General features: G+C 39.8%; 1 protein-coding gene and 1 long non-coding RNA gene across 2 annotated transcripts in view; one reads left to right on the top strand and one right to left on the bottom strand.

Moving 5' to 3' along the window:
• Positions 1–14,893: 14,893 nt before the first annotated feature.
• LOC112199239 (TMV resistance protein N-like) lies at positions 14,894–27,279 on the bottom strand. The gene is made up of 6 exons (XM_040518739.1): positions 26,658–27,279; positions 25,027–26,119; positions 24,619–24,897; positions 23,124–24,521; positions 22,078–22,940; positions 14,894–15,139 (listed from the first exon to the last, which is right to left on the bottom strand). Exons 1-5 carry the CDS (start codon positions 27,152–27,154, stop codon positions 22,176–22,178), a joined length of 4,032 nt encoding a protein of 1,343 aa, XP_040374673.1. The 5' UTR covers positions 27,155–27,279; the 3' UTR covers positions 14,894–15,139; positions 22,078–22,175.
• Positions 27,280–72,046: 44,767 nt separating this feature from the next.
• The window catches only part of LOC112200804, a 1,000-nt gene continuing 957 nt past the window's right edge, over positions 72,047–72,089 (top strand). Inside the window, exon 1 of the long non-coding RNA XR_002936459.2 lies at positions 72,047–72,089. This exon is cut by the window's right edge and continues 213 nt beyond it. This is a non-coding gene — a long non-coding RNA (uncharacterized LOC112200804).

The following is a 72,089-nucleotide window of genomic DNA, read 5'->3' as shown; positions in this document are numbered from 1 at the left end:
TTTTGTATTCATGAATCAAACAACACATGAGTGAAGTTCTGTCGTCTAATTCTACACACATTAAATTTGAGCTGAGGCAGCAAGGCGGGGAAGCTCCCGCTGTATGCAATCAAAATTTCAATTTGGGTGGGAAATGAGCAGCATTTGGAGGCAGATCCAAACCTCCCAATATATCTTCCTAGATCATACAACACATAAACAAAAACTGTTGTATGGCATTTTACAAGCTACACTCATACAACAGATATAACTATTCTGTTGTCCTTTGGAGCACCAATTTAGAGCCAAATTTGAGTTAGGCTAAGGGGGAAATCTGCCGCTATTTTTTTCTTCATTCACACAACGAACTATTCTTATAACTGTTGTGCAATGATCTACTAGCTAAAAAGTTCAGAATTTTAACCACCTTATACAACGCAAGTTTTGTAAACGTGTTGTGTGATTCACTTTTTTTTTTTCGTTGTGCAAAAAGTGTTGTGTGTTTAAGTTATTGGTGTAGTGAACCCTAACGGAATGGACTAATTGGATGGAAATTGTGAGGTCAGGGACTTTATAGATTAAATTGAAATGTCAGGGATTGAAATGATTTTGGAGGCAGAGTACATGGACTAAACAAAATTTAATCCTATTCCTTATTATTGATTATTGATAAGTCCACATTAATCTTTCAGTCTCCCACTTAAACTATCAATTCTCAAAGCAACAAGAATGATACTGCGTCAAATTTAGTAAGTATGAAGTGCGCGCACAGACAAGTCAGAAATTCATAATTCATCCTAAAGCTCAGTCAATTTATGATTCATCATATCAAACTATGAGAAAACAGATGTTTAACAAAACACCAGCACCTCACAATCATGGTACAACAACTCATAAATCACGGAAGCAATTAAGTGTACATGAAAGTAAATATGCTTATAATGTAAATTTTAACTTAAGTACATATATGGTCCATCTTAAGAATTCTATAAAAGTAGAATCTACATTAGAAGGCTTCAAAATTAGAAGCTGACACAAGTTGATCAACATGTATGTCAATCTGTATCTGCAAATAATGCTAGGGCATTGAAAATAACTTTATTACTCAAGTAAATTAACAATATGCAGAACACAAAACACAACAACCTAAGTCAAACTTGCTGAAATAAAGCACTGAATAGGAACTTCAAAAGGCTAACATTATGAATATATAAACGCGAAAGCATATATATATTATAAACTGAATATAAGGTTGTAGCAAAATAATTTAAAGCACAACTAAAAATTAAAGCTGTAAGAAAAATAGTGCTCCCACTTATCAAAAGAATCAAATTTATCTGGACTCTAGTCATATCAATTCATCCAAATGAACATGAAAGATGATTGTTGGCCGCTGTAGTCCTCGGTATCAAACTTAAACAAGAGACATTGCATGATGCATATACTAAATTGCAAATGGAGATTTTTTGTTCTTATCTCAGTTTGGAATTTAGGCAAATTATATATCAAAGCCAAAGAAAGTAATTAATAGTCCCATCAATTAGGACTAAGCATGATACACAGACTAATAACCACTTAACAGGCTAACAGCTACATACCTTAGCACAGTCAACAGCAAGTAAAAATTTGACTGATTGATACACTATGTTAGGCATAAGGTGATAAACATAAATATCTGCTTTATATAGTATGTAGAGAATTTAATATAGTCCCAACACACACTAGCTACTTGCATTTAATTTCATCAGCCAAAAGCAAAACAGATGTAAAATAAAAATTTACTATAAACAAACAGCTAAATTATCAACACTTTCTCCCCCTTTAAGAAATTTTTTGTAACTTTAGAATTCCCACCAATCCTTATAGGCATTCATGTCAAAGAGAATGATTAGTTGATGATCAATCAGTATTTAACTGTAACTTGCACGAACCAACCAACAATTCTTCATACATATAGCTTGGAGGTATCAAGATCAGTCATCATCTACTAAAGACATTTAGATTTATATGCGAATGAAATCATGCATATTGTCTTTTATAATAAGCAATGATTGCTTGCACGTACTTCTGATAGCTACTAATAACTTGACATGTAGATGATAGAAACACAACAGGCATAAACTATATAGATGATCATGCAAACATTTTGGCTCATTAGTTATATTTGCATTTACAAATTATTTACACTTCTTACATGTATATAACTCAAAACAAAGCAGAAAATGCAAATCAGCTTCCATCAAATGAAGTGATAGAACCCAGAAAGCTAAAAATAAGCAACCCAAGACCAAATTACAAGAGAGTCATAAGGTCAGGCCTAAATTTATTAGTTGCAAAGAACCAAGCATTACAATGCACAGATTGATCAACCTGAGAAGAATGAGCAAGAAACCATATGCAATTGCGCACATCCATGAAATAGTTATATATGCAGGTAACAATGAGCAAACTGATCAAACGTCTTTCACCTTATTCACGCTTCTAAACAGGCAATGCACGAAACCTACTTAAGAGTATATGGTAGTTAATAACCATTTCATTGAAGACATTGAAACAGCTCAAACAAAACTAGAAAATCAAATATCACAGTTCACAAAATAAGGTATATGCCCCTTTTGTTAATGAATTTAGTCTCGCAAAAACTTCAATTAATAGTTGATACTCAAATGAGCAAACATGCTTCCTTTATTCTTTAGCTTCGCTGAGAAAAATAGTCTTTAGTTAACTACAACTTATCTATAGTGTTAATGCAAACAATTGTAGGTCTTTATGTGCAAAGGTGAAAACTCCGTTAACTGGCTGTTCTACATAAACTCATCCCAATTTTAAATAAATCAATATAACCACATAATTAGCATTTCAAGGAATATTATTACTTCAAGGGTATAAAAAAATAATATATGCAAATACACTCATGAATTTTATAAGATATATGAAGTCTTATCCTTAAGAATCAATAGATCTAGTATGAGCTCTGATCTATGGTATGATTTCAACTTTTAAAATTATTTAGAGGTTCGAGTTTACTTATACTCATGAAATATAAGCTCATGCATTGATTTTGACATTAACAGTTCCTTAAAGATAGAAAATGTAGAGAGTTCTTGATTTTTTTTATTAAAACCTCTCGTCTCTCTCTCTAGGGTTTCGATAAAAGTCCCCCTTCTCCGTCCGGCGGCGTGCCCTAGGGGCTCTGTCGTCGGACGGGATGTGTTGTTCCGCCTACGACGGTGGAGGTAGTGGTGTCCTCATTTGTAGGGGGTTCGACCTGGGCCGCCGCGAATTAAGGAAGGTGGAGGAGGAGCTCATGGTCACTGTTGGGCAAAGATCTAGTTCTGGTGGGAGTGGTTGGTTGCTGAGGACGTCGTCGCTGGGTTTTGGCACTAGTTGGGTCGGGTTCTGGGCTGCTGCGAGGGTGGTGTCGAAGGGTGCTTGGCGGATCTGGGTTGGCATTATCATTGTTTCCAGATCCGATCTCGAGATGGAGGATGGCTGGGCTGGTGGCGACAGGGTTGACAGGAGGCTGCTGGTGGCGTCTTTGCAGGTGGTGTTGCGACAGGTGCTGCGGCTTCTCTGCGGGGATGTACCAGAGCTGGGTTGGGCCTGGCATGTTGGCTGGGCTATCCTTGCTTCTAGGGCTTGGGCTTGGGCCCTCTACTTGGGCTCAAACCAGGCTACTATTTTCTTTATAGTTTTTATTCTTTTATGTTGTTTAGTTTTATTGCGCGTTTTGCGAGTAATAAGTCTCTGCATATGTTGTGTAGAGCTAGTCGGGCCTTTTGCCTGTGGGTGCACTCAAAGTACCTTGTCTGCTCTAGGTAGGCGGCGAGTTCCTTGCTTCGTCAAATGGTCGCTACCTCCTAGTGGCAGGGTGAGACTAAGTGTCACTGGATATATTTTTCAATGGCAACATGGTGGGAAAGCTGTGATTATGGAAATTATGTTATGCTGTATTCGAGTTGCAGATTGAGTTATCTTTCCATTGTGTCACCGCTGCGAAGCAAATAGAGCCGTCTGGAGTGCGTTCTTTGCTAGTATGTGCCTGTTTGAATATAAGTGTTTAGTAGAGTTTCATGATATTATTTCAGGATGTACTCTAAGTGCATATTGTAATCAGGGGTTTAGGCTCAATGTCCCTCCCTTGTATTCGACTGTTTCATTAATCAAGGCTTGAGGGCAGCCGCACCAGCCTTTTTTTTCAAAAAAAAAAAAAAAGATAGAAAATGTAGAATATACTAGGCAATAATGAAGAGCCCCAATATATATTAATTGTACCAACCTTACCAGGACGGAGTGGCAAAAGGACATCAGACACTCACTGAATCTTATTACCATAAACTAAACTCAACTTTAGGTTGATAGAAAAATAGGCAGAAAAATGAAGTGCCTTAGCGACATGTTTATGAAAGTGTATTGCTTTACTGAGAGCGGCGAAAAGACTAAAGAAACTTAATCAAATATAAGTTTGGAGCAGTCATTAATAAATTAGCAAAACAAAGGTTATAGTAAGGAAAGATGACAGATCCTAGTAAATTAAAATCAACCCCCTAACAGTAAATATTTAAACAGAAGATTCTTACCTGCGGTGCAACAATGGAATTATGACAAAATCAGGGTCTAAAGCAATCATAATAATCTATGAGTGAAGTCTGGTCAGTCATTCCATTAAGTCTTCATCGCCATCACTTTCATTAGAGTGGCTTCTTCATAATCTTCGTTATTAATGGTGCAGCAGCCCTCATCTTTCAAGTCTTCAGTGGGTCCGTGATCATCATCTTCATCACTATCCTCTTGCATATTGCCCAAGCGTATCCCACAGCTTTTGAAGAGCAACCCTTTGCCGCGGTAACATGAAAAATTAATTCGAAGATATAAGGCATGAATTGATCACTCTTTCTATCCACCTCTGGCTTCATCTGATCTGATAAAGGAATATGATCCGGCCACACATGAGCTGATGATTTTGTCACAAAAATGGTAGAGAGAGAGAGGACCTCATTCACTAATACATTTACCATCTTTGACACGATTTCGTCATAGCCCAAATTCTCAAAGAATGCTGCAGCAATTAGACGTCCATCCATCTAAAGCCTAGAGTGTCTTTTAGTTCCACTATCTTTGACAATGTTGAAAATCTTTCCAATGATACACAACTACCCACAATTATCCACTCAATATTTGGTGGAAGTTCTAAAATTTCCTGTAGATTCTTGCAACCAGCAAGTTAAGAAACCAAAGCTTCACAAATTTGCTAATACATACGGGAAGACTAACAAGAATGCTTCCTGAGATTCAGTTGCTTTATGATGGATGAGCAGTCAAGACTCGCAAGAAAACCAGAGACTGATGCTAAATTGCATTCTTCAAATTGTAGATCTTCTAGCTCCGGAAACAGTAATAAACCACGATCATCATCTAAAATGTTTGAGTTAGTTGGAAGCACCAAAGGAAGTGATTCTGCACTAGATGAAACTTCAGACCTCACCCTATTTGGAAATGTAACCAGTTTTGGGCACCAAGAGAGATCAAGAGATTGATGATGTTTCAACTCCATAAATACTGTGTGGCAGATTTGTAAGGCTTCCACATCTATCTAGACTTAGCCTTTCAAGCCCGGAGAGATTTCCAACTGAAGGCGGCAATTCTTTAATGCGAGTTCCAGATGCATCCAATGATTCTAAACATGTAAGATACCCAATCCATGAAGGCACATCTTTTATGGCACTTCCACATAGACTGAAATATTTACTTACAGACTCCATCTTGTCCACAATTTCTACAAAATTCTCAAGCCATTTGCAACTACGAAAAGAAATCCAACTCAGGGATTTCCAGCTAACTCTTGTTGGGAAATATGTAAGGCTAGAGCATCTATCAAGTTCCAAGGTAACAAGTTTATCAAGGAATCCAACAGAAGGATGAACCTCTATTAAACTTGTACAGCCAGTTAGATCCAACCTCTTCAAGGTTGGGATTCCAGATAAGTCCCAGACTTTCGTTAGGTATTTACAGCCACTTAAATTTATGGATGTCAGATTCGTGAGAACCTGTGTGCCAAAACAATTTGAAAAAATTGGAGAGGATCAGATCATAAAGTTCAAGGGAAAAATAAAAGGCCTAGAGAATAATAATGAATGCAAAAGATTAAAATAACCTTAAATCCCTCCCCCAATCCTGTGATGTGACTCCTAGGAATATTGAGCAAAGCAAGTTTCCTTGGATTAAAATTGGATGGCAGGGATTGTAAAGAACAATTTGGCCAATCAATGACTCTCAAGCTGTTCGGGAGATAATCAACAACTCCAGAAAAGTGCCCATATGTCGGTTTATAAAAAGTCTAAGATTTTGCATGTTAAAGAATGTTGTACCACTTAAGCATATCACATCAGATTCAAGCAGCTGCACCTTGATGCCTGTAATATTAGCTGTTCCCTGATATAAAAATGCAATAGGATTAACAAAAGAAGCAGTCAAAGTTAAATTCATGTGTTACTGTTTGACCAAAATTAGGTCAAAAAAGTTACTTGTTGAATTCAATATCATACTACAAGGTCCTTAGTTAGGACATAACTAATCTGGGTCTTCAATCCAATATAGAGTTGGCTCCAATCCAAATCCCAAAAGGATCAGTTAGCTTCTGTTGAATTTAATATCACTGATGAAGAATCATCCTCTTAGCTCTCAATGGTTTTTCGTCCTGCTATGATACTATCAAAACAGTCATCAGAGCTAGGAATAAACCAATGTCTATGCAAGAATTGTGTTCCCAATTCCTTGCTGGAGAATCAATAACTGATCAGATTTTCAGAAGTTGCAACTTCCTCCAATGTCTTTAATGATTGCCTATGTCCTCTCACTGACATAATATCTGCAATGATGATCACAGAAATCACAATCCTCAAATTGGAATAATGGTAATCATTTTTACAATGTAGGCAGAACTGTTGACCCTTCCAACAATGGCAGGAGATTCCACAATAATTGTAACTTCAAGAATAAACATAGTTTTAGCATTTAAGATTCACCTACCACTGTTTCATTTCAAATTTTAAGCATGGTCCATAGCCCAGCACTGTTTTCAGAAGACTTGCCTAACACTTACGCTTCTTCAAGTACACTTGAAAGACAAATATGCTGCAAGAAAGGATATACTGCCTCCTTAATCTTTTCACATGACTAATTTTGCATTTCGATGTAAGAGTTGCAATGGATTTACTGATGCGCTTGCTTCAAGCGCATAATTTAACCCTGGAAATATCGTTAGTAGTATAAGCAAATAGGGATCGTTCTATTCCGGGGATTGAGGGTACACCTGTCATTGTCAAACAATTAAACAATTAAAATTAAAACAAAGTATAATATTCACAAAGATATTCACAAGTATAAACATTATTTACGAAAACGGGGGGATTTTGTTTTTGGATTTTGAAAATAAATTAAGTAAACAAAAGAATTAAAATGCAAAAACATAAATACAAAGATGGAATGAGAGAACAAAGATCAAAACCGAAACTTATGATTAAAATTGATTCAAACCCTAATATTGTTTATCTAAGTCATGAGAAAGGAGTTGATCATGTGAAACATTCGAAAGCAAATGAATTCCCATTTTTTTACTTTTCAATGCTAATTAACCTAAGCGAAAGCACCTAGATTAATCCTATCAAACATGCAATCAAACACTAGAAAGCTAGTCAATCATGTCATGTTTAACGCATTACACATAGAGAAAGGCTATCAACTCAAGTGTACAACTTAGTATGGAAAAGTCCACCTAATTGCAATTCTCTTTAATTAAATTCGGTTTTTGCACAAAACCTTTACTACTTTGATTCAAGTTTACACAAAACGAAAAGTCGATTTCATGTTCTTAAACCTAGCACCATTCATATCAAAACCCTAAGTGTTTGCAACCACATAAGATTAAAATACAAAAGTTATCTATAACGCAAATTTAATTAAACAAACTCACATAAGCAACTCTCGAGTCACAATATATGAATCTGAAAATTCTCAATTAATCATAAAATTCCAGAAATTAATATTCGTTCAAACATATATGTCAACTAGAACAAAACCAACGAAATCAAAGCAAAGGTTACAAAGGAGAATCGGATTACACCGTGGATGAGGATGGGGATGGATGATTAACGTTGTGGTCTCTTGAATCTCGAAAGCAAGCTTCAAGAATGGTGGTGGATGATGATGCTCACGGCAATTCTTCTTCTCCCTTGGCCTTGCTTGAACTCGTAGCTTGCTCTAGAGGATGGAGGAACTCACGGCTATGCTAAGAACTTTTCTGATTTTTTTCTAAAGTGTCAATTGTAAAAGAAGAGGAACCCTTGACGTTGAGAAAAGGGGAGAATATATAGGGGACGTCCTCCTTGCTCTCCAAGCCGTGTAAACCTCATGGAATTAATCTGAAAATTCCTCATAATTTCCTCCAATAATATCTTGCCAAATAAGCCCTATGAGGTGGTTCAACCAATCACAAAATTCCATTTAATTCCCTAATAATCTTGGCCGAAATATATAGAGATAATTTCTGATTTCTTCACCAATTTCGGCAACAATATATTTAGAGAATATAGGGGGATGAATCTAGACTCCTTTGAGAGCTTTTTGTGTTCAACACATATTCTCTTTCCTTTAAAAGCTCCCTAAGAAATCTCCATCGAAATTTCTGATTTTTCTCATGGCAAAACCCTAGTTTCTCTCTTCATTATCTCTTGGCCGAATTCTCTAGGGTTTGCACGGCAATCCCCCCTTTTTCTCTTGGCTTGGACGGCTAGGAGTCTTCTAGGGTTTATCTCTTGATGTATTTCCATAAAAATAGCCCTAGAAAATCTCCCTAGAAAATCTCCTTTATATTTCTGATTTTTGACGCCAACTTCCTTGTTTATCTTTAGGATTTCACGGCAACAATGATGTCTAGGGTTTACTTTTGCGTCACAACCCTAGTTCCATGGGCTCTTGTGGGCTTTTATCCAATTAGCCGAAAATCCAACAAGTCTTGAGAGTTCTTGGGCCTCCATGCGTCACCTCTATGCCATGTCATCATCTAGAGTCTTCAAGAAGCTTCCCTCATGCCATATACTTCATTAATTCGATCTCCACTCTTGGTTGGTTCAAGAGTCTTGTTCTGGCAAACTTTCCTCTCTGGACAGGGTTTCCTGGTTAAAGCAGGAAAACTTCTTTTCTTCATTTCTGCTCATTTCTGTGGCTCATTGTTCTTCATCTTTGCTCCCCTTGGTGTTCGCAAGCTCCTCTTTCCATTTATGAGTTCATTTCCACTTTTTAGCTCGGAGGTCCTGAAAATAGAAACTAATAAGAAAAATAGAAACTTTCCTAAAATGAAAAATGGCAACTTTCCTAGACTGAAAAATGGCAACTTTCCTAGACTGAAAAATAGAAACTACAAAAATAGAAACTTTGTACAAATAGGAACTTTCCCAATCGAAGAATGGAAACTTTCCTAAACAGAGTTTTATTAAGGAAATAACGCAGAAAATGTAGGGAAATGCAGTTAAAATGTCGCATTAAAATGCTCCTATCATTTACCCTCTTTCAGTTTCCTTGCCCCTCAAATCCTTTTTCTCTTTCAACAGTTTCTCATTCTGCTTCTTTGGCCGCTCAATCAGTCCACGACTTTAAAGACCTTGCTCAACCTCAGCCATACAGCTTCCACTTCACCGGTAATTTTTCCTCCAAATTAGTTTCAGGTGTTCTTCCTTTCCAATGTTACTATAGTTCTTTACGTAATTATCCTCTCAACTCTTAATTAAACTGAGTCTGCCTTGTCAGGTCCCCTCTGTTACTTGTTGCATAAATCCTTGCCGTATCTTGCAAATTGAGAATGTACTCTCAGTTACAGGTTATTCTTGTTAGATCTACATCTCAGTCACAAAAGGCTCCATATTCAGAAGTACTTCCTGCACGACCTGCTGTGGTTTTGCAACAATCTTAACTGATCACTAAAGCTAAGATAGGAATATCCAACTGAAGGGCACTGCTTTCTTTGTATCTAAGTTACAATGACAGCAGGCTATGCTTAAGGAAACTGCAGCATGTCACTGGCTCGCTGCAGTTACAAGGTTCTTGGAAGCTAGTTCCTCAGGTTAGAAATATCACGAACTTTTTCTTTGGTCGAGAAGAAATATCATAAACTGAGCAGGTGTATCAGTTTCAGTGAACTCCAAGAAACAAATTAGTTTCCTCATCTTCCCACTTAAGAACTAGCATATTAAATGAGCTATGGCAATTTACTGCATGTTTCCAGTGCTTGCAGATATCTTTACTAAAGGCTCTCCCTGCTCTCAGTTCAATTCTCTTCTTACCAAGGTTGTCCACCTAAAGGTTAGTGGGGAAGTTACAGTATACAATACTTAACTATGATTAAGCTTATTGTGGTCAACTATTGTTACATACTTGCATTGGAAGTTGCAGTAAGTTATTTCCGAGTGTTCGAAAGTCAGTCAGTGAGTTATTCTCTGCTCTTAATCTTCATCTACATATCCTATACTGAGTTTTTCCAATTTTTATCATAGCAATTATCCAGTTTAAGCTCTTTATAAATCAACTAATAAAAAATAAAAGTAAAAGAACAGATTAAAAAGGGAAGAATCGTAGGCTAGAGCACTGAAATATAGAATAATGAAAGCGGTTGAAAGAAGAAATATACTGGATCAAGAGAGGCCACCCTGACAAATTTGCTGCCTCTGTAAAAGCCGCCTTCCATTCCTCAAGAGCCTCCCCAAAGCTACCTCTCTGATTTCGTATACTCGACGGATCCACTCGGTAGAAAACAGGTCGGACCATCCCTTGCACTGGAGGATCTTAACAAGTTGATCCAAGCACCACTTGGAAGATGCATAACCTTTTTTTTTTTTTTTTTGGTAAGTTGGAAGATGCATATATACTTCTTTGAGAATACGATGATACAAATTCTGGGCTCTGAGAAGATGTGTTGAGATATCTTCCCCTCTTCTGAGCTCATCATCATCGATGAAGGTGTTGATTCCTTTAATTCTTGCTCAAGGCAGAGTGCAGATGGTCTCTCAAGTTATAGCGTGTCGTCGTCGCCCCTGAAACTCAGAAAGACGTCGTATTTCCACGGTTGGGTGAAGGAACAAGAGAAACTGGATCCTTCTTAATTCGGCATATATAGATATATCTCTAATTTTTAAACATTTGGATGCGAAGATATAACTACGATCAATAGTGATTAGAGTAGTCTTTCTCTATTAGCACATTAATTAATAATAGAGAAATTATAATTATAATAAAAAATATTCATTTATCTAAATTTGAGCTACATAAATCTTTAAATTTAATTTTAAGAATTGAAAATTAAAATATTTACACATTCATTTTAATTTGTTTTGAAAAATTCTCAGATTTCAAGACTTTTGAATCAGCTTGCCATTACTCTATATTAAGTATATTTCTAGTGCAGAGAGGGTCCGAATCTTTTGACGGCATTCCAACCAAGGTTTTAAATTTCTCTAAAACTGTCGAAATTTCCTTAATTTTGAAGTACCGAAACGAAATTCATATGCTATATCATTTCTGTCAGGATTTTTCTGTAATTTTCTGAAATTTTTCATACATTTCACGAAATTCTTAATTTTTAAAATATCTACACACACAAAATATATTTAAAAATTCCCACCAAAATTTTCTCCAAAATTTGTATGTCACCGACAATGAAGTTTTTTACTCATATTTTCAAAGAGAGAATATGAAATTTTGATTTTTTTTCCCAATCAAGTTGAATACAACAAAAAAAAACCTTTTTGCTTTTTTATCTGCTACCAAAATTATTTTCAGAATTCATGTAATTGGGAGCAGTATTGTATGATATATACTAAATAGAAGCAGTTCAACCATATGGATCGAATGTACCACATAGTAGCATCTCAACACAATTATAATTACATATAGATAAAAACACTAGTTTAGCAACCTACTACAGTACTAGTTAATTAATTACTCGTCCATATTAAATATCACAAGTCTACTATAACTGTATAATTTTAGAGAGGCTACATTGTAAATAAGTTTATTGTAGGTCAGTTTAGTCTATGTAAAAGTTTCATTCAAAAATATCATTTTATAAATGCAATTAATTTGATTTCTTTATTTTTAATCAAAATTTCCACCGAAATGGAATCTTTCTCCGAAATTTCTATAAATTTGAAGTACCGAAATCGAAACTGAAACTGAAATTTCAAACCTTGATTCCAACTAAAAAGCTATCGAAAGGTCTTGAGGAGCATAGCCTAGCTAGTGCATGTTTCGTGAGTTCCACAACATAGAGAGTCCATCTCTTTTTTTTTATTTTTTTAAGGAGAATGGAATCAAGTTCCATTAATAAAACGACAAGCTAGATGAATTCGAAAATTCACCATATTACAATTCAATGCATAAGTTGGACAACATAAAGCAAAGCGATCAAAAGAAAACAAAATCAAACTAAAAAGAGAAAAGGTAAAAAAAAAAGAAGTATAAAACGCATACACCTATCCAACCCTAAATCGGAGCCACTGAATAGAATGTCTTATGTAAAACTCGGAAGCTTCATGATGATAGAATGTCTTATATATGCAAAAATCCAATCATCCCAATCACACCAAATTTTATATAACATGATAAGGGTTGCAATTGATCTTTTGTCTCCATGTAGCTAATCTGATCTGGTCAATACCTAAATATGAATCACTCAAACAAAATATAAGTTTCCTAAATATCAATTATGTAATGGGTCATTGACCAAAAGCACCAAAATGAGCAAAAATTATCCCACTTACCCAGCAACAGATTTTTGTTCCCACTCACACATTTTAACAGAAAATGACCATTTTGCCCTCAACCCAACTAAGAATTACAAGCACGCCACAATGTCCTCTCTTTCTCTCTCCAGCGTGACCCCGTCGCGGTTCCCTCTCTCTCTCTCTCTCTCTCTCTCTCTCTCTCTCGCCGAACCAAGCCATCTCCGAGGAGGCCTCCGCCCTCGGCCGGGACCTCGCCTTCGCCGAGACGTTTATCTGATGTTCCAGATGTCGGAGCCAGACCTCAAGCTTAGAAAAAGCGGCTTAGGCGTCGGTGCGTGAAACTTAGAGGCTTATCGGAGATGATTGAAGGTTTGGAATCTTCATCGTCCGGCGGCGGAGTGAAGTGGCGAACATGGCGTGGATTCAAAGGTAGAGATGATGAGGTCGGAGCCTGGAGAGAGTGAGAATGTAGATGATGGTACTGGAATTGAGTCGGGCGAGGTAGGCGACTCGGATCCTCCATATCTGAGTTTGGGAAAACCAGAAACGTACATGCCAACATCGCCGGGCTTTGCTGTCAGGGCATGGACGGCGTTGGTTTTTTTTTTTTTGGGTAAATGGGGGCAGAAGGCCCAGAAGGAAAGAAAAATGTAAAGAAAAAAGTTTATTGGGATAATAGAGGTCTGCTAAAGGTCTATTGGGGGCCAATAGACATTTCGAATTGATGTAATATCCTCGTTTTTTTTTAATTAAAGTTTTATTTGTCTAAATTTAAGGATATTATTTCTCATTCTTAGAACTGAAAGTTCTATTAAAGGGAAATAGACGTCCATTGGGGGGCAATAGACGTCTACTTCCCCTCTATTGGGGGCAATAAATGTCTATTAGGGGGCAATAGACCTCTACTGCCTCTCTATTGGGGGGCAATAGACCTTTCCGGAGACCTATGAAATCTCCGATGACCTCCGACGAGATTTTCAGGAAAGTCCAGTCGGCGGCAATCGGAATCCGACTATCGGTGACAGGGCTCCGGCGAAGTCTCCTATGGTTTCTCTCTCTTCCATTTTCTCTCTTTCTCTAAGTAACACATGGGTGAGGGTAAAATAGTATTAATAAAAAAATAAAAAAAAAAAAAAAAAACTTTATGGGGTATTAGGGAAGACTTCCTTAGAGTGTTTTGGATAAGGGGGAATTAAAAAAACTTAATGAGGTAAGTGGAAAAAATATCTCTAGAAATTGGGTAAATGGACAAATACCCTTATGTAATAGAGATTCGTCCAAAAAAAAAGTAAATGTAATAGAGAGGCCACCCTAATAAATTTGCTGCTTCTGTAAGAGTTGCCTCCATTTCATGATGACCTGGCTGCTCTCCTTTTCTTTATTCTACTTTTTTTTTTTTTTCAAAGTCTAAGACTCTTAAGGTATGAAATGTGCACTCTTTATACTGTCCTTGGTAAATATATCGCGCTCCAAATCTGTTACATAGGTTTTTTTTGTTTTTGTTTTTTTTTGTTTGGCAAGAGATTATATGGGTGATATTGTATACACTCAGAGCATCTCCAACAGTAATACTTATATTCATAGATAAAAATAGCTAAAAGTGAAATATAACTAGCTAGTAAGCTATTGAGTTATGTTCCAGCAGAATACCTAAATTTCAAGTTAAATTTAGGTTTTAGTTAAATTTTCTCTCATCCTAGCTAAATATAGCTAGAAAATGTAGCAAAAGTTAAATTTAACTTTTGTTTAGGTATTCTGCGGGAGTAGAATTTTAGCCTAAAATTAGCTAAATATTAAATTTATTTTGAAATAAGTAGTCTGTTAGAGATGCCCTCACACATTCTAAACTGTCTATTTTCTCTTTTTATATATATTGAAAAAGTAAAGTGGGACTTCTTGAAGTGGGTTTTTAGGTAGTTTCCCTACTTTGGTTAGTGAGATCAAAATAATGTCATAAAATCATATGAATTTCTTTCTATTTAATGATGTTAGGATGGATAGGCATGGCATTCCATATTGCTTATGACAGTCGTAATGCATCCGTTGCTTAATAGTCACTAGTCCTAATGCATCCGTTGCTTATTAGTTAACCACCGTCAGTGTTTGAAGATATGTATAACATTGCATCACTGTCACTCGCTAAACAGAGGGGCATAGAAACCCAGCACAAAGGAAAATTAAAATCCTATAGTTAAAAATAAAATAAAAAATAAAAAAACCATACAACCAATGAGCAAACACAAATTGAAATTGAAGAACAAACCCAGCCTTGTTCGTGTGGATTGATCCAGAGTTGACAATCACATAGTCCAGACTAGTTGGTGCCTCTGCCTCTCACCATCAACCGTCATCCTTGTATATCAATTTGGGCAAAAGAAAGACTTCTTCTAAATATCAAAATGCAGAAAATGCAGGTCAGTGAAAAATTATCACAATGTTGAAGGAAAATCAAGTTTAGTGTGCCTTATCAAACTAGGAATAGGAATAGGAGAGAAGGTTCTAGATTTCCCAATCCTACACGGATTGGTATTCCTTGTAACATTAGATTATGCACTTTGTAATCCCTATATATAGGGCTCCTATTCTCTATAATGAAATACACTTCTCTCATCAATCTCTCTCAATACCAATATACTTAAACACGTTATCAGCACGACTCTAGCCACAAAAACAGAAAACCAAAAACCCTGAAAAGTTCTTCCCACCGAAATCTGCCGCAAGCCCCTGCAGCACCTAGCCCCTTGCTAGCCCGCCTACTACTGCAGCCCTTTCGGCCTGCCTACCTGCCAGCGCGCCCCCGCGCTCAGTTCGCTGCCTTGCAGCCCCGCGTCCGTGCGTCCACCCCACGCTGCCTCTGCAGCGTCCCTGCTTCCCCGCGCACACCTGCGCACGCTACTGCCCCGCGCACACCTGCGCACGCTGCTGCCCCTCCTACGCACCCGTGCACCTGCAGCCCTGCACCACTGCTGCTGCCCCTGCAGTTTGCCTCCGCTACTCCTGCACCACTACTACCTCCGCAGCCCCTGCTGCCCCGCATCCGCTGCACGCCTCTACTTAGATTACTTCGCTCCATCACGCCTGCATCGACACGCGCGTGATCCAAAACCAACAAGTAAGTATCCAAAGAGTAAGCTTTAAAGTTCCTGATTTGAAATTCTTTCTTTTTCTCGGGGACTTCAAAACCTCCCTTCTTCTTCATCCCACCTTTCATAGAACGTGGGTTCGATTCAATGCGGAATCGTGGGGATTCACGCAATTAACGAACTAAGAGCGTTCGTAAGACTTCGGACTAAGAGCGTCCGCAAGCATCGATTTATGACCTTATAAACATCATTGTTTCGGTCTAATCCAATTTTCTTGGAAATCGATTTCTTGGTAGCATAGCTCGGAAATCTTAATATTTAGTTGTCGTGGAAGTTTTAAACTCCGAAACTAATATATTTCTTCTTCTTATTTCAGGATGTCGAAACTTGACTTTCCTGCACTTACCTCAACTGGCTCGGAATATCATAGTTGGGCCACGGATGTTGAGCACCATCTCACTTCAAAAGGGATCCTACCCTTAATTCAAGCTCCTAATCCTACTCTCATATTTGAGCGTACGGCTACGAACAATGCCACCGCCCTCATCTTGATGAGGCGCCACATGGATAAATCACTCCGACTGGAGTACATGGCGATCAAGGATGCTAGAGAATTATGGGTCGCGCTAGAAGAGCGATTTGGTAATATCAAGGATACCCTCCTCCCTGACTTGAAAGTTCAATGGGGCAATCTACGATTCGCCGACTTCAAGTCTGTAGCTGAATATAATTCAGAAGTTCTACGCCTCAAAACTATGTTGGGGTTCTGTGGACAACCCGTCACAGAACAAGAACTAATTGAGAAAACTCTCTCCACCTTCCCCGTCTCAGCAATTTTGCTCTCAAAGCAATATCGAACGGAGTTCGATACTAGACGGATCACGAGATTTCATCAGCTCATTACTATTATGTCTGTAGCTGAAAAGCATGATAATATCCTCGTGAAGAATTATAATTCAAGGCCTATCGGAACTAAGAGCGTTCAAGAGGCGAATTATAATATTGCACCCAAAGGAGGGCGCAAGGAGCGGAACCCTAAGAATAAGGGACACAACGGACGTTCTGGTCCATATAACCGCCCTACAAAGGAAGGTACTCGTCAGAATGAAGGACGATCACGTGGCAATACATGGCAACGTGGGAGAGGAGGCCGTGGGGCTCCAGGACATGGAGGAACCACCCAGGGCCGTGGGAATGGCGCCAACTCCTATGGGGGACGCCACCCAAGTGCAAACAATGCACCTCAATTAAAGGGAGGAAATCACAATGACATGTGTCATCGATGTGGATCTAGTGAGCACTGGTTCAAACAATGCAACGCAAGCAAACAATTGGCTGCGCATTACAAGGCATTTAGAGACTTCAGAGAGCATGAAGCCAACTTTGCCGAAAATATAGAAGAAGATGGTGATGATGTCAACGTCAATCTCACCATAGCGGACTTCAAATCTGACAAAGAATTGCACAAGGATGCTGCAGATTTTGATTAGTATAGTCCTTTACTTTTCCAAGAATTATGTAATGGCTATTATGCCTTAAATCAATAAAATGACTTATTGTATTAACTTTTTCCCTCTAGGCGTACTCAAGAGTACTTGTGATGTCTAGGCAAGGTTTGATCTGAGAGAACGGTTTTAAAAGTGAGCAACGCTCCACCAAAATCTCGCCTTACCTTACCTGGTCACAACTAAATTGAAATTACCGAAAGGATTGAGTGACTACGATTTGTCTACGGTTTGATTTTTATATTGGATTAGATTTTGGTCAAGAAACTTTGATGTAATCATTGGCTATTATTAATAAAGTATCGATTTATTTTATTCAAATGTCTTGGACATATTCTAAATTCGAACTTTATTATTTTTCAGTATGTTTCCCGGAGAGCTCGAATGCCTCGTGGATAGTGCTACTACACATACCATCCTTCGAAACAGGCAGCTATTCCTATGGATGGCGCCTACTCGATCTTCTGTGACTACGATGGCTGGACCATCTCAATTGATTCATGGTCGAGGACCAGCTCAATTTATGTTGCCTAATGGCACTACCTTGAATGTCACCGAAGCTCTTTATGCTCCTAGGGCAGGAAGAACCCTATTGAGCTTCAAAGATATAAGAGCCAATGGTTTTCATGTGGAAACACATTGTGAGAATGGACAAGAGTTCCTTTGCATCACCTCTAATGACTACGGACATAAACGAGTATTAGAGAAACTTATGTGTCGCTCTAGTGGGTTGTATGCAACCACTATTAAAGTCATTGAATCCAACCATGTCATGAGAGATGATTTATGGGATTCCGACACGTATAGGCTTTGGCACGACCGTTTGGGACACCCAGGTCGTGACATGATGATCCGTATATTAAAGACTTCACACGGACATCCCTTTTTCAGAACGAAAAGAAGTAAAACTCGGTTTTTGGACACCGAAGGAGCCCCTGCGCCTCACGGCGCCGTTCACCCCCAAATCCGGCCATCCTTGGCCGGCGCCGCCTTCCCCCTGCGGCCTCAGGGTGGCATTGACGCCACCAAGGGTCCTTTGTCTCCAACTTTTACTTCTAAAGTCACTTGTGACTTTGTGGCTCAACCAAAATCCTCATTGGTTGTTTCTAAAGCCCATCATTCGTTCTGCAAAGCCTGCTCTTTAGCAAAGTTAGGATCAAGACCATCCTATGCAAAGGACACCAAGGAAAATATACCATTCTTGCAAAGAATTCAAGGTGATATTTGTGGACCTATTCAACCACCATGCGGACCATTTAGATATTTTATGGTGTTGGTTGATGCATCGACACGCTGGTCACATGTCATGCTATTGTCCACAAGGAACGCTGCATTTGCTAAACTCCTAGCACAAATAATTAAGTTACGGGCTCACCACCCTGATCATCCCATTAAGTCTATAAGATTAGACAATGCTGGGGAGTTTACATCAAAGACTTTTGATGATTATTGCATGTCCATTGGGATTGATGTTGAACATCCTGTTCCTCATGTTCATACCCAAAATGGTCTCGCAGAAGCCACCATTAAACGACTTCAAATGGTTGCTCGAGCATTGGTGATGCGCACCAATCTCCCTATTTCTGCTTGGGGCTATGCAATATTGCATGCAGCTGTGCTTATTCGTCTGAGGCCCACTGCCACTCAACCCTTCTCTGCGTCCCAGATGGTTACTGGGTATGAGCCTGATGTCTCACACTTACGCATATTCGGGTGTGCAGTCTATGTGCCTATTGCGCCGCCACAGCGCACCAAAATGGGTCCTCAAAGACGATTAGGCCTTTATGTTGGATATGATTCTCCAACAATTATCCGCTACGTAGAACCCTTGACAGGCGATCTCTTTACCGCTAGATTTGCGGATTGTCACTTCGATGAGACAGTCTTCCCGTCGTTAGGGGGAGATAAGAACATCAATGTTCAACAGGAACGACAGGAATTGTCGTGGTCTGTCCCCACTATGTCTCATCTTGATCCCCGAACCGCACAGTCAGAAATTGAAGTGCGGAGAATTCTCGATCTTCAGAACGTAGCAGATTCGATGCCTGATGCGTTTTCTGAGATCGCTAAAGTGACGAGATCACACATACCTGCTGCAAACGTGCCTGCAAGGATTGATGTCCCTAAAAGTAGAGGACATGACGCCAACTCAAAAATGCATGAGCATGGCGCCAACGTCCCATCTCTCAATGATGGTGACGTTGTGGCTAGGCCCACGGCTCCCGCCAAGAAGCGCGGGAGGCCCATAGGTTCGATGGATTCTCGCCCAAGAAAGAAAGCGAGTTTGGCACAAAATAATCCATTAATCATCGATATAAATAATCCATCTCATGAGAATATTCCGGATTATGGTTATGTCCAAGAGACATCATTGGGGGACGCTCCAATGTCAGAACCAACTCCAGAGAATAGAGAGATCTCCATAAATTACACTAGTGTACATGAGATGATGGATAGAAATTCTATGGCGATTGATGATGCATTTGCATATCATATTGCGAAAGGGATTATAGAATATGATGATATCGAACCTCGCTCTGTTGAAGAATGTCAACGAAGAGCAGATTGGCCTAAATGGAAAGATGCGATCCAGGTTGAATTGGATTCACTAACAAAGAGACAGGTATTTGGGCCTGTAACGCAGACACCCCCAAGTGTAAAGCCTGTTGGCCATAAATGGGTCTTTGTTAGAAAGCGTAATGAGAAAAATGAGGTGGTAAGATATAAAGCCCGCCTTGTGGCGCAAGGTTTCTCACAACGCCCTGGAATTGACTACGAAGAGACATATTCTCCCGTAATGGACGTTATAACGTTCCGCTACCTTGTCAGTTTGGTAGTTTCCGAAAAACTTGACATGCAGCTTATGGATGTGGTTACAGCATATCTCTATGGGGATCTAGATTCAGAGATATATATGAAGGTTCCAGATGGACTTCAATTACCCAAATCAAGTGGCTCTAAACCACGGAGCGCGTTTTCAATAAGATTAAAACGCTCAATATATGGATTAAAACAATCTGGACGGATGTGGTATAACCGTCTAAGTGACTACTTGATTGGGAAGGGATATATTAACAATGAAATATGCCCATGCGTGTTCATTAAAAGAACAAGTTCCGGATTTGCAATCGTAGCAGTTTATGTCGATGACATGAACCTAATTGGAACTCTAGATGAGTTGAAGGAAACTGCTAAATACTTGAAATCCGAATTTGAGATGAAAGATCTTGGGAAAACACGGTTTTGTCTCGGTTTAGAACTCGAGCACCGTAGTGATGGGATTTTGATCCATCAGTCTGCATATACTCAGAAAATTCTAAGGCGCTTTAATGAAGATAAAGCAAAGCCTGCGAGTACTCCCATGATCGGCCGTAGTCTTGAGCCCGGAAAAGATCCGTTTCGTCCAAGGGATGAGGACGAAGAACCCCTAGAGGCCGAAGTGCCCTATTTGAGTGCAATAGGCGCATTATTGTACTTAGCTCAATGCACAAGACCGGATATCTCATTCGCAGTGAACTTGTTAGCTCGACATAGCTCTGCGCCAACACGCCGCCATTGGATTGGTATAAAGACAATCTTTCGATACCTAAGAGGTACGATTGATATGGGCTTATTCTATCCCTACAGAGAGAAAAGGAATGACGGAAATTTGGGATTGGACCCCAAAAGGCAAAACGCCCCCGTCCATGGAATGGCCGCCGGCCATGTTGCCGCCGCCGGCGCCGCCACCGCTCATGGTGGCCGGCGTTCTCCTATCTCCCTCCATCAAAACGACAATGATGTCTTGATGGGTTTTGCTGATGCAGGGTACCTCTCTGACCCTCACAAAGGTCGCTCCCAAACTGGTTATGTCTTTACCATGGGAAGCACTGCTATATCTTGGAGGTCTACAAAACAGACCCTTGTTGCTACTTCCTCAAATCATGCAGAGATTATTGCTCTACATGAAGCTGTACGTGAATGTGTATGGCTAAGGTCTGTAATTCGACACATTCAAGGAAGTTGTGGTTTGAAGTCTACCACAGATGAACCTACATGCATTTATGAGGATAATGCAGCTTGTATTGAACAAATGAAGTTAGGTTTCATCAAGGGTGACAACACCAAGCATATATCGCCTAAGTTCTTTTATAATCAGCAACAACAATCACTTCTAAAGATTGAAGTGAATCAAATCCGATCAGAGGATAATGTAGCGGACTTATTCACTAAGTCGTTACCTAAATCCACCTTCGAGAAACATGTGAAGAGCATCGGATTGAGAAAGTTATCCGAACTCCCACGATTGTAGCAATCAGGGGAGATATCGACATCAGGGGGAGTTATGATGTCTACATGTTCGATCTCGAAGAGTGAAGGACGTGTTGTGCTCTTTTTGTCCTTCGACCAGGATTATTTTTGTCCCACAGGGTTTTTGTTACCTGGCAAGGTTTTTAACGAGGCAACGGATGAAGCGTCACCACCAAGTTTGAGCGGCACAAGGGGGAGTGTTGAAGGAAAATCAAGTTTAGTGTGCCTTATCAAACTAGGAATAGGAATAGGAGAGAAGGTTCTAGATTTCCCAATCCTACACGGATTGGTATTCCTTGTAACATTAGATTATGCACTTTGTAATCCCTATATATAGGGCTCCTATTCTCTATAATGAAATACACTTCTCTCATCAATCTCTCTCAATACCAATATACTTAAACACACAACAGATTTAAGAGTTTATGTGGCATGGAATATTAATACCTGGAATCCAACTATTAATGATCATAGTGTACTTCAAGGCCTCGATTGGCATTTGGTTGATGATTCTAGAGCAAGCTGCACCTTGTGCGTCACCAAAATCACAAGCAGGTAATTCCAAAGCACCTCAAAAATACTAACATTGCTGCTCTGCCTATATTTGTTTGTCTTGCCAAGTCTTCAAATCTTTTTATTGGAAGATGAGGTTCCTGTTCTCGTTCTTGTTCCCCATCATGATGATCATCGTCTACTTCCCCGGAATTGCTGTCATTTGATACTAATGATGCTACAGCTGCCCCTTCTGCATCCGAAGCGACCTGATCAGAAATGCTCTGCCTATATCTTTCTCTTGCCGAGTCTTCACCACTCGCATGATCCTCTTTCATATTAGCCAGGTGGACCCCTAAACTTTTTAGGAGCAACCCTTTGCCACCTGAGGGAATCGCGTGAAAAATCACTCGAACCACATGATCCACCACCTCTAGCTCCTTGAAAGCAATACATGTCAGACACACATATACATGATCATGAGCTGATGACTCTGTCGCTTTTGATTCAAAATAGTGGCAAGTATTGTCATGATACTCTTTTTTATCGATCACAACCGTTACATGACAACCAGAAGAACCACCGTAAAAATCTTGGGTAATTTCAAAAACTACACAGACAACCAATCCTATTCTCTGAACCTTCAGATTCCTAGGGATTTTTATCAAAATTTCACATATATCAAAAGTTCCATGACAATGAAGCACACTTGTGTCCACCTCACCCCTATCAAACCACTTTGGAACTTCAATTTCCGGGAGGCTTGGAAGCATAAACTTCCAGCACTTCACATGCCGATCTAAGCCGGCATGCACCAGCTGCAAGATACATATTACATATGCTTGTATTAACTACTAGTAGTCAAAATTGTAAGAGAGAGAGAGAGAGAGAGAGAGAGAGAGAGAGAGAGAGAGAGAGAGAGAAAATCATATGTCTGTGTGTGTGTGTGTGTGGGGGGGGGGGGGGGGGGGGGGGGGGAGAGAGAGAGATAGATGGAAAACCTGATACGGTAATGTTTTTGCCATCTTCGACACCATGTCCATGCCAAGATTATCTACCAGTCTATTGCAATTAGACAATTGCATGAATTGAAGATGTCCCGGAGTGTCTCTCTGTTCCAGTATATTTGACAATTTTGAAAATCTTTCCAACGATACGCAATCATCCAGGTTTATATCTTCTATATTTGGTGGAAGTTCTGAAATGTCTCGAAGCCTCTTGCAACCATCCAAATTAAGATATTCCAATTCGCGAAATTTGCTGATGCATGCTGGGAGACTATCAAAACTGGTTCCTAATAGATTAAGCGTCTGTAATGTGGACTCACAATCAAGATTCGTTAAAAAATCAGAGACTGATAATTTGCATCCTTCAAAATTAAGATACCGTAGCTGGGGAAACAATAATGAACCAGGATCATCATGCCGATTGTTTGAATTAGTTGGAAGCATCAAAGGAAGAGATTCTGCACTGGATGAAACCACACCGCTCACCCTACTTGGAAATGTCACCAGTTTTGGGCACCAAGAGAGGTCTAGAGATTGTAGATGTTGCAGTCCTCCGTAAACACTGTTCGGCACATTTGTAAGGTTTGCACATCCTTGTAGTGCTAAATGTTCAAGGCAATTGAGATTTCCAATTGACAAAGGCAATTCTTCAATGAGAGTTTCAGACGCGTCCAATCTCTCCAAGGAAGTTAGATACCCAATTGATGATGGCAATCGTTTAATGGGAGCTTTATACAGCTTCAATTCTCTTAAAGAAGTGAGATACCCAATTGATGAAGGCAATTCTTCGACGCGAGTTTCAGACGCATCCAATTTCTTCAATGAAGTGAGATTCCCAATTGATGAAGGCAATTTTTCAATGAGAGTGTCAGACGCGTCCAATTCCACCAAGGAAGTGAGACATCCAATCGACGAAGGCACTTCTTTAAGGGCAGTTCCAGACAGGTTCAATTCTCTTAAAGAAGTAAGATGTTCAATTGTTGAAGGCAGTTGTTTGATTGGAGTTCCACGCAAAGCCAAAACTTCCAAGGAAGTGCAACATCCAATCCATGAGTGCAGTTCTTTTATGCCAATTCCACTTAATATCAATTCTTTAATGGACTCCATCTTGTGCACAACATTTATGAATTTCTCAAGCCTTTCACAATTGGGAAGCAGAAGATACCTCATCGATTTCCAACTAACTTCCGTTTGAAAAGTCTCCAGCCTGGAGCATCCTGAAAGTCTCAAAAGAATAAGTTTATCTAGGAATCCAACAGAAGAATGCACTTCTGCTAAATTTTTACAGTTAAATAGATCCAACTGTTCTAAGTTTGGGACTCCCGACAAGTCTGAGACTTTTGTTAGGTTTTGACAATCTCTTAGATTTATTGATGTCAGATTTATTAGATGCTGCGAGACAGAAAAGAAAAATATTAGATAAAAAATATTTGGAGAGGAAGGAACAGATGATAAGCTAGAGTTATACATGTGTATCCAAAAGACATACCTTGTTTCCACCCCTGAAAACTGTGATGCGACTACCAGGCATATTGATTAGAGCAAGTTCTCTTGGAATTAAATTGGATGGTAGAAATTGCAAGTGACAGTTAGGCCAATCAACTACCCTCAAGGAATGAGGCAGATTATCAACAACTCCAGAATAGCGTCCAGCACGGTATATGAAAAGTCTAAGATTTTGCATGTTGACGAAAGTGATACCACTAAAGCATAGCACATGTGAATCTTCAGGCAGCTGCACCTTGATGCCTATAATCTTGGTTGTTCCCTAGTATGAAAATACAATAATATTAACAAACCAAGCTCTTTCTAAAATAATTAAATTTCATATTCTACTTAAGTTTTAGGATTTTAACCAAAATAAATAAAGTTGAAGTGAATTAAAATATGCACTTACAATATTCTCCGTTAGAACATGGTAAACATCTTCATGAAACCACAACCTGCTACGTTTTCCAGGGTTATCCGGCGACTGTTGATAGACTATATCTCTACCCATTTCTTCTAGCAAGTCATGCATCCAAATGCAACCTCCGGATGTATTGATGAGGGCCTTGTCTATGAGCACGTTAATACTATACTTAGCAGGTTTGCCGCGATAAGCTTCTAGTGTTTGTATCACATGGTTTGTAGATTCACCTTTGAAGAAACATGCAATGTCAAGAAAAGTTTCCTTCACAGTGTCATCCAATCCATCATAACTTATTTGGAGAACTTCTCTAATTTTTGGGCTTTTGAAACCCTGTAATGCAGCTTCCCATAGCTCTACATTTTTATTGCATAGAGAAGAACCTAAAATAGTCAAAGCTAATGGAAGACCTTGAGCATAGCATATTGCATGTTCTGTGAGTACCGCAAAACCATCCAAAGGTCCGTTTTTAAATACAATCCGACTAAAAAGCTCGAGAGCTTCATGATGCTCCAATTCTTGGACCTCGTATATTAAATTAATACTATGACTGGTCAGCAATTGCTTATCCCTTGTTGTTATGATGATTCTACTTCCCATATCAAACCAACTACATTCACCAGCTAAGTTGTTTAACTGATCAATATCATTCACGTCATCAAGCACTAGGAGAACACTTTTGTATTGCAACATTTCCTTGATCATAGTGATTCCTCTAGCTACATTGGCCACCTTCAATTTTGTCTTTAGAATCTCACAAAGAAGTTTCTTTTGAAGTTTGACAAAGCCTCTAGCACCCATTGAATTTTCTCTAACATTTTCTAAAAAACAACTCCCATCAAATTTATGAGCAATTGAGTTATAGACAGCTCTGGCAATTGTTGTCTTACCTATTCCAGCAGCCCCCCATATCCCTACCATATGAACATCTCTTCCCTCAACACCTAAAAGCTTATGGATCTCTTGCACCCGAGGTTTTATTCCTACTGGGTACTTGGCCACGTCCAAATATGTGCTGTTTATAACTTGCACTGAAATCTCTTCAACAATTTCATGAATAACACTGGATTCTGAGCAATGCCTAGACATTTAACATAAATCGCATTTAATCAAGATCACAAACACACATTCACATTTACACTCACAGATAAAATAAAATATATTTTATGTTGTAAAAGTTCAATTAGTGTACCAGTTTACCACAGAACCATAATATGCAATATCTTTTGTTCATGTAATTTACATAAGTTCCATTAACTCTGTCAATGGTCATGTCAAAACTTTCTGTTTTCTGAGGAACATGGGCGAGTAAACTCCAACTCTTCCTGTTTCGCTGATGTTCTTATTCATATGAAGAGGAAAGCATTGAGAATCAAACTCGTCAGGCAGGTTTTGGAATTTGCTCTTACTATTAAGAATCAGACTTGCTTGAAATTAATTATGTACTTCATTGATAATACAATTGTAATTTTTAATTTTTTATAACTTGATGATATATAAAGGGATTAGTATGGCTCTTGAGTCCTAAAGTTTTAATGTTTTATCAAAACAACAAAGAAATTGAAAAGAAGGAGACTGATAGCTGTAAGGGAATGTAAAGCCGGTGGATAGAAACGTACTCATCCAAGAGAGGCCACCCTGACAAATTTGCCGCTTCTTTAAGAGCTGCCTTCCATATCTGGACCTTCTCCATGTTATCTTTGAATTTGCATTCATGATTAGCAAGTGCCTCCCCAAAGCTAGCTCTATAATTTCGTATATCTGATGGATCGACTTTGTAGAAAACTGGCCGAACCATTTGTTCATATGATTTCTTGCAGTCGAGGATCTTCACAAGTTCATCCAAGCACCACTTGGAGGATGCATAGTCTTTAGAGAACACAATGATTGAAATCTTCGACTCTTCAATTGCTTGGAGAAGCGCTGTTGATATATCTTCTCCTCTTCTGAGCTCATCATCCATGAAGGTGTTGATTCCCTTCTGACGCAAAGCTCTGCACAGATGGCCTGTGAAATTGTTGCGGGTATCTTCACCTCTAAAACTCAAAAAGACATGGTATTTCCATGGACGGCTGAAAGAAGGAGAAGAAGCAGTGGCTTCTTCAATGATCGCCATTGAAAGCTGTGAGATAACAAGAGAGACTGTGAAAGAGTTTCTGGACTTTGAAGAAGAAAGAGGCAGAGTTGCAGTGATTCTCAAATCTCAAGTCACTAGTAAAACAAAGGTGATGAGGAGAAAGTTATGTTTCCGACGCCTTTTCAAAATAGCACCATTGGATTAAATAACGTCCAACCCACATGTGTAAAGTATATATAAATTCAAGTTAGCCCACACTGTGCTTAGGAAAGTGTGTATATATATATATATACACACACACAAGTTAGCCCACACTGTGTAAAGTATATACATAAATTCAAGTTAGCCCACACTGTCCCACACTCACCAGTTTGACCAACTGGTGTAACAACAAGAAGGTATATAGTAACAACAAAAGATAAAGAGGTAATTACATCATATCCACACATAAATGCAAAAATAGTGGCTAATTCCATTCAATTCTATGTATTCCACAGTAATAACCTTTAATAATATCTGGATGGTGGTATAGTTAAGACTAGACTATACCAGGTGGATATCCCGCGCAATGCTGCAGGTATATGTATACATTTTTCATTAAACAATGTACATTTACATATTTCAAAATCTGGTGTTCTCACCAGATTCATATATTTACATATTTACATGTCTCAAAAATCGAAGTTCTAAACAGACCAAGCTTGGTCATTTACAATTTTCAAAATATAAACATTCTTACCAAAGTTGTTTTTGATACTGGTTACAAACACGGTTAGATATAACAAAAATACATTAGATTCCCTAAGTTGGTTCATCTGGTGTTGACATGTACTGCATCTGGCATTCACTGCATATCGTAACAGCATAGGATTAATAGTGAATAACCGTAGAAGATCAACTGATACAGACAAAAAACAGAATGATACGTACAATTGGGATAAAGGAAAAGCAGAGAGAAATCATGACAGCTAATTGTCCTAATTCAATGAGTAGTCAGGGTTTAAATATCTATATGAACAGAACTCTCTGCTAATAGACTTGGTATTCAAGCAATTCACCTTCATAGAAGCAAACATAATAAACATATTCCAAATACTGCTATGATTACGCTACCAAAACAGTTAACCAAAAAACTGATTCGGTCATATAGTTGTGAATGGAAGAGATATTTAGGGATCATGCTTATGAAACTTATACTACATGCTACAAAGAGCTGTCTCTTCCAAATTGCACTGTAAATGCAAATTTACATAACCTTAAAGAGTCTAAGTAATGAACTTGACAAATAATAATGCAGTATTTTAAACCAAATATCATGTAGAAGCAGCACTCTCTAGAGCTGAAAACTATGACAAATTCTTTTGACATGGTAAATGAAATATCAGTTTTATGTGAACCCCATGAAACACAAAAAAGGGTTAGTCAAATCAGCCTCAACTGTAAATATATTATAGAATTGGTGATCATCCGTTTTGTTTAAAGGTTTCAGTTTGCTCTTAACATTGTTGCTGAGGAAAGAAAATTTTCTTAACTCATGCACCCAAGTATCATAGGCATAATAGAAATTGAGTATTTCCATGTTGAGTAAAAGAAACGAAAAAAATTCCACACACCTCTGGTAGCATGTGTCAAGGCCAAGCCAAAGTTCATCAGATACAATGAATTAATAAACAAATATAGTTATGTTGGACATCTTCAATAAAAGAGGTGATGGTCTCCCAGCAGCCTGAGATGATAAACCTGCAGCAGAAGATATATCCTCATGAATAGAGTCCAATACAGTAGTCACTATTAGAAACCAAAATACAAAAGGGAAACATAATACTTAAAATTTCCCCTGAAATCACAAACCTCTCCACAAACAGATTCAAAAAGAGCTTAGCATCAGCTTGAGAGACCTGCACAAATCAAGCCAGAAAACAGTCACATAAGAAATTTAAAAACCTAGGTGCCAACAAATGCCAAATTGTTACCAATAAAAGTACCTTCTTGTCAATATTTTTACAGCATAAGTTCTTGCACACATCTCACGTTCATCTTCAGTCTAAATCAAAGTACAAAGAATAATCACGTTATTAATGAAATTGATTATGTGGTGCTGAATGAAAGACTTTAAGTTCAGAAATCAGTAACTGTCTTAGAAGAAGAGGTTCTCTTCCTGGAGGCAAGAAAAAACATAAACAATTCTTTCAAATTTCAAATGGTAAATCAAAAATAAAAGAAAGAAAGAGCAGTCTATAGGTTACTTGGATCTCGAAGACCACACACCTACTAATTGATATCCGGCTGAATGTAATTTCAAATCTTCTGTTGTGATTTTGTTGTAATTCTTACTGGTTACACAATTTTAAGTTTGTCATTTTTTATTGCCCTGAGCAGCCATTAGACCTGCCAAAGAGAATAGTTAAGGACGGCAGTGCATCATTAAACTATTTGCATGAGAGGTATACGTGGATTTGCTTCTGAAAGTGGAAGTATACTATAATCAATTCAGTAATATTCCATCCTAATTTATCAACTAGCTACCAAGTGCTTTATAGCTTTTTAGGGGGACAAATCAGGCTACAAATGACAAATAATGGAAGTGCTATGCCATGCAATTGAGAAACAGAGTGAGAAAAAGAAAGAATATAAGCCATCAGATAATGCACCACCAAAACTGATTCTATCTCTCTTCTGTCTACCTTTAACTTTTGATTAATTCATTCATGACTTACATATTTTCCTCCTCGAGACAAACACACTCTAACTTTAGGGTCCAAGATCAGATCTGATGTCAAGCTCAAGTCCAGAAGATAGTGGCAGTCACATTCTAATGATCCCGTCCCCTGCCACTGGTCATATAACACACAGAACTTATATGAGAGATCTACAAGTTACCTGGTAAAATAACCTCATGTGCAGTTAAAAGCTAAATGTATCAAATCTCACAAACATCTCAGAACTTCACCATATATAGATATATTCATACAAAGCAGAGACCAAACATATCTGACTAGACCAATCAATAATTCTGAATGCAAATGACATCAAATAAAAATAGGCTGTGAAAAGAGCAGGTCAATGATTATTCTATTCTTGAGAATCAATAGCCAAATACAAAAACACAATCCAGCAATGTTAAAAGACTGATACAGGCATGGATATATGTTAAGATGAGTCTATTTATGTGCCTATTCTTGCAAGCTTATATGAGAAACTAATTTTTCAATTGAAACATGAAATTCTTATCTTTTTGTTTATTTTCTCTACATCTATAAAGTAAGTATCTTTATATTGATAAATATCTACCTCTGCCAGCCACATTAAAATAAAGACAACAAATCAGGATAAATATTTTCCACAGCTTAGATTTAACAAACAAAGTAGCGATTGTTTGCTGCAATAATCACCCTGGGGCCTGGGGGCCTGGGGTAATTGAAATTTTTTTTTTTTCCTCAAACAGTAAATATCCCATATGGCTCTCTATTTTTCCCAAGGACACGCCTGAAATCTGTCATGGTTTAGTTGCTTAGCTTCATTGCTCATCACCTTAAATGCCAAAAGTATCACGTATTAAATTACCCTTCATTTGACCCCCAAACTACATTTTTTTCATCCTAAAGAATAGAACCAAACATGGATATAACTAGGCAAGAAACAATTATCGAACATCTATCTGAGTAGGACTAGAGGAATTTATCTAGGCTAAAGGCTTAGCTGGGATGCTGATCTTTTGAATTGTCACATTTTATGCCTATTTAAGCCAAACATAGTCTAACCCAACCCATTATAGTTTTTTTTTTTTTTTTTTTTCAAAAACCAACTCTGCCAAGACAATCACATATATCAATTGTTCTGCAACAAAGACAGAACTTTTGCAGTTAAAAGTATTTAAAAATTTTTAAACAAAAGTCATATAAATAAATAAATAAAAAATAATTCAAGGACCTGACTGATAAACAAATAGCTAACAACATAAAAGGCCTAAATCTATTCATGTCCAAAGCAATTGAACATACCTGGTAATCCATTCACATGCTTGGGAAAAGCTGCTTGAAAATACTCTAAAACTGTTTAAGTATATTGGTATTGAGAGAGATTGATGAGAGAAGTGTGTTTCATTATAGAGAATAGGAGCCCTATATATAGGGATTACAAAGTGCATAATCTAATGTTACAAGGAATACCAATCCGTGTAGGATTGGGAAATCTAGAACCTTCTCTCCTATTCCTATTCCTAGTTTGATAAGGCACACTAAACTTGATTTTCCTTCAACACTCCCCCTTGTGCCGCTCAAACTTGGTGGTGACGCTTCATCCGTTGCCTCGTTAAAAACCTTGCCAGGTAACAAAAACCCTGTGGGACAAAAATAATCCTGGTCGAAGGACAAAAAGAGCACAACACGTCCTTCACTCTTCGAGATCGAACATGTAGACATCATAACTCCCCCTGATGTCGATATCTCCCCCTGATTGCTACAATCGTGGGAGTTCGGATAACTTTCTCAATCCGATGCTCTTCACATGTTTCTCGAAGGTGGATTTAGGTAACGACTTAGTGAATAAGTCCGCTACATTATCCTCTGATCGGATTTGATTCACTTCAATCTTTAGAAGTGATTGTTGTTGCTGATTATAAAAGAACTTAGGCGATATATGCTTGGTGTTGTCACCCTTGATGAAACCTAACTTCATTTGTTCAATACAAGCTGCATTATCCTCATAAATGCATGTAGGTTCATCTGTGGTAGACTTCAAACCACAACTTCCTTGAATGTGTCGAATTACAGACCTTAGCCATACACATTCACGTACAGCTTCATGTAGAGCAATAATCTCTGCATGATTTGAGGAAGTAGCAACAAGGGTCTGTTTTGTAGACCTCCAAGATATAGCAGTGCTTCCCATGGTAAAGACATAACCAGTTTGGGAGCGACCTTTGTGAGGGTCAGAGAGGTACCCTGCATCAGCAAAACCCATCAAGACATCATTGTCGTTTTGATGGAGGGAGATAGGAGAACGCCGGCCACCATGAGCGGTGGCGGCGCCGGCGGCGGCAACATGGCCGGCGGCCATTCCATGGACGGGGGCGTTTTGCCTTTTGGGGTCCAATCCCAAATTTCCGTCATTCCTTTTCTCTCTGTAGGGATAGAATAAGCCCATATCAATCGTACCTCTTAGGTATCGAAAGATTGTCTTTATACCAATCCAATGGCGGCGTGTTGGCGCAGAGCTATGTCGAGCTAACAAGTTCACTGCGAATGAGATATCCGGTCTTGTGCATTGAGCTAAGTACAATAATGCGCCTATTGCACTCAAATAGGGCACTTCGGCCTCTAGGGGTTCTTCGTCCTCATCCCTTGGACGAAACGGATCTTTTCCGGGCTCAAGACTACGGCCGATCATGGGAGTACTCGCAGGCTTTGCTTTATCTTCATTAAAGCGCCTTAGAATTTTCTGAGTATATGCAGACTGATGGATCAAAATCCCATCACTACGGTGCTCGAGTTCTAAACCGAGACAAAACCGTGTTTTCCCAAGATCTTTCATCTCAAATTCGGATTTCAAGTATTTAGCAGTTTCCTTCAACTCATCTAGAGTTCCAATTAGGTTCATGTCATCGACATAAACTGCTACGATTGCAAATCCGGAACTTGTTCTTTTAATGAACACGCATGGGCATATTTCATTGTTAATATATCCCTTCCCAATCAAGTAGTCACTTAGACGGTTATACCACATCCGTCCAGATTGTTTTAATCCATATAGTGAGCGTTTTAATCTTATTGAAAACGCGCTCCGTGGTTTAGAGCCACTTGATTTGGGTAATTGAAGTCCATCTGGAACCTTCATATATATCTCTGAATCTAGATCCCCATAGAGATATGCTGTAACCACATCCATAAGCTGCATGTCAAGTTTTTCGGAAACTACCAAACTGACAAGGTAGCGGAACGTTATAACGTCCATTACGGGAGAATATGTCTCTTCGTAGTCAATTCCAGGGCGTTGTGAGAAACCTTGCGCCACAAGGCGGGCTTTATATCTTACCACCTCATTTTTCTCATTACGCTTTCTAACAAAGACCCATTTATGGCCAACAGGCTTTACACTTGGGGGTGTCTGCGTTACAGGCCCAAATACCTGTCTCTTTGTTAGTGAATCCAATTCAACCTGGATCGCATCTTTCCATTTAGGCCAATCTGCTCTTCGTTGACATTCTTCAACAGAGCGAGGTTCGATATCATCATATTCTATAATCCCTTTCGCAATATGATATGCAAATGCATCATCAATCGCCATAGAATTTCTATCCATCATCTCATGTACACTAGTGTAATTTATGGAGATCTCTCTATTCTCTGGAGTTGGTTCTGACATTGGAGCGTCCCCCAATGATGTCTCTTGGACATAACCATAATCCGGAATATTCTCATGAGATGGATTATTTATATCGATGATTAATGGATTATTTTGTGCCAAACTCGCTTTCTTTCTTGGGCGAGAATCCATCGAACCTATGGGCCTCCCGCGCTTCTTGGCGGGAGCCGTGGGCCTAGCCACAACGTCACCATCATTGAGAGATGGGACGTTGGCGCCATGCTCATGCATTTTTGAGTTGGCGTCATGTCCTCTACTTTTAGGGACATCAATCCTTGCAGGTACGTTTGCAGCAGGTATGTGTGATCTCGTCACTTTAGCGATCTCAGAAAACGCATCAGGCATCGAATCTGCTACGTTCTGAAGATCGAGAATTCTCCGCACTTCAATTTCTGACTGTGCGGTTCGGGGATCAAGATGAGACATAGTGGGGACAGACCACGACAATTCCTGTCGTTCCTGTTGAACATTGATGTTCTTATCTCCCCCTAACGACGGGAAGACTGTCTCATCGAAGTGACAATCCGCAAATCTAGCGGTAAAGAGATCGCCTGTCAAGGGTTCTACGTAGCGGATAATTGTTGGAGAATCATATCCAACATAAAGGCCTAATCGTCTTTGAGGACCCATTTTGGTGCGCTGTGGCGGCGCAATAGGCACATAGACTGCACACCCGAATATGCGTAAGTGTGAGACATCAGGCTCATACCCAGTAACCATCTGGGACGCAGAGAAGGGTTGAGTGGCAGTGGGCCTCAGACGAATAAGCACAGCTGCATGCAATATTGCATAGCCCCAAGCAGAAATAGGGAGATTGGTGCGCATCACCAATGCTCGAGCAACCATTTGAAGTCGTTTAATGGTGGCTTCTGCGAGACCATTTTGGGTATGAACATGAGGAACAGGATGTTCAACATCAATCCCAATGGACATGCAATAATCATCAAAAGTCTTTGATGTAAACTCCCCAGCATTGTCTAATCTTATAGACTTAATGGGATGATCAGGGTGGTGAGCCCGTAACTTAATTATTTGTGCTAGGAGTTTAGCAAATGCAGCGTTCCTTGTGGACAATAGCATGACATGTGACCAGCGTGTCGATGCATCAACCAACACCATAAAATATCTAAATGGTCCGCATGGTGGTTGAATAGGTCCACAAATATCACCTTGAATTCTTTGCAAGAATGGTATATTTTCCTTGGTGTCCTTTGCATAGGATGGTCTTGATCCTAACTTTGCTAAAGAGCAGGCTTTGCAGAACGAATGATGGGCTTTAGAAACAACCAATGAGGATTTTGGTTGAGCCACAAAATCACAAGTGACTTTAGAAGTAAAAGTTGGAGACAAAGGACCCTTGGTGGCGTCAATGCCACCCTGAGGCCGCAGGGGGAAGGCGGCGCCGGCCAAGGATGGCCGGATTTGGGGGTGAACGGCGCCGTGAGGCGCAGGGGCTCCTTCGGTGTCCAAAAACCGAGTTTTACTTTTTTTCGTTCTGAAAAAGGGATGTCCGTGTGAAGTCTTTAATATACGGATCATCATGTCACGACCTGGGTGTCCCAAACGGTCGTGCCAAAGCCTATATGTGTCGGAATCCCATAAATCATCTCTCATGACATGGTTGGATTCAATGACTCGAATAGTGGTTGCATACAACCCACTAGAGCGACACATAAGTTTCTCTAATACTCGTTTATGTCCGTAGTCATTAGAGGTGATGCAAAGGAACTCTTGTCCATTCTCACAATGTGTTTCCACATGAAAACCATTGGCTCTTATATCTTTGAAGCTCAATAGGGTTCTTCCTGCCCTAGGAGCATAAAGAGCTTCGGTGACATTCAAGGTAGTGCCATTAGGCAACATAAATTGAGCTGGTCCTCGACCATGAATCAACTGAGATGGTCCAGCCATCGTAGTCACAGAAGATCGAGTAGGCGCCATCCATAGGAATAGCTGTCTGTTTCGAAGGATGGTATGTGTAGTAGCACTATCCACGAGGCATTCGAGCTCTCCGGGAAACATACTGAAAAATAATAAAGTTCGAATTTAGAATATGTCCAAGACATTTGAATAAGATAAATCGATACTTTATTAATGATAGCCAATGATTACATCAAAGTTTCTTGACCAAAATCTAATCCAATATAAAAATCAAACCGTAGACAAATCGTAGTCACTCAATCCTTTCGGTAATTTCAATTTAGTTGTGACCAGGTAAGGTAAGGCGAGATTTTGGTGGAGCGTTGCTCACTTTTAAAACCGTTCTCTCAGATCAAACCTTGCCTAGACATCACAAGTACTCTTGAGTACGCCTAGAGGGAAAAAGTTAATACAATAAGTCATTTTATTGATTTAAGGCATAATAGCCATTACATAATTCTTGGAAAAGTAAAGGACTATACTAATCAAAATCTGCAGCATCCTTGTGCAATTCTTTGTCAGATTTGAAGTCCGCTATGGTGAGATTGACGTTGACATCATCACCATCTTCTTCTATATTTTCGGCAAAGTTGGCTTCATGCTCTCTGAAGTCTCTAAATGCCTTGTAATGCGCAGCCAATTGTTTGCTTGCGTTGCATTGTTTGAACCAGTGCTCACTAGATCCACATCGATGACACATGTCATTGTGATTTCCTCCCTTTAATTGAGGTGCATTGTTTGCACTTGGGTGGCGTCCCCCATAGGAGTTGGCGCCATTCCCACGGCCCTGGGTGGTTCCTCCATGTCCTGGAGCCCCACGGCCTCCTCTCCCACGTTGCCATGTATTGCCACGTGATCGTCCTTCATTCTGACGAGTACCTTCCTTTGTAGGGCGGTTATATGGACCAGAACGTCCGTTGTGTCCCTTATTCTTAGGGTTCCGCTCCTTGCGCCCTCCTTTGGGTGCATTATTATAATTCGCCTCTTGAACGCTCTTAGTTCCGATAGGCCTTGAATTATAATTCTTCACGAGGATATTATCATGCTTTTCAGCTACAGACATAATAGTAATGAGCTGATGAAATCTCGTGATCCGTCTAGTATCGAACTCCGTTCGATATTGCTTTGAGAGCAAAATTGCTGAGATGGGGAAGGTGGAGAGAGTTTTCTCAATTAGTTCTTGCTCTGTGACGGGTTGTCCACAGAACCCCAACATGGTTTTGAGGCGTAGAACTTCTGAATTATATTCAGCTACAGACTTGAAGTCGGCGAATCGTAGATTGCCCCATTGAACTTTCAAGTCAGGGAGGAGGGTATCCTTGATATTACCAAATCGCTCTTCTAGCGCGACCCATAATTCTCTAGCATCCTTGATTGCCATGTACTCCAGTCGGAGTGATTTATCCATGTGGCGCCTCATCAAGATGAGGGCGGTGGCATTGTTCGTAGCCGTACGCTCAAATATGAGAGTAGGATTAGGAGCTTGAATTAAGGGTAGGATCCCTTTTGAAGTGAGATGGTGCTCAACATCCGTGGCCCAACTATGATATTCCGAGCCAGTTGAGGTAAGTGCAGGGAAGTCAAGTTTCGACATCCTGAAATAAGAAGAAGAAATATATTAGTTTCGGAGTTAAAACTTCCACGACAACTAAATATTTAAGATTTCCGAGCTATGCTACCAAGAAATCGATTTCCAAGAAAATTGGATTAGACCGAAACAATGATGTTTATAAGGTCATAAATCGATGCTTGCGGACGCTCTTAGTCCGAAGTCTTACGAACGCTCTTAGTTCGTTAATTGCGTGAATCCCCACGATTCCGCATTGAATCGAACCCACGTTCTATGAAAGGTGGGATGAAGAAGAAGGGAGGTTTTTAAGTCCCCGAGAAAAAGAAAGAATTTCAATTTAGGAACTTTAAAACTTACTCTTTTGGATACTTACTTTTTGGTTTTGGATCACGCGCGTGTCGATGCAGGCGTGATGGAACGAAGCGAGTCGAGTAAAGGTGTGCAGTGGTGCGTGGCAGCAGGGGCTGCAGTGGCAGTGAGTTGCAGGTGTGCTGCAGGGGCAGCAGGGGGTGCAGGGGCTACGGGCGCGAAGTGGGCAGGCCGGTTGCGGGGCAGCAGTCGTTGCGGGCAAGGCAGCAGCGAACGCAGGTGTGCGTACGGGCTGCGGGGGCAGGTGTGCGCGGGGCAGCAGATGTGCGGCAGAGCTGCAGGAGCAGCAGGGCAGCGACGCGGGGCTGCAGACGCACGGGCACGCAGGTAGGCAGAATAGTTGGTTTCGGTTTTTGTGGCTAGAGTCGTGCTGATAACGTGTTTAAGTATATTGGTATTGAGAGAGATTGATGAGAGAAGTGTGTTTCATTATAGAGAATAGGAGCCCTATATATAGGGATTACAAAGTGCATAATCTAATGTTACAAGGAATACCAATCCGTGTAGGATTGGGAAATCTAGAACCTTCTCTCCTATTCCTATTCCTAGTTTGATAAGGCACACTAAACTTGATTTTCCTTCAACAAAAACCACATTTTAAGACAAAATCACATTTTGAACATTGAACATGTTTCATGACTAAAAAAATCTTAGATAAAGAGTCTTACACACTTAATTTCCAATACATGGAGTACTCGAACAAATGTCGTTGAGTTTGTGTGCAATTGCTTAAAATGTGGCAACATAGATTGACTGGGCTGTTTGTAGCTTTAGATGATACGTAGTTCTAGACGCTACTACCTCAACAACTATTATGCTACTTTTGATCGATTATGAAGCTTCAAAAATCACAATGCTTCATGTGCACATGTTTACTTTTTAACGCACTAATAATGGATTCCTTTTAGCTTATGCTATAAGGATGGTGTACATAGGGATGGCAATGGGGCGGGTTGGGGATGGGGATCACAATATCATCCCCATCTCTGGGGTCATTTTCTACCTCCATCCCCGCCCCAATCCCCAATAAAAATATATTGGGGATTCCCCGTCCCCATCCCCATTGGGGACTAAACCTTCAAACCCGCCCCAAATCCCCAATAAGAATTTAATAAATAAAATAATTTTTTCTCATATTGCTTTTTTTAAAATCAAAATCTACAACAAATAAATTTAAAATATGATTAAATTCATAAATCATAATTTAGAGAGTGCAAAAGTCAAAACACCATTAAAGTAAAAGTGTAGCCATTAAAGTAAAGTAGTAAATGTATATATTTGTGATTTATATTATAAAAAAAATTTAAAAAAAAAATAAGTTAAATTAAATATATGTATATATTATTGGGGCGGGTTTGGGGATGAGGATGACAATACCATCCCCGCCCCATCCCCAATCTTAGATAGCGGGGATTGGGGATCCCCATCCCCATTCCCCATTTGTCCCCGAATTCTCCCCCAATTAGAGGAGGATATCCAATGGAGCTCCGCCCCGCTGGGGATTTTTGTCATCCCTAGGTGTACAGTAAGAACTATCAACTATAAAAAAAATTAAAAAGCCTTTTATTATCTATTGAGGAAAAAAAAAACAAAAGCAATATAAACTGGGACTTATATTATTGTGATTGGTCGTACTCAATAAATTATGCTCCATAAGGGTAAAATTAAATAAGTGTTGCAGAGAAACTGAATTTGAGAGGAATTCGTTGTGTATTCTCATTGATAATAGGGGCCTCTTTATATAGAGGATTACAATGCATAGAATCTCAATCATTAAAGGAAAGTAATCGTACATTGAATAAGAATCTAGATCCTTCTAATTTAATCCTATTACCACTAGAGCAAGTAACCTAGAGTTTGGGCCAAACACAAATTAGGGTTTACTTGAACACTCCCCCTTGTGTTGTACAAACGTGGTGCTTCTCTCGTTGCCTCGTTAAAAACTTTGCCGAGTAACAAAAACCTAATGGGACAAAAATAACCTCGGTCGAAGGGGAAAAAGAGCACAACACACCCTTCACGATTCGAGACGAACATGTAGACATCTCCCCCTGATGTCTGCGCCTCCCCTTGATGACTACGATCATGGGAATTCAGATAATTTCCCCAAGCCAATTCTTGCCACATGTTTCTCGAATGTGGATTTGGGCAATGACTTAGTAAACAAGTCTGCCGCATTGTCCTCAGATCGAACTTGGTTCACTTTGATCTTGAGAAGCTTCTGTTGTTGCTAATTGTAGAAGAATTTAGGCGATATGTGCTTGGTGTTGTCGCCTTTGATGTAGCCTTGCTTCATTTGTTCAATGCAAGCAGCATTATCCTCATAAATGCTTGTTGGCTCATATGTGGTAGACTTCAGACCACAATTGCTTCGAACATGCATAACTATGGACCTAAGCCATATACATTCACGAACTGCTTCGTGAAGAGCAATAATCTTTGCATGATTCGAAGAGGTAGCGACTAAGGTCTGCTTTGTAGACCTCCAAGATATCGCGGTCTTTCCCATGGTGAAAACATAACCAGTTTGGGAGTGACCTTTGTGTGGGTCAGAGAGGTACCCAGCATCAGAAAAACCTTCCAAAACACTTATATCGTTTTGGGGTGGGGAGAGGGAACGCGGTCCACCATATGTGGTGTCCCTGACACTAGATGGGTCTGAATCCATCTTCTCTCTGTAGGGATAGAACAAGCCCATATCGATCGTACCACTTAAGTATCGAAAGATATCTTTAACACCAGTCCAATGGCATCGTGTTGGCGCAGAGCTATATCTAGCTAGCAAGTTCACAGCGAATGAGATATCCGGTCTTGTGCATTGTGCTAAGTACGATTATGCGCCTATTGCACTTAGATAGGGCACTTCTGCCTCTAGCACTTCTCCGTCGTCATCTTTTGGACAGAATGGATCCTTCTTTGGATCAAGACTACGAACGACCATTTGGGTGCTTGAAGGCTTAATCTTGTCAGTGTTGAAACGCCTAAGTATCTTTTGGGTATAAGCTGATTGATGAATCAGGATACCATCTCTACAGTGCTCAAGTTCTAAACCGAGGCAAAACCGTGTTTTCCCAAGATCTTTCATCTCAAACTCGGATTTCAAATGTTCAGCGGTTTCCCTTAACTCTTTAAGGGTGCCAATTATGTTCATGTCATCGACATAAACCGCTACTATTCTAAATCCGAAACTTGTCCTTTTTATGAACACACATGGGCATAGTTCATTGTTGACATATCCCTTTCCAATCAAGTAGTCACTTAGACGGTTATACCACATCCGTCCGAATTGTTTCAATCCATATAGTGAGCGTTTCAATCTAATTGCAAACGCGCTCCGTGGTTTGGAGCCACTTGATTTGGGTAGCTGAATTCCATCTGGAACTTTCATGTATATTTCCATATCTAGATCCCCATATAGATACGCAGTAACTACATCCATAAGCTGCATGTTCAGTTTTTCAAAAACTACCAAACTGACAAGGTAGCGGAACGTAATGACGTCCATTAAGGGAGAATAGGTCTCCTTGTAGTCGATTCCAGGGTGTTGTGAGAAGCCTTGCGCCACAAGGCGAGCTTTGTACCTTGCAATCTCGTTTTTCTCATTACGCTTTCTAATGAATACCCATTTGTGACAAACTGGTTTGGTGTTGGGCAGTATTGGTACAACATTGCCAAATACCTTTCTTTTCGCTAGAGAATCAAGTTCTGCCTGGATCGCATCTTTCCATTTTGGCCATTCAGCTCTACGTTGGCATTCATCAACGGAGCGTGGTTCGATGTCATCGGTCTCAATAATCTCACACGCCACTGAATACGCGAATACATCATCAATGATGATGGAGTTTCTTTCCCACGTCCCATGTACACTAGTGTAATTGACAACGATCTCTATGTTCTCAAGGATAGGTTCTGACATTGAGGCATCCCCTAACGATGTCTCTTGGACATAACCATAATCCGGAACATTCTCATGGGATGGATTTTGAGTATCGATGATCAAAGGATTTGTTTGTGCTTCATTCGCCCTCTTTCTAGGGCGAGTATCCTTCGAACCAATTGGTCTACCGCGCTTCCTTGCGGGACCTGCGGCCATAGACGCCACATCATTGCCATTCTGGGCAATGGCGCCATCTCCTGGTGTCACAGGAGTGGCGATATGTCCATTATTTGGGACATCAATCCTTGCAGGCACGTTTGCAGCAGGTATGTGTGATCTCATCAATTTGGCAACATCAGAAAACGCATCAGGCAGAGTGTCTGCTATGTTCTGGAGCTCAATTATTCTTCGCACTTCAAGTTCGGACTGTGCAGTATGGGGATCGAGATGAGACATAGTGGGGACAGACCACGACAATTCCTGTCGTTCCTGTTGAACATATGTGTTCTTATCTCCCCCTAACGATGGGAAGACTGTCTCATTAAAGTGACAATCCGCAAATCTAGCGGTAAAGAGATCGCCTGTCAAGGTTTCAAGATAGTGGACGATGGTAAGAGATTCATATCCAATGTATATGCCCATTTGTCGTTGTGGACCCATCTTAGTACATTGTGGTGGCGTAATAGGCACATAAATGGCACACCCAAAAATGCGTAAGTGCGAGATATCAGGCTCGTACCCAGTCACTAGCTGTAACGCAGAGTAAGATTAGGTTGCAGTGGGTCGTAGACGAATTAGCGTTGCTACATGCAATATTGCATATCCCCAAGCAGAAACAGGGAGACTGGTGCTCATAACCAATGTCTGTGCTATCATCTGTAGTCGTTTGATAACAGCCTCTGCAAGACCGTTTTGGGTATGAACATGGGGAACTGGATGCTCTACATCAATCCCCAGTGACATGCAATAGTCATCGAACGTTTTCGATGTAAACTCTCCAGCATTATCAAGTCGAATCGACTTAATAGGATGATCTGGGTAGTGAGCCCGTAGACGGATAATCTGGGTGAGGAGTTTAGCATAAGCAGCATTTCGAGTGGACAATAGCGCGACATGTGACCAGCGTGTCGACGCATCAACCAATACCATAAAGTATTTAAAAGGTCCACATGATGGTTGAATTGGTCCACAGATATCCCCTTGGATTCTCTATAAGAATGGAATGAGTATTTTAGGATCCTTTCGTAGGACGGTCTCGGTCCTAATTTCCCGAAGGAACAGGCTTTGCAAAATGAGTGAGGGGCCTTAGAAGCAACCAATAAGGATTTTGGATGGGCCTGAGCGTCCGTAGCGCTATAAGAAGCAAAATGTGTGACTACATCTCCCATCATGGCATTAGAGCCATGAAAATTGGTGTGTGTGGCGACTTGGCCACGAGGAGAGGCAACCATGGCGTCATGCTCATGGTTGGCGCCATTGGTGGCGTCATCACATGGGACTCGGGCAGCCCTATGGCGCCCCAAGACTGCTACAGCGCCAGAAGCTGCAATTGTTGCGGTCTTGCTAAGTCCAGGAATCAATTTTCGATTCTTGCTTCTTCTCACTCTAAAGAATGGATGTCTGTGTGAAGTCTTTAGTATACAGAGCATCATATCACGACCAGGATGCCCTAGTTGGTCATGCCAAATCCAATATGTGTCTGAATCCAAGAGATCTTCTCTTATGACATTATTGGATTCAATTGGTCGAATTGTAGTGACATAAAGTCCACTAGATTGACACATAAGCTTCTCTAAGATGCGCTTTCGTCCGCAATCATTAGAGGTAATGCAAATGAACTCTTTTCCGTTCTCATTATGCGTTTCCGCATGGAATCCATTAGCTCTTATATCTTTAAAACTCAATAAGGTTTGATTTGCCTTAGGAGCGTAGAGAGCTTCAATGACTTTAATCAAGGTACCATTTGGCAATAGGAATTGGGTCATTCCATGTCCTTGAACTAAACCTGATGGCCCAGCCATCGTAGTCACAGAGGAATATGTAGGCAACATCTCTAAGAATAATTGCCTATGTCGTAGAATGGTGTGCGTAGTCACACTATCAGCAAGACATTGTAGTTCATCCATTCCTAAAAGAAAAGCTCATAATTAAAAAGGAGTCATAAAGAAAAGCACTCAACTTTTATTAATAAGCCAAACGGAATCATCGTTTAACCAAAAAGATTCTAATCCAATAAACTAGCTCATGCAAAACAATGGTAGTCGTCTAACTCCTTTTGATAATTTCAATGCAAATGTGACCAGGTGAGTAGAGAGATGTCGGTGGAGCAAAGCTCACTTAAGTACCACTAATCTCAAAACCTTCCTAGACATCACACTTACATTGAGTACGCCTTTATGAAGAAAGACTAGTGCCATTGGCATTTACTATAATATGTCAATTGCCTACATCTCTTGGAAAATAAAAAGACTTGATCAAAATCGCCCGTTTCTGGGTCTTGATTCTTGTAGTCTTCCACCCTTAGATCGAGATCGCCATCTTGATCTTCTTATTCCATTTAATTTTCCTCCCTTGCTTCACGATACATCTTGTATGCGTTTGCAACGTTCTGGGATGCTTTACATGCCCTTGCCCAATGTCCAGGTAGTCCACATTTGAGACAAGCATCATTATGGTCAGGTTCCCTTGATCGAGGTGCTCTGGGAGTGTTTTGAGGACGGTTATTGCCTTTGGTGGCGTTACCACCATAACCGGAGGCTTGGCCTTTCTCTCTCTTCACACGTTTACCTCCACGGTTCCGTGCACGCCTATCTTGGCGGTTTCCTTCCTCTTTAGGGCGAGAATATGGACCAGAACGTCCAGAATTATCCCTATTCTTAGGGTTTTGCTCCTTGCATCCTCCCTTAGAGGCGCGACTATAATTAGACTCCGGATTTGGCTTGGTTCCCACGGGTCTAGAGTTATAGTTCTTCACAAGTATGTTGTCGTGCTTTTTAGCTACGTTCATGGCACCAATTAGCTCATGAAATCTTGTGATGCATCTGGCATTGACATCAATCCGATAGTTCTTGGCTATCATCAATGCAGAGACGGGGAAGGTAGAGAGAGTCTTCTCGATAAACATCGTATCAGTGATTTTCTGTCCACAGAATTCCATCATAGACTTGATACGAAGTGCTTCAGAATTGTAGTTAAGTACAGACTTGAAATCACAGAAGCGGAGGCTATGCCATCTCACTTCTAAGTCTGGAAGCAGGTAATCACGGAAATTGCCAAAACGATGCTCGAGTTCTACCCATAGTTTTCTTGGGTCTTCCTCATTGAGGTACTCATTTTGGAGCGCGTCATTCATATGCCTTGTCATGAGAATGATGGCTTTAGCTTCATTTGCCTCTCTCTTAGCTCTATTTGCTTCAAAAGCAGCAGCTTGTTGAGGAGTAAGCACATCCTAACTTGGCTCTTGGATCGTACTCAGGATCCCATCAGCCTTAAGATGCTGGTGCACATCACGGACCTACTTGTGGTATCCTGAGCCTGTTGTCTCTAGTGGAGCGAAGATCAACTTGTTCATGTTACTCATCCTGAAAAACAACAAGAAAATAGGGTTAGTTTTGGAGCAAAAAAGGCTACCACGAAAAACTATAAAATTTCTAGGCGTAGTCGCTTTCCAAGAAATTAGGGATTTTCTGAGCGTAGTCGCTTCCAAGAAAATCCGATTCCAAGAGGGGTTTTGGATTAGATCGAAACAACGATGTATGTGGTCGATCGTTTTCTTCTCAACAAACTCTAAGTTTGGAGAACTCTACAAGCTCCAAGCTTGGAGTAAGCACGAACCCCCACAGTTCGGCTTTTTGGTCTCCCTTATGAAGAAGAAAGGGGGGTAGAAGAAGGGATGTTGGAAGTCCCCGAGAAAAAGAAGAAGAAATTGAAAAACTTCAAAAACAGGAACTTTTAGAAAAGTTTACCTTGAAAAGATGCTGGAAATCTTGACCGAAAAGTTGGCCGGAAAAATGTCGCCAGAAAAGTGGCTAGAAAAGTCGCCGGAAAAAGGTTGACCGGTCGTTGACCGGAGGTGCTGACGTGGCGCTCTGATGCTGACGTGGCAGGTGATTGGACGTTGACTGGGCTGCTTGCGTGTCAGTGGGCTGAGGGGTTGGGCTTCTTGACTTGAGCCGAGGTCAGCTGAGCTTCTGGGCCTGGAGCTTAGTGGGTCTGCTTTTTGCTTCTAGGCTTCGGTGCACTTCTGGGCTGCGTTGACTGGAGCAGGGTTAAAGATGCAGGCGGCGGTTCGGTGGTGCAGTCACTTCAGACGGCCGGTTCTGGTGGTTCTAGGCCTGTTCCGGGGGTGATTTTTCGGCTCCGGTGATCTGGGGTCAGATAGCAGCTTCTGGTGGAGTATGGCTGCAATAGGCAGGGAGGAAGGGTTTGAACCGGACAGAAAGGTTTTCGGTATTTCCGGGGACCGGTTTGGGTATTTTCCGAACAGTTCTGGCGGCAGTGCCGCCGGTTTTGTCTCCTGGAGGTGAAAACTTCAAGGTGTGGGGCGGTGGTTCCTGAGATTTGAAGGCTACGAATATATGGTTTCAGGGTTAGGGCTTCGTGCGGATAACGTGTTGTAGAGAAACTGAATTTGTGAGGAATTCGTTGTGTATTCTCATTGATAATAGGGGCATCTTTATATAGAGGATTACAATGCATTGAATCTCAATCATACAAGGAAAGTAATCGTACATTGAATAGGAATCTAGATCCTTCTAATTTAATCCTATTACCACTAGGGCAAGTAACCTAGAGTTTGGGCCAAACACAAATTAGGGTTTACTTGAACAATAAGAAAGATTTTAGCTGTGAGAGTAGGAAAATTGTTAGTGACTTTGAATATGCAAATTGTACCTCTCTAAAAGGAAAATGTAACTGATTACATGGTTATCAAGTGACCAAGAACTTTGTAGTCACTTACTCTTACATTTAATTTTGAGGGTTGAGATTAAAACATTTAACAACAAGTTTTATCAGCTGTAGCAAAGAAATAAACTTCAGAAAAGTCGAAACATTAATATAAAGACACGGTTATCGATACAAACAAATATCAAGTGATCAAAAATTTTGTAAAGTTTTTGTTATATACAAACAAATATAAATACAATTAATTTTTTTTTTTAGTGTTTGTTTTGTTTTAGGCCTCTTATATATCTTATATTACTTGTCTACTTTTTTTTTTTTTTTTTGAGGGAAAGACAGAAAATCCATTCAATCAATCGAAAGCAAACATTAGGGGGGACATAGACCGAAACCCCAAGAAACTGCGGTTACATATACCATCAGGCCAATGGGCCCAAACTCTAACCACAATACACCTCCTACCAAGGCTACTTTGAACCGATGATCCCGAATGTCCCAGTAGTACCTCGTAGTCGATAGCCAAATGACAGCGTCCTCTTCAACACCGTGTCTAAAAAGTACCCAACCACGTGTAAAAGATCGCTTGTCAGCAGATCGACCACTACAGTAAACCAAATTTGAACCAAATCGTCCTCGGGAATGACACAATTGACATGGCATAACACAGACCTAATCCTAGCTCCAAAGAGTAGGAACACAACCCTAACTCAAAGAGTAGGGACTTATTAACCATAACCAAAACCCTAACTGAAAAAATAAAACCTTAACATAAACCAAAAGGAAAACATTGCAACCCACAATCCGCCACCAAGCTACAGTCATCGGACCAATAGCGACCACCGTCGCTGGATTGGTGTTGGCTTTGTCGCTCCACCTCGCTGCAGATCGGAACTATGGTGGGCCCCACACGTCAAAACCCAGCCATCGTAGCCATCCTCCCCGCCAATAGGACAAATGTAACGTCCCGAACCTAAATTTACCAGTTTACGAGTCTTTTGATCAATAAACGACATTTACATCTACTTTTTGGCTCCGTTTCGTCATTTTAGGGGGCCTTAAAAGTTGACTTTTTGTTTGGGTCAAAATTTGAGAAAATGTTCTTCATGAAAGTTGTAGAGGACATTAAACCGAGCGCGTGCATTTGTGGTACGTAAAAATAGGAGTTCGTATGCTAAAGTTATAAGCAAAAAGGTAAAGTTACTGTTCATGGTAATTTATCTATAAATAGCCGAGTTACTGTGGTGAGTTTCCATTTCCAGAAACTTACCGAGCTCTCTCTCTTCTCTCTCCCCGATTCTCTCTTCTTCTCCTACCTCTTCACCATTTTCCGGCCATATCCGGCGACGGATTTTGACGTTTAAGATGTCGTTGGAAAGCTCTCTTCCTTTTCTTCATTTCTGGGTCCGTTTGGTAGCTTAATTTAAACTGTGGAAGGTGCAGCAACAAGACGAAGAGGACGGTCACTGTCGCAGATTGAGGTCAACGCCGGTTTCTCTCGATTCTGGCCACCACAGACGACAAACCTTAGTCCTTAGGAGTGCCTTGGGACGTAGATGATGCTCCCCAAGTATTTTACAGCGATTTGACGCGAGAAGGAAGAATCGAAGATTTGAAATTCTGGGTTACTATTCACAATTCGGGTTCAAACTTCTCCTTAATTGTTGAGGTACTTCTAGTCGTTTTATGGATTTGTTGTAGTTGAGAAAGATGCTTAGAATGTTGAGTTGATGATGTTGGTAAAATTTGGTAGTCAGATATGGAGGTTGACCGGCGGCGCGTTGGGCCCAGGCGCAGCCGCTTGTGGAGGTGCGTGAGGGCGCGTCCGGCCGTTCCTAGTAAGTTGTTTTGGTATGTTGGATAGTATATATTATTACGAATTTATGGATAGGTGTTTGTTGGAAATTGGAGGAGGTTTGGATATTAATCGGAATTTCCGAAGTTCAATAGTGTGGCTATTGATTTATGAGAATTCCACTATAGGATTTCTCTCAGTTTTGCCCTAGAAACCTTCAATTAAAGAATTGGTGCAAATGATAAAGTTTTGGTTTAATCAGAGAAGAAATAGAAATGTTAATTTATGAGGATTTGATTGTGGGAATCGTATTTAATTTCTGGATTGTTATTCACGAATTATAATTGTATACAGGGCGACGTGCCGAGCTACTGCTCGACGTAGGAAACCGGTACCGTGGTCGCCTAAATAGTACTGTGAGTGGACATTTATTTTAAATTAAATGTGCATGCAGTATATTATTATTTTCTAATTGAGGTTTAATTTATTATTTGAATTATTGAGTGTTATGATTTTATGAGCTTGATTTCTTGAGATTTAGTATGCTCTATGAGTTACGAGATTATTAGTGGATTTCTTTCCCGAGGGCTTTCAATAGATTTTCAAGCAATTTATTTATGAGTTTTTGAGTTGGGAAATGATTTTCGGAAAGTGATTGATTAAGAAAATATTGTGAAAATTAATGATTTCGAATATCAATTTATATGGTGATTTACGAGTATGAATGATTTAGCAAATATTTGAGCATGATCAAATTATCGAGATTTCTTGAGTTTTGAGCTCTGCACTTATCAGCTTTGAAGTTTTATTGAGATTTCTTTCCGAAAGCATTTATTGATTTGCCGAGGATTTATGCTTTCGAAGATTTATTGAGATATTGAGTTTTGAGTTATCAAGATATTCTTAAGTTATGCTTTCGGTGAATTATTGATGACTTATTGGATTAATAACAGGTTCCCTTTCGAAAGTAATTATTTTAAGGAGGTTGATTCCAGTTTATTGAGGAGGAAACTAAGTCAGCACATGCATGCATTACCTAGTTGCCAGTCCCTTCTAGGTAATAGTCTAGTTGGCAGTCCCTTCCAAACTACATCCCTGTTGGCAGTCCCTTCTGATGCGTCACCTAGTTGGCAGTCCCTTCCAGATGACATGAGGTAGTGAGTTGGCAGTCCCTTCTAACTACCTGTGGCTAGTTGGCAGTCCCTTCTACCCACCGCCTCCTATTTCGGTTAGCAGTCCCTTCCGATGCGTCACCTGGTTGGCAGTCCCTTCCAGATGACATGAGGTAGTCAGTTGGTAGTCCCTTCTAACTACCTATGGCTAGTTGGCAGTCCCTTTTACCCACCGCCTCCTATTTCGGTTGGATGTCCCTTCCGATGAGTCATCTGGGTGGCAGTCCCTCCCAAATGGCATGAGATGATTAGACAGCAGTACTTTGTAATCATCAAATGAGTTTTCTTGAAAAGGATTGAGTTGGAAATATTGTGAAATCTCGTTACATGTCGGTTTTGTTAACAAGATATTTGAAATATGATTACTTATATGAGGGATTGGAGATTTTAAGAGATTGCAAGATGTTCTATTTTACGTGATTAAGATTGTAGTAAAGATGATGATTAAGAGTATTTCCAAGATTGCTATTGCATGCGAGTTTTTAGAGAATAACTTTGGAAAGCATTAAGTTTTACTTAGACATTCGAAATTACTTATTTTCGTCCACTCACTCTAACGGTTTTTAAATGTTTTCCCCTGGGCCCTTCGGTTTCAAATGCCCAGTTTGCAGGCCAATTTAGCTTGAGGTCGAGCGTACATGGGGTTGAGGCATAGCTGTCATAGCTTCCATATTATAAAAGTATCGATCCTTTATCTTGTATTCTATTCTCTTGTACGCCTGTACATTAGATTGCTCTGATAACCTATGATATTAATATTCTTAAGTTCAGAATTGTTTGTGAAATGGGAGATGTTGTGATATAGGGAGCAGGGTGGCTCCAGAAGAATAAGGGTGGATTATTTTAGAAGTGTAACTGTCTTCTACAGGTTTTTGGGTAATCCACTTTTAGAGGGAGTTCTGCCAAATTTTTGGTAGAATTTCTTCTAAGGTGGGCCCCGCAGGCCCACTTTGGATTTGAAGGTGAAATCCGAGGCGGGTCCTGTCAACAAAGCGGCTTGAAAAAACCTCCTCCAAGAACCCACCTGCTCCGCCGCCTCCCGCCGACCCCTATCACAGCAAACCATACCCAACAGTGATGCAAACCAACTCCGCCTTCCCACCCAGCGCCAGACGCTCCTATTCTGGACAAAGGTCTACACAACTCGACCCAATCGAAGCCTCCCCTCCCCCTTGACCAGACCGGAACCACCATTAGCTAATCCGTCAACCTCAAACAAGGTAGAAGAACGTCGCCTCCAATGCTTCCGCCTCCACCACCTCGAAGACACCATACACTCGTCTGGCAACAGCCACCATGCACCAGCGAGACCAGAGGCCCACGCCAGCGCCAGACGAGACCGCATCGAGAAAACCCAAAGTTTCAGAGGAAAAACCTAGGGCCTCCAATATTCCCGCTTGTATATTACTTGTCCACTTCTTTAAAAACAAAAACAAAAAAACAGAGAGAAAGAGGACTAAAACTTGTAAACAAAAACTCCATTAAAACAGGCAAAACTCACTACTACAAATATGACTTTTAATGACAATGTTTAGATGACATTTGCTCGAAAACGTCATTAAATATCCTTTTTATGACTATTGAAAAACGTCATTAAACGAGAATATTAAGACGAAAATAGTCAATCATAAAAAGGGTATTAAGACGAAAATATTTTCCATGACGTTTTTCAATAGTCATGGAAAATATTTCTATGACGTTTGATAAATGCCATGAATGACAATGGACCACGTTTGTAAAACGTCATGAAAACACTTTCATGACATTTGGTAAATGCCATGAATGACATAGGGCTATGGCATTTGAAAAACGTCATGAAAAATGTTCTCATGACGTTTGATAAATGCCATAAATGACATAGGGCTATGGCATTTGGAAAACGTCATTAAAAATGTTTTCATGACGTTTGAAAAATGTCATGACTGAAATGGGCCATGGCATTTGGGATATGTCGGGAAAGCATTTTATATGACGTTTGATAGGTGCCATTAATTCTGAAATGACGTTTGATAGGTGCCATTAATTTGATAGGTGGCATTTGGGATATGTCGGGAAAGCATTTTATATGGCGTTTAATAAAGGTCATAAAACAATTTGGCCCAAAATTTAAAAATCCCGCGCCGAAATTTTCACCTCGCGCCTTAACCCATTTCATGTATCTGACCCAGTATGTATAGCCCTTTTTATTTATTTAATTTTTTTTTTTTATGCCTTTCCATTCTAAGAAAGACACTTAGCCGGATAAACCAACAACGGAAAAATTCATCTCGAAAAGAACTCGATCTCTGTTCTGGTTCACTAAAAAAGAAAAGAAACAGAACTTTGTTCTCTCTAGTCTCTACTTTGGTCTGAATCTCCTCCTCACTGTGTGAAGGCTCTCTCTATCTCTCTCTTCGTTCTCACCATCGTCCGTCTCTGTTCTCTCCATCGCCTTCATTGTCTCTCTCACCGTGGTCAGGTAAGAACCCTAATTTTCAGATTGGGAATTGGATTATCTGTATCAATTGGGTTTTCTATTGGACCAGTATTCAATATGTTTCTTACTGATTGTTATAGTCTTTGAATTACTTGGATTGATTTGATTCAAAAACTCAAGAAGCACACTTTAGTATGATTTATACGGACCGATTATTAGTAAGATTGATTCTCATCTTACTCATGAGAATAGTAGTACACTTTTAGCAAATACCGATGCATTTTGGTTGGTCTGTGGATCTTTTTATTGTACCGAGTCGATTATTACGAATATGCTTTTTGGAGTGAAGTTCATACCTTGAGACCAGATCGAAAGAAACTATCCATCTTTTCTTTTATTTCATAATTGTATTTGTTTTTAAATTTTGTAGTAATAAAGGTAGGTCTTTTGTATACCATAATAGATAGAAGGGAAAATGGTCCGTACGGTACCCTGTCTTTTCCTCCTTATAACTTTTGGTACCTGACAAAAAAAAAACATCAATACGGTACCTGAGGTTCTTTGCTTGACCGAAGATTAGTACATTTGGCCGTTACGCCCGTTACGGAGCTTGCCAACTGGCAATCTTAGAAGGGCACTTTTGTCCATTCATATCTTAATTATATTTTTTTTTCTCTTAACATTTCTCTCTCTCTCTCTCTCTCTCTCTCCCCTTCTTCTTCTTCTTCTTCAGTTGCACTACCAGAAGCTCTATCAAAATAAAGCAAATACAAACAGAAACCCAACGTTTCAGTTTCAATTTTTTTCCCTTCCAAATCCATCACTCCTTTCAATTTCCTCCAATCTTGTTTTCCTTGATTCCCCTTTCATTTCTCTATCCCAATCTATTTGAATCTCACCATCAATTTCATGGGTTTTGGAGTGCTGCAAGAACCAGCAGAAGAGGTTGATGCCGACTAAGATGGTGAAGGAGAGGAGGGTCATGAGGAGGGAGCGGAGGGTGGGGATAGGTCTGAGAGGGATAGGTCGACCCGGGCAGCGGAGGAGGGCGAGGAGGAGTTGGAGGAGGACGGAGATGGTGAGGTAGAGGGCAATGGCGGTAATGGAAATGCTGATCCTCGTCGTCATCTTTGGAATCAACGGCGGAGATTGGCTGATAGTACTTGGCGGCATCGTCGTCATCGATGTTGGTGTCGGAATGGTTTCCGCTGTGGTTTTCTACAGCTGCAAAACACCTGTTATCCAATCTAAATGAAAATGAACAGAAAAACAAAATGGAGAAAAAGAGAGAGCTTTGGTCCTGTGCGTCGGGATTCAAGCTTGATTCTTCTTCTTTGGCTGTCTTAATCATCCTTGGTTCAGCAGCAATAGTAATGAAGAAATGGTTCCTATATTTTGTTGAAAAAGCATAAGTCTTGATCAAGGTTATGCAAGAATTGAGGGATTTTGATTCAAGAAACTGGTTTTTTTGTTGCAAAAGTGAAATTGTATCTTGTGGGTTTTGTTATTGTTTGAGGGATTTTGATTCAACATGATACTTTGAACGATCTGGGTCTTTGTATTTCTTCCTTTCTGTTTGCTTTTTGTCACTTTGAATGATCATTGACTCCGGGAGAAGCTTATGGAAGAGAAAGAGAGGGAGTGTGCGGGGGTGGTGGTGGCCGTAGGTGATCTAATGGCTGCGGTGGCGGTGGTGGTGGAGGAGGGGGGGGGAGTGATTTGGTGCGACCCGGGTGCAGAGGTTTAGATGATCACTACCATCAATCTATTAACATTGGGGACATGGCTGGGATTAAGGAGGATGAAGACATAAAATGATGAAAATACCCTTAAAAAATTGTCAGATGGCAAGTTCCGTAACGGAGCTAACGGCCATATGTACCGATCTTCGGTCGGGCAAAGAACCTCAGGTACCGTATTGATGTTTTTTTTTTGTCAGGTACCAAAAGTTATGAGGAGGAAAAGGCGGGGTACTGTATGAACCATTTTCCCTAGATAGAAATGATTATACTAGTTACTGGTTCATGTCAGCTAAAGGAAGTAGTACTTTTGTATACCATTTAGTATATGCAATTTGTTTTTCCTGGTGAGGTTTCAGTAGAAATATAGCCAGTAAAGCCTAGATTTGAAAATGCAAATACATTTAGATGGATTCTACTGTATCTATTTCCCCTGGTATGCATATATAACTCAATTGGAAAATTATGAAATGATCCTCCATTGTTTCTTTTGTGTGTTTCAAGCTGAAGTAGTTGATATTAGAAGACCGAAATCGGTTGTTTATACAATTACTTCTTTTGCATGGTGTATTTTGTTTACTTAAACCTTAATTTGCACATTGTTTTCAAATTGATACATTGAAATTGCTCATTGAATCATATGGTTTGAATCAGAGGATGCCTATTGTAGTCTACATCTTTGTTTTCTGACGATCATGTGTGTGTGTGTGTGTATATTGTCCTTTATGATCAACTAGATATATATGCATTGGGTTTTGCTGGAATCCATACTTACCCTTCTAATTATCTTCATTTTTTTCATTGCCTTTAGTTTAGTTTCTTTTTGACTTTATGGTGATCACGGTTTATTCAATTGACAAATTCAAGTCTGAAGTATTAACAAAAGCTCTCCAAATGTAAAAGTGAACCAGCAAAGAGTAATAGATAATACATACCAATTGGGATGACCCACTTCTATATATCCACATGCTAGAGCTTCCTTGCATCATTTTGCATGTACTGGAATTGCAGTTACCCAGTTCATTGTTCCATATCTTTCTTCATTCTTAATGTCCATTTTTCAATGTCAAAAATCAATATTTGTTGTCCTTTTTGTAAGTTTATTGACACATATACATGTGGTTGTGGTGGCCAGTAGTGTATACCATTGCCCTCCACAAAAGGATAGATGACTATCAATTGAGATATATCATTTATTTCTTGAGTGAGTAGTGCGCTTTCTGTTTACTATTCTGATCATTTCCTAGGATTAAGACACCTGAAGTTATTTCTATCTGGTCTATTAGATAGCTTCAGATATTCATGTAAAACATATGATAATAAAGATTACTTCCAATGCTCAAGTATGCCCACGTTGATATTTCTAGTTGGGGGTTGTTCCAATCGATGCTTCCAATTTCATTTGGATTTAGAGTTGGTGAATTTATTTTTTTTTTGGACATGAAAATACTTGCATTAAGGCCCAGAGTTGGTGATTGGTGAATGTAATTTTCTTTACCATTCAAGTTTCATATCTGAAATATTGATTTTGACACATTGTCTTGAATATTGTTTGACATATAGCAGCATCAGAAAACTATAGAGAGGTACGAGAAGGCATCTTCCGATAACTCAGGTGCAACCACTATCACAGAAATCAATGCTCAAGTAAGCCAAATCTCTTTTTAAATGTATTTGTTACATTTTATGCTTAACCAGTTGTTGTATGCCTATATGTGCTTGTTCTATGTTATGCCTTCAACTTAGGCTTGTTATTATAGTCCCTTCTAATTATGTTTTTGAAATCACAAAATATAGAAAACGCAAACTCTCTGGATTCTCTCCCCTCTTGCTCTATTTCCTATTCGATTCCTTCATTGGTTGATAAAGTACTGCAGATCTGCATTATCCTCTGTCGGCGAAAGTCTTAAAAAGCTGTAAGTTTTCATTACTTTGTAGTGGACGATCGATGTATTTATTATCTATCTATTGTCTGTCCAGATTGAGTCTGCATTATGCATATTAGTTTGATACTTTCCAGATTCTCCTAATTCCGTAACCATATTGGTCTGAATTACTTTCTTTGGCTGTGAAGATTAAGTTCTGTGTTAGCAATGGAATTCAGTGTTTGATGAGATTAATCATGAAATTTAAACTGATCATAATCCTTGCTTTGGTGTAATTATACGAACTAAAATTGTTTGTGATTGTTTTGAAAGAGCCAAAATGGGCATGGTGGTTGTGGTGGTGGTGGTGGTGGTGGAAATATGCATGTTGATCCTGTTGGTACTCCACAAGTAAGAATTTGGTGCATTCCACTTTGTTACTTGGAATCTGATTTACACTTAAATATATACTGTTCTCATTGTTTATATATAAATTAGAATGGACATGGACATGGTGAACCTGGTACTGGAAATTCTAAGGTACATTTACATTTGGACAATCAAATATTTACTGGAATTTGTGTTTTTCTTTGGTGAGGTTTTGTGTTCTGTTGCTTTGCTGAAATGTGATACGTTGCTTTGGCTGTTATGAGATTGTTGTTGCTTGACTTTGGTGAGGTTTTGTGTGATGTTGCTTTGGTCTATTATGAGATTGTGTAAACTTTCATCTCATAGTATCCAGCCCCGAAACATGTTTATGAGATTGTGTAACATTTCTGCATTTTGGAACGTGTTTTGAAACTGTTGTCAACTTTGGATTGTGCATATCCCATTTTGGATTTTGTAGTCAAGACACGATAGCACCCAACTTTCTATCAATGATAAATGCAAGTTGCTAAACTGGGAGGGTACAAGTGAAGTAGTGGCTAGAGGACACATTTCTGATATTCACCCAGAATCAAAAGTGCATGGCTACAAACTTGGACCTGATTGTTATAAAATTGCTATTGAGGAAGTTGTCATGCCTGATGTTGTATTCTATCGAAGTCAGCCCGAATTTGTGACTACGGAAGATGCACTTGGAAGTATTGTTACTTGGCCAATTAAGTACAATCTTTATGACAATTGACATAGTAGCCTATTCTTTGTGACAATTGACATAGTTTAGGCAACTAGCTCTTTTTTGGACAAGGCATAAGTAGCTAGCTATATATATATATATATATATATATATATATATATATATATAGCTATAAGTATCTTGTATTTTGAATTCAATAACAATGTCTGATATATTTGATGATAGATTTATATAATATTTTTTTAATTAAATATTAAATAAATTGAATAATTTTTTTTTTCAAAATTTTATTTATTTTATGACACTTTGTCAATGTCATTGAACATATGAGCATAGCATTCACTAAACGTCATGAAAATATTTCAATGGCAACTAAAAAAACGTCATGGAAATTATTCCATGATGCTCCTAACCACCATTAAAGCTATTTTTATGGCACTCTATAAACGTCATCTTTGACACTTTAGATGACAATTGAAAACCGTCATGGAAATAGTTTTTATGGCTATTCATAAACGTCATGGAAATAGTTTTGATGACATTTATGAAACGTCATGGAAATACTTTTCATGGCGTTTATCCAACGTCATGGAAAAATTTTCTATGGCGTTTTCTAAATGTCATGAAAATACTTTCTATGACGTTTTCCGATTGTCATCAATTCATGCCACATAAGACGGCACCAGTAGAGACGACGTTCTGCATGACGTTTCAAACGTCATTAAATGTTTTTATGTATTAGTGACTACAACTGAATTATTAACGAAGATAAATACAATACAATACTACCCAAAAAACATAGTAAATGAAAGAATGATCAAGGATAAATGTATGAGTTGTGCTAGAGACACCAAAATATTATACCAAATTTCAATCCCAAATGATATGGCATTGCCACCTCATTCATAGTTATTTCCAACATGTAATTATGTCAATTAATTTTCATTTATATAGTTTCCATTATATATGCAATTATTTAATATTATATTGAATGAGAAAAATAATGTTTCCCTGCAATCCCAAAAATTGATCTTCAAATACCAGGGATATTCTCATATACCACCTGTCATCATCATCCTCATCTCATGCTGCACCAAAATTTGGAACCCAAGAGACAAAAAATCATCTAGGATTTGAATAAATAAAAGGTCTTGCGTATGAAAATCCAAAATAAAGAAGATGATTATGAATATAGCAACCACGTACAAGGCATAAAGTGGCTTTGTAAATCATAATCACAAGGGATTATGATGAAAAACTGTGAGTTAGCTATTAATAAAAGATTAAGAAAGATACAAATCAATACAGAAGTTAATTTAGCCAACTTGTTTTGAATCCACTGGATTAATTGGTTCAAGAAATTAAAGAGAGAACAACAAATTTACTTCTTCTTCTTCTTCTTCTTCTTTTTTTTTTTTTAACAATAGAAACAAAGAATTTACTGGTTGTGGATAGCATGGCTGCGATATATGGAGGATGAGTTTTGCATTTTTTTAGGGTTTATCAAGACATGAGTTTGCACGCTTGTTGGATTAATTAACTTCACCGCATTTTTCTTCTTCCATTTTTTAATATCTTAGAGATAAATAATAAACTAATTTAAATACATATTCTAAATATATAAAAAAAAAATGACAGCTTGAATATTTTGAGGTTCATTAGGGCTGATGTGGTCAATGCCATGTCATTTGGGATGGTTTTTTTTGTATAAAATTTTGGGATCCAAAGCATTTTCCTAAATGTATTAACCAAAAAAACAAGAAAAAAGGACGCAGGAAAAGGAAGATAAATATAATTTTTTCGGTAGTACAAAAATAAATGAAAGAATGTAGTATCCATAAAAAAAAAAAATAGAAGAAGAAAAAGGGGCGCCCTGAAGAATAAAAATCAAATGACATGCAACGTGAGTCGAATTTGTGTCACTGAGTTGAAAACAAAAGTTCAGTGCCAATTGGAATACGAAACATTCATGCAATCAAGGCCCTTCACACAAATATATAATAGCACTGAGAATTATATAGGACCCCATAATTTAGGAGCCCTGTTCCATCGCACACCTTGCACGGCATCTAAGCCGGCTCTGCGTATTGCATGTTCAGATAGTTCCACCGCATGGAAGGCATGCCAACTAAAAAGCTCGGAAGATTCATGATGAATAGAATGTCTTGTGCAAAAATCCAATCATCCCAATCACACCAAATATTATATGACATGATAAGGCATGCAATTGGACTTTTGTCTCCATGTGTCTAATCTAATCTGGTCAATACCTAAATATGAATCACTAAAACAAAATATAAGTTTCCTACATATATTCGTCTAAAAAAATAAGTATATGTAATAGAGAGGCCACCCTAATAAATTTGCTGCTTCTGTAGAGTTGCCTCCATTGACCTGGCTGCTCTCCATTTCTTTTTCCTATTTTATTTTTGGGATAATGACCATTTACACAATTTGAGCTTAAAAATTGCCCACTTATTCTACTAAGAGTTTTTTACTCCCATTTACCTAATCTAACATCTATTGACAGTATTGCCCTCATTTTAATTAATAAATTACACTCATCTCTCTCTCTCCCCTCCCCTATTCGATCTATTCTCTCTCTCCTCCCCCCACACCGATTTCTTCTCTCACCAGAGACCGAAACCGGTAACGTCTGCGGGCTTCGTCATCCTATGCGGCTTTGTCGCCGGATGTGTATCGGACTGTCGGAGAAATTTGAACAGACTGAGTCGGCGAGGTTAGGTCTGACTGACTCGGCAATGAATCGGAGCTCCTCAAGCTTCGTGTTGACGGTTCCGATATAGATGACTCTGTGAGGCTGATGTTTGCCGTGAATTGTGAGATCGGAGAGTTGACGGTCAACCTCGACTGCAACTCCAATTGCGAGCACCGCTGCCACGAGAAGAAAACCTCCGATGCTCCGCCACACGCCAGGGTCGTCATCAGACATCCGAATCTCCACGCGCCAGCCGAAGTTTGAGTCCGGGCTTAGCTTCGGGTCGGGGCTCTGACACCGTCGTTCAAGCTTCTCTTCTTTTTCTTTCTTTCTTCTTCCCCCCCCCCCCCCCCCCCTTTCTGGTAAAATGCGTAGGAGGCCTCCAACGTCGTCCATGTTGTTGTGGTGGTTTGTTTCTCCAAAAAATTGGCCGATTTCAATATGGGATGTTGCTAGTAGTGATTGTTTTATTTATTATGATTTGGTTGGGCAATAATAAGTAGGGCTGGGATCGGGCCCGGCCCGTGCAAAATTTATAGGGCCCGAGCCCGAACCGAAATTTTTCGGGCCGGGCTCAAATTGTAGGTGTCAAGTTTTGGGACCAAGTTAGGACCGGCCCCTTTTTTTGGGGCCGGGTTTTCCGGGTTTTCGGGCCCAAATCTGTATAAATGCTGAGCCTCAATATCAGAGGGGACGCCATACTTTATGCTCTGGTTTTTCTCAGACTTTCAGATTAACATATTTCGTACAAATCTTACCGTTTTACTTCTCACGAATTAAACAAAATGCAGAGAAGAAAATAGAAGATTAACACAAGATATTGAACAAATTGCAGTCGAAATCGAAACATAAAAGTCTGTCTACAAGGCTACTGATCAAAATCCAAAATCCCTAAAAAAAAAAAAACCAAAATCCCATGTCCACTAATTGACTACTAAATCAGTAAACCCTCTTTACATAGATGAAGAAAATATCCTAAATTGCTTGAAGACATGAACCCCCTAATTCTCTTGGCCTTCTCCCCAACATGGCAGGATCTGGATCTGGAAACTAAACTTTCCGATCTGCAAGTCTGCAACTTTGTTGACATCAACACATGAACCGAAATTTGAGGTATGGGGAAATAGAAATAGGAGAAGAGTGTGACGAAAATCATAGCTAGAAGAAGAAAAAGAAGGTATGAACATAGAATAGGAGAGGAGATGGAAGAAGAAGAAGAAGGAGAGAGAGAGAGAGAGAGAAGAAAGGACGAGAAGAGAGTGTGACAAAATCATATCTAGAAGAAGAAAAAGAAGGTATGAACAGAATAAGAGAGGAGAGGAGAGGAGAAGAAAAAGTCAAAAAGGAGAAGAAAAGGAAGAAGACGAAAGGAGAAGGGTATGAACAGAATAAGAGAGGAGAGGAGAGGAGAAGAAAAGGAAGAAGACAAAAGAAGAATGTGTGCGGCAGTGAAAAGAGGAAGAGAGAGTAGGGTTTAGTAGCTTAAGTATTAAATATTAATAGAGAAAGTTAGAAAACGGGCCTTCGGGCTTTTTTTTTTTTGATTTCTTCGGCCCGGGCCCGGACCGTATTATATTTATTTCGGGCCGGGCCTTGCAAAACAGATAAAATAAATTCTAAAGCCCGGACCGTTCGGGCCGGTCCCGGGCCGGTTCCGGGTCGGGTTTCGGGTTTCCGGGCTAAAATCCCAGCCCTAATAATAAGATTATTGGGGGCCAATAAAAAGATTATTGCGGGGTAATAATAAGATTATTGGGGGGCAATAAAGTTGGACGCTAGATTTCGTTCACCGGTCCGATCACCAGAGTCCCAAGGCAGATCATCGAAATCCGGCAGTCGGTCACCAGAATCCTGCGACAGCCTACTGGAGTCCGACAAAGTCTCTCTCTAAGTAACAAAGGAAGAGAGGGAAAAATTGTCCTAAAAATAAACAAAAATAAATAAAAAATAACTTAATTGGGTATTAGGGAAAAATATATATAATATTGTGTAAATGGGCAATCTCTTATAGTGTTTGGGTAAGTGGGATTAATTAACCCCAAAATTGTGTAAATGGTCATTATCCCTTTATTTTTTTAGCAAACCACACATAAATCCTTGATAAAAGATGAATTTACAAATACAACCCTATAAGTTGATTTATATAGTTTATAAGGATAAAATTTTACACACAAGGACAACTTGTTATTTTGTTGTCATATGTCAATAAGACATTTACAATTCTAACCTTTATGGATTGATAACTAAATATTAATTTTCTTTTTAATTCAAACTTTTTTTGTTCAATTCCTGCTATTGCACTCTCTACACTCATACTCATCCAACTCTGCTACTACTTGTACTCGTGTTTTGCTACTACACTTGTACTCGTGTTTTGCTATTGCACTCATCATCGTCTAATCTTGCTACTGCACTCATACTTTTCCAGTTCTACTACTGCATTCGTCATCATCTAACTCGTGTTCTGCTACTGCACTCGTCATGATCTAATCATGCTACTGCACTCATGTTATTGATTTAAGAGTTTGATAATAAAGTACGCAACATGACGAGTTCATGGGAATTTTCAGGGAATTTTTTGGATACCCGAGCTCATTTTTATGAATTTTTGAAGTTTTGGTATTAAAGAAATTATTTAAGAAAATTAAAAAAGTCATAACCTTTTGACCATGGCATCATAGTAATTGTAACGAAAATTTGTATTAATTCGTAATTACACATGAAATATCAGATATTAGGTCTACTTCATTCTCCTTGGGCCTAGGCTTTGTGTCCTTATTTGTATAAATCTAATACAATATTGTTCAAGTATATCTTAATTGTGTGTCTAGCCCAAACTCTAGTTACTTGTCTGAGTTGTAATAAAGTTAGTCTTACAGATATTCTCGGAGATATCCTAATTATTGTACGATTATGTTTCCATGTAAGACTCTGATTCTATGTTTGTAATCCTCTATATAAAGAGGCCCCTATTATCAATGAAAGCACAACTCATTCTCCCAATTCTCTCTGCATCCCAATTTCAGTTTTCCTAAAACATGTTATCAGCACAAAGCCCTAACCCTGAAATAAATAACCAAAACCTAAATTCGAATACAAAACCTTGAAGCCCTTTCTGCCTCCACCTCACACTTTAAAGAGCTTGATCCCAGAAGTCCAGAACCAATGATGGAATCCCAAGAACCAGCCGAAAAAGTACCGAACAGGCCCCCGGAAGTAGAATTAAAGAATCCACTGGTTCACCGCCTTCCGGACCTCTGATTGCCACTAAATTTTGTTAGCAGCAGCGTCTCGATCCCAAGATTCAGGAATCGAAAGCAGATTGCCAAGAATCGGTCTAAATCTCTCTCTAATGAGGAAGGTAACTGCCAAAATCGGCGAACATGGAACAGAAGAGGTCAACGTGGAAAGAGAGAGGGAGGCAACGCCTCTGGCCATGTTAGTGGCGCCACCAACATTAAGAGCCATCTAAATGACGCTTTCAAAGTGCCTCAATCAATGGCGTCTAAGCACAGAGATGTATGTTCCCGATGTGAAGTACCCGGTCATTGGGCACACATTTTTAAAGCTCGTAAAGATATTGTCACTACCTACAAAGCATATTGTGAAGCAAGAGAAGCTCACTATATGGAACAAGAAGATCAAGAAGGTGATCTAGAGTGAAGGGCTGAAGACTTTAAATCTAGCTGGGATCAATAGATCGCCAATTCTGTTTAAGTCTTTATTTTTCCAAGCGATGTAATAGGCAATTGGCATATACTTTGTAGTAAATGCCATTAGTTTAGTTTTTCTTCAACTAGGCCCATCCAAAGTGAGTATGATGTCTAGGAAGGTTTTGAGATAAGTGGTACTTAAGCGAGCTTTGCTCCACCGACATCTCTATACTCACCTGGTCATATTTATTTTGGAGTTACCAAATGAAGTAAAACGACTACCATTGTTTTGCAATTAGCTAGTATCTAGATTAGATTCTCTTAATGGTTAAGAAACAATGATGTACTTCGTTGGCTTATGAATAAAATTACGAGTTCTTTTCATTATGACTCCATTTTGATTATGAGCATATTACTTTTGTTTTGCAATTAGCTAGTATCTAGATTAGATTCTCTTAATGGTTAAGAAACAATGATGTACTTCGTTGGCTTATGAATAAAATTTCGAGTTCTTTTCATTATGACTCCATTTTGATTATGAGCATATTACTTTTGTTTTGCAATTAGCTAGTATCTAGATTAGATTCTCTTAATGGTTAAGAAACAATGATGTACTTCGTTGGCTTATGAATAAAATTTCGAGTTCTTTTCATTATGACTCCATTTTGATTATGAGCATATTACTTTGTGACCACGATGACTGGGCCATCAGGATTAGTTCAAGGACATGGAATAGCCCAATTCCTCTTGCCAAATGGCACCTTGATTACTGTAACAGAAACTCTCTATGCTCCTAGGGAGAATCTAACCCTATTGAGCTATTTAAGCCAACGGATTCCATGCAAAAATGTATGTAGAGAAGGAAAATGAGTTCCTTTGCAATATCTCTAATGATAGCGAGAAAAGGCGCATCTTAGATAAACTTATGTGTCTCTCTAGTGGTTTTTTATGTCACCACTATCGAGCTATTAAATCTAATAAAGTCATGAGAGAAGATCTCTTAGATTTAGACACATATTGGCTTTGTCACGACAGGATAGGTCATCCTATTCATGATATGATAATCTATCTACTAAAACTTCATACGTACGGACATCCATTCCTTCGAATGAAATGAAGCAAGAATCAAAGGTTGATTCCTAGACTAAGTGTGACCACCGCCGCCACTACCTCTGGCACAGCCGCCGTCCACCGCCGACCTGGGGCCGCCCCTGTCCACTCTAATGACGCCATGGTAGGCGTCTCCCATGGTCATGATGCCACGAATGATGTTTCCCATGGCCATGACACCATGGAGGGTGATGTAATCACCAATTTTGCTTCTAATAGCGCTTCAGACGCTTAGGCCCAACCAAAATCCTCATTGGTTTCTTCTAAGGCATCTCGCTCGTTCTACAGAGCCTATTCCTTATGGAAATTAGGACCGAGACCATCCTATGCAAAGGATATAAAAATACTCATTCTGTTCTTACATATAATCTGAGGTGATTCTGTTGACTGATTCAACCAACTTGCGGACATTTAAATATTTTCATGTTGTTGGTTGACACGCAAACACACTGGTCACGTGTTATGCTATTGTCTACTTCTAATACTGCTTATACTACACTCTTAGCACATATCATATGACAACGGGCTCACTCCCCGGATCATCCTATTTAGTTAATTGGACTTGACAATGCTAGAGAGTTTACATCGAAGACTTTCAATGGTTATTGCAATGGGACTGATGTTGGACATCATATTCACATGTACACACTCAAATTGTCTCGTAAAAATGACTACAATGGTAGCTGAACATTGGTAATGCGCACTAATCTACCTATATCCGCTTGGGGTGATGCAATGTCGCATGCAGTTATGCTAATTCGTCTACGACCTACCGCCACTCAATCTACCTCTGCGTTACAGCTAGTGACTAGGTACTAGTATCTCGTACTTACGCATATATGAGTCTACTATTTATGTGCCAATTGCGCTGCCACAGCGCATTATGATGGGTCCTTACAGATGAATGGGCAACTAAGTTGGATTTGAGACTCCAACAATTGTCTGCCACTTAATGCTCTTGCTAGGCAATCTCCTTACTGCTAGATTTGTGGATTGTCACTTCGATGAGACAGTCTTCCCGTCGTTAGGGGGAGATAAGAACACGGATGTTCAGCAAGAATTACAGGAATTGTCGTGGTCTGTCCCCACTATGTCTCATCTCGATCCCCGCTAAAGTGACGAGATCACACATATCTGCTGCAAATATGCCTGTAAGGATGGATGTCCCTACGAGAGGATGTAGTGTCACCCAACAAGGATGTAGGCATGGCACCAACGCCATAGAGAGTGGCACTCTGATGTTACAGGCCATGACCCCGGCTAGGATGCTTGGGAGGCCTGTGGGTTCAAATGACACTTTGGCACAATCCAATACTTTGATCATCGACAATCAAAATCCGTCTCATGAGAATGTTCCGGATTATGGTGATCTTTGGGGGACACCTCAACGTCAGAACCTATTCCTGAGAATATAGAGCTCTTTGAAAATTACACTAGTGTACATAAGACGTGGGATAGAAACTCCATCATGATTGATGATGTAGTCGCGCATTTCATTGCACATGAGTTTGTTGAGTCCGATGATATCGAACCATGCTTCATTGATGAATGAATGCCAACGTAGAGAAATTTGGCCCTAAATGGAAAGATGCGATCCAGGTTAAGTTGGATTCTCTAATGAAGAGGAAGGTTTTTCGAGCCATTGATGCTAACACCTTCTAACACAAAACCTATTGACTAATGGGTCTTCATTAGAAAGCGTGATGAGAAAAAGAGATGGTAATCTCGCCTTATGGTGCAAGACTTCTCACAAAACGCCCTAGAATCGACTATGCTGAGACATATTCTCTAGTAATAGATGTCTTTGCACTCCACTACCTTGTCAGTTTGGTAGTTTCTGAATAAATGAACATGCAGCTTACGAATGTGGTCACTACGTATCTTTATAGGGATCTAGATACGGAATATACATGAAGGTTCATAGTGAACTTCATTTACCCAAGTCAAGTGGCTTTAGACCACAGAGCGCGTTTGCAATGAGGTTAAAACGCTCACTAAAATGACTTGATTGGGAAGGTATATGCCTGCGCGTTTCCATAACAAGTTTCGGATTCTATCGCGGTTCATGTTAGTGACATGATCTTCATTAGAAGCCCTTAAAGAGTTAAGAAAAACCGCTGAACACTTGAAATTCTAGTTTGAGATGAAGGATCTTGAGAGAACATGATTATCTCTCGGTTTGGAACTTAAGCATCGTGTTGATGGATGCTTAGGCATTTTAACAAGGTCAAGCCTTCAAGTATACCCAGGATCGTCCGTAGTCTTGATCCTAAAAAGGGTCCTCTTTGTCCACAGGATGATGACGAAGATGTGATAGAGGCAGAAATACCCTACTTAAATACAATATGTGCATTATTGTACTTACCCCAATGCACAAGATCGGACATCTCAATTGCAGTGAGCTTGTCAGCTTGGTATAGTTCTGTGCCAACGCATCGCCATTGGACTGGTGTAAAAGATATCTTTTGATACTTAGATGTACGATTGATATGAGCTTATTCTATCCATATAGAGAGATGATGGATTCAGACCCATCACACACCAGGAACGCCGCCAATACTGGCCTGCGTCCTTTATCCCCATCCCAAAATGACATTGGTGTTTTGGAAGGTTTTGCTGATGTTGGATATCTCTCTGACCCACACAATGGTCGTTCTCAAACTGGTTATGTGTTCACCATGGGTGAGACCGCGATATCTTGGAGGTCTACAAAACAGACCCTAGCCGCTATATCTTCGAACCATGCAGAGATTATTGCTCTTCACGAAGCAGTTCGTGAACGTATATGGATTGGATCCATAATTACGCATGTTCGAAGCAATTGTGGTTTGAAGTCTACCACAAGATGAGCCTACGAGCATTTATGAGGATAATGCTGATTGCTTTGGACAAATGAAGCAAGGCTACATCAAAGGCGACAACACCAAGCATAATCAGCAACAACAGACTCTCGTCAAGACCAAAGTGAACCAGGTTCAATCTGAGGACAGTGTGGCAGACTTATTCACTAAGTCATTGCCTAATTCCACTTTCGAGAAACATGTTGGTAGCATTGTTTGCGGAAGCTATCCGAACCCCCATGACCGTAGCCATCAGGGGGAGATCTTTACATGTATGGTCTCGAAACGTAAAGGGTGTGTTGTACTCTTTTTCTCCTTCGATCGAGGTTATTTTTGTCCCACTAGGTTTTTGTTACTCGGCAAGGTTTTTGACGAGACAATGAGAAGAGCACCGCGTTTGAGCGACACAATAGGGGGAGTGTTCAAGTATATCTGAATTGTGTGTCTGGCCCAAACTCTAGTTACTTGTGTGAGTTGTAATAGGGTTAGTCTTATAGATATTCTCGGAGATATCTTAATCATTGTACGATTATGTTTCCTTGTAAGACTCTGATTCTATGTTTGTAATCCTCTATATAAAGAGGCCTCTATTATCAATGAAAGCACAACTCATTCTCTCAATTCTCTCTGCTGTTCTCTCTGCATCCCAATTTCAGTTTTCCTAAAACAAATATGAGTTTTATGTTTTTTTAAATTTGGTCTATCACTTGTATGTAGTTTTCTATTTTTTTTCAAAGTCTGTGCACACTTTATACTATCCTAAATAAATGGAGTTAATGACCACTAGCTACAAATTCTTTCATTTCTTTCCCATGCGCAAAGGCCACAAACACGGTCCCAGTGCGGTCAAATTAAACCTAGCTACAGTAATGATTCAATATATTAAGGACAAAAAGGACAGTTAAACGTTTATGAAATTACAAAAATTACCACTCGTTCTATATCTATCACGATACAGCTCTCGCTCTCTCTCATATCTCTTTTAGATCCATTTCTCCCCAAAATCAAAATCTCTCTTTCCATTTCTGCAGCTAAGCAACAAAGTAGAGTTGCAAATCGAGGCTCCGATGGCGAAGTAATCAGTGAGGTGACACGGCGAGGCGAGTGGCGAGGCAACCGGCGAAGCGAGGCGGCGAGTCGGCAAAGTGAGGAGTCTAAGCAAGTGGGTCTGTGAGCTTTTTCAATTTTGACCATCTGGGTCTGATTCAGTTTGAGTTGCAACACACATTTCTGTGAGCTTTCAGAGTTTGTGTGAAGGTTTTGGGTTTGCATATTGGTCTGTTTGAAAGGGGTTCTCTGTGGTATGTGAAATTTCAGGGTCTGTGAGCTATGGGAGTCTGAATCTGGAAGAGTTTGTGAAGATGGGTTTGTTAAAGGTAGAGACTTGGGATGGGAGCAAATCAAAGGGAAGGAAGAAGAAGGATGAGGCTGTGGAGGAAACTGGGTGTTGGATTAAGTTCTCTTTTGGGATTTGCATGCCTTCTTCAAGATCCAAAGTTGATAGCACCATGACTGGGACTACTATATCTTTTGGTAATTTGCTACTGTCCTTGTTTTTCTTTTTTGGCAAATTCTTGTCAAGCTGCATTAATTTCAAGGATGGGGGTTGTTCTGTTTTTGGGCAATAAATGTTAACATCAAGGTCCATGGAAATGGTTTTAACTCAAAGCATGTTTGGTGGTCTTAAATTTCATTAAGCAAAGTATAATACTCCATCAAAATCAAATCTTTTCACTCTAAATCTGATTTTTGAACGTTTCAAAAAAAAATCTGATTTTTGAAGAGAAATGATTAGAGTTGTAATTGCCAAAGCAGTTTTGGGCACACTCTGTTATCCCTTATGCTCTGTGTTTTCGGTTGACTTACAGGATGGAGCTAATGAAAGCAATGCTGAAGTGAGCAAATGCAAGAAGGCCAGGCTAGTATACTACTGGGGGTCAGTATACTACTGGGGATCAGTACACTACTAAGGGTCAGTATACTACTGGGGCTAGTATACTACTGGAGGTCAATATACTAATGAGAGTCAGTACTCCAAGAAATCCTGCTGGAGAAACTTCAAAATGTGTTGTTTATAAGAAAAACAAAGACGGAATTGTTGTAGGGAAACAGAATTGAGAGTAAATTGCTGTGTATTCTCATTGATAATAGGGGCCTCTTTATATAGAGGATTACAATGCATAGAATCTCAATCATACAAGGAAAGTAATCGTACATTGAATAGGAATCTAGATCCTCCTAATTTAACCCTATTACCACTAGAGCAAGTAACCTAGAGTTTGGGCCAAACACAAATTAGGGTTTACTTGAACACTCCCCCTTGTGTTGCCCAAACGCGGTGCTTCTCTCGTTGCCTCATTAAAAACTTTGCCGAGTAACAAAAATCCAGTGGGACAAAAATAACCTCGGTCGAAGGGGAAAAAGAGCACAACACACCTTTCACGTTTCGAGGTGAACATGTAGACATCTCCCCCTGATATCTGCGTCTCCCCCTAATGACTACGATCATGGGAGTTCAGATAATTTCCACAAGCCAATTCTTGCCACATGTTTCTCGAACGTGGATTTGGGCAATGACTTAGTAAACAAGTCTGCCGCATTATCCTCATATCGAACCTAGTTCACTTTGGTATTTGAGGAGAGTCTATTGTTGCTGATTATGCTTGGTGTTGTCGCTTTTGATGTAGCCTTGCTTCGTTTGTTCAAAACAAGCAGCATTATCCTAAATGCTCGTAGGCTCATATGTGGTAGACTTCAAACAACAATTTTTCGAACATGCGTAATTATGAATCTAATCCATATACATTCACGAACCACTTCGTGAAGAGCAATAGTCTCTGCATTGTTCGAGGATATAGCGACTAGGGTCTATCCTGTAGACCTCCAAGATATCACAGTCTTTTCCCATGGTGAACACTTAATCAGTTTGGGAGCGACCTTTGTGTGGGTTAGAGAGGTACCCAGTATCAGCAAAACCTTCCAAAACACTTATATCTTTTTGGGATGGGGATAGGGAACACAGGCCAGCGTTGGCAGCGTTTCTGGTGTGTGATGGGTTCGAATCCATCTTCTCTCTGTAGGGATAGAACAAGCTCATATCAATCGTACATCTCAAGTACTGAAAGATATCTTTTACACCAATCAAAATGGCGTTGCGTTGGCGCAGAGCTATACCTTAGCTAACAAGTTCACTGCAAACGAGATGTCCGGTCCTATGCATTGAGCTAAGTACAATAATGCGCCTATTATACTCAAGTAAGGTAGAAGCCTCTAGCACATCTTCGTCATCATCCTTCAGACGAAGGGGATCCTTTTTAGGATCAAGACTACGGACAATCATGGGGGTACTTGAAGATTTCACCTTGTCGAAATGTCTAAGCATCTATCGACACGATGCTCAAGTTCCAAACTGAGACATAATCATGTTCTCCCATAATCTTTCATCTCAAAATCGGCTTTCAAGTGCTCAGCGGTTTCCCTCAACTCTTTAAGGACTTCTAATGAAGATCATGTCCAACATGAACTGCGATGGAATCCGAAACTTGTTATGGAAACGCGTGGGCATATCCCTTCCCAATCAAGTAGTCATTTTAGTGAGCGTTTCAACCTCTTTGTAAACGTGCTCCGTGGTCCAGAGGCACTTGACTTGGGTAAATGAAGTTCACCATGAACCTTCATGTATATTCCGTATCTAAATCCCTATAGAGATACGTAGAGACCACATTTGTAAGCTTCATGTTCAGTTATTCGGAAACTACCAAACTGACAGGGTAGTGGAGTGCAATGACATCCATTACGAGAGAATATGTCTCATCGTAGTCGATTTCAGGGCGTTTTATGAGAAGCCTTGCTCCACAAGGCGAGATTGCCATCTCTTTTTCTCATCACACTTTCTAACGAAGACCCATTAGTCAATAGCTTTTATATTAGGAGGTGTTGGCATTACTAGCTCGAAAACCTTCCTCTTCGTTAGAGAATCCATATTAACCTGGATCGCATCTTTCCATGTAGGCCAAATCTCTCTACGTTGGCATTCATTCATCAACAAAGCGTGGTTCGATATCATCAGACTCAACAAACTCATGCGCAACTACATCAACAATTATGATGGAGTTTCTATCTCACGTCTCATGTACACTAGTGTAAGTTTCATAGAGCTCTATATTCTCGGGAATAGGTTTTGACGTTGAGGTGTCCCTTAACGATAACCCTAACCCGGAAGATTCTCATGAGACGGATTTTGAGTCTTGATGATCAAATGATTGGAATGTGCCAAAGTGTCATTCGAACCTACGGGCCTCCCATGCATCCTAGCTGGGGCCATGGCCTGTAACGCCAGATTGCCACTCTCTTTGGCGTTGGCGCCATGCCTACCTCCGTGTAGGGTGGCGCTACGTCCTCTAGTAGGGACGTCCTTCCTTGCAGGCTTGTTTGCAACATATTTGTGTGATCTCGTCACTTTAACAGGGATCGAGATGAGACATAGTGGGGACAGGCCATGACAATTCCTGTTGTTCCTGCTGAACATCCGTGTTCTTATCTCCCCCTAACAACGGGAAGACTGTCTCATCAAAGTGACAACCCGCAAATCTAGAGGTAATGAGATCATCTTGCAAGGGCATTAAGTGGCGGACGATTGTTGGAGTCTCAAATCCAACGTAGTTGCCCATTCGTCTGTAAGGACCCATCATAGAGCGCTGTGGAGGCACAATTGGCACATAAATGGCTCACTCAAATATGCGTAAGTACGATACTTGTACCCAGTCACTAGCTGTAACGCAGAGGTATAGTGAGTGGCGGTGGGTCGTAGACGAATTAGCATAGCTGCATGCGATATTGAATCACCCCAAGCGGATATAAGGAGATTGGTGCGCATTACCAACGTCCGAACTATCATCGTAGTCGTTTCCACAAGACCATTTGGGTCACTATAAAAAAGAATTGCAATGGCTTCACCAGTTTGCATCGGCGAGAATTTGCCGTCGCCATTGCTTATGCTTTAACTTCGGCAAAACTTCGTCGTCGCAAGAATATAAGAATTATGCTACACAGTTGATGTGCCGTCGCAATAAGGGTGGCAAACCTGCTACTGCAACCAATTGCCGTCGCATAAGGGCATGAGACGGGAGACAGTCGCAAAGTTTTATCTTTCTTCTACGAAACTCTGCCCAACAAAAATGTAAAAAACTTCACTCCCTCTCACTTCCTCTATCTTTTTCCGTCTTCTCTCTCCTTCCATTGCCATAACCCTTCCATCATCCATATCACCATGACCTTGGAATCCACCGTCAGTGTCTTTACTGTTCACTCCATTGCCACACACCATCGCCGGGACGACCTCTACCACACCTTCATTTACCGGTTTCCTGTATATGAAATTCCACATACATCATTTCGACCGGAACCTCGTGAAGAGAGATCTCATACTCAATTCAATGGGCATTTGACTAGCCTCTCAGCTACCCGCGAATCTTCCTCGCTGATCTATGGTCTTTATCTAATCTAGGGTTTCTAATCCATGTTCCAGATTTAGTTTCTTTTTTCTTTCTGTTTAGGTTCTTTTTGATTCAGGGTTGTATGATAATG

Source organism: Rosa chinensis, chromosome 4 (assembly GCF_002994745.2).
Source record: "Rosa chinensis cultivar Old Blush chromosome 4, RchiOBHm-V2, whole genome shotgun sequence".
Classification (NCBI taxonomy): domain Eukaryota; kingdom Viridiplantae; phylum Streptophyta; class Magnoliopsida; order Rosales; family Rosaceae; genus Rosa; species Rosa chinensis.
This window is presented reverse-complemented; position numbering and strand designations above follow the sequence as displayed.

Bases quoted from the DNA above. Each gene is read 5' to 3' on its own strand.
- LOC112199239 (XM_040518739.1), bottom strand. From the start codon at position 27,154: ATGGCGATCATTGAAGAAGCCACTGCTTCTTCTCCTTCTTTCAGCCGT. The intron at 26,120-26,657 runs GTACGTTTCTAT...TTAAATGTCTAG, and splicing joins GGGTGGCCTCTCTTGGATGA to GCATTGCTCAGAATCCAGTG. The intron at 22,941-23,123 runs GTTTTCCATCTA...TGTATCTTGCAG, and splicing joins CAAAAACATTACCGTATCAG to CTGGTGCATGCCGGCTTAGA.